Below are 72,089 nucleotides of genomic sequence, written 5' to 3' on the forward strand. Positions count from 1 at the left end.
AACTTTGCATAATTTCCTGCAATTACGGGGAAAAAGCGTAACAAATCCAGATATACACGCGCATCGAAAGCGAAAGACATTTTAGATCATCTCTCCACCTTCCTTGCTACTCCAACTAAGGCATGATATTGTTCCTTTCTCCGAGTTCCTGCAAAGTGGGTATATAAACAGTAGGTCAGAGGCTTGTCTCTGGGTCCATACTGAACTTGTTTCCCAGCATGGTGCTATAAAGGGTGATCTGCTGGTGAACGTGTGCTATTAGCTGCACAAGATAATATTAGTTTGTATATCTATAGCATCTGAAGAGTTCAAAGTACTTTACAAACATGAATGAATTAAACTTCACATGAGTTAGTTAAGAATTTGTAGCCACATTTTAAAAATAGAAAAAAGCTACAGAGGAGTAAAGTGACTTGCTCAAGGTCACTCTGGAAGACTGTTGTAGGAGTAGAATGGAGAATAGATCTCCTGACTCCAAGTTCTATACCTTAAGGATAAGATCCCATAAAAAAAGAGTAGAGATGTTAATGCCAGTGTTCCAATATATTCCAGTTTGGACAATTACATCCTGCCTGTCTACATTCACCTGCTGTTTAGCTGGCTATGGTATTCTTCTTAACTTCCTTCGCTATGCTGCCGTGTGGTGCTCCCTCGTTCCATCCTAGTGGTGAGACAAAATGATCCTTCTCTATCCCTTTCTTCCCTCACAAGTATCTTGTGAGCCTTACTTCATTATGGTTGGTAAAGCAGTTTAATTTCCTGGGTGAAAGCTGCTGAAGTAGTGCAAATAATTTGTATTAGTAAAATATATTTAGCTCAGAAACCTCTAAGCTTGTGTGACATAACTGTGAGGTATGAAAGAGAAAAAAAAAGCATTTAAATACTATCACTAGAGTAGTCTGAAGAAAATTTTAGATTTTATCTTAATTAGTGATTGATGTATCTTAAAGACTTCACTGGTCTGAGTCCGTGGGAATAAGCATCAAACTCCGGATGCTTAACTGAATTTATCCACACATTTTGAGGATACTAGTTATGATACTTTCTGAGACAATACAATTACACGTTCACTCTCTTAGTAAGGCTCCCTCCTGCTCCAGGTTGAAGCACACTGGTGGGACATTTTGAGAAGCACACAATACTTACACAGGCACTCTAATGCAGTGCTTGATTTCTGGAAATTGGTGCTGCATTGCTTCCACTGATCTTGCTGGACTAGTCTTATGGATAAACAGAGCACTCCATTCCCCAAGGATGTTAACTTGACCTCTTACACATCCACTAATATTTCCTTTAAAAAGTTTTAAATTGTTATGAAAAGGCTCAGGCCAATTATTTTATCTACACTTTGTATCAACAGAAGCTGAAGACAAGATACAGGTCTGTAAAGCAAATTAGTTACAGTATTTACATTTAAGCTAATTATGCTATTTTGTCAAGTGGATCTCATCTAGTCTCAACCAAGGGATGTTGCCCCACATCCTTCTGATCCATGCCAGCTTGATATCCAACTTTGTATAGCATAACAAGGTAACATTTTTATGAACAAGCCTAGTGTCTGTGATCTGCCTTCGTATGAAATTAGTTTCTTCCCAAATGCCTGTTATTCCAGTTGTTAAATTACTTTAAGTCATGCTCCAAGGCATATATAGTATACTACAATCAAATGTGAACAACACTTTGCATATCATTAAATGCCAAATTCTCTCTGACACTGTAGAAGCAGAGCTGCAGCCAGAAATGTGTGTTTTTTGTGCTTGCTGTTCTGATTTCCAAGTGAATACAGGCAGGGGGAGGCAATGCTGCCAAGTGTCAGGGCTGCATTAATATTGTTATTATTCTCTTGGAGTGAAGGGTACAATGCTATTTTCTCCAAACATATTATTGATACTGAGGATTAGCTATAAAATTTGTATAATTATTGCAGTACCCATGCCAACATATATCATACAACACAGGATGCTTCAAGACAAGGGATTTTACACATCTTTCTGCACTTTTTGCAGAGCAAAGGAAAGGTTATATGGAATCGATGAAATCAGTTGGTTAAAACAAAGGAAAACAAAAATTATATCACTCTGCTGAGAGATGTTTTGTCAATGTCCTCTAAAAATCTCTTCAAACTCTTCTTCTCTTTGTCTACCAATAGCCCTTCTGCCTCTTCTTTCAAATCTTCTTAAAATTCCCTTCTTTCAAGAATCCTTCCAATATTGTGTTTCTAATCAATGAAATCTCTAGCACCCTCTTTTATGTTAGCTGTTATCCAGTATTTCTTGGCTGTCTCTGCCTTAGGGCCTTCTCCTACAAATACTTGATGTTTATTGCTGAGAGTAATAGTGTTTATTGCTGTGAGTAATCTCACTGATACTACCTGAGAGGATAATAATAGAACTCAATCTCCTAGTGTGGCCTATGAAAATACCACTTATTTTTTGAGATATCCATTGACTTGGGATAATTTATTCACCAATTAACAGAATGGCATTTTACAAACATACAAACATATGTTCAAACCCTACAAAATTTGAATTACATGGCAAAACTCCCACTGATTTCAATGGAAGCTAGATCCAGCCTTGAGATGCAAGATTAATATATTTTATCTGGGCAAATGAGACAAATTCTTTCAAGGTATGAAAGAGGGAACAGAAATAAGATAAAGGAAGAAGTCCAATTCCCCCACCAATCCCCCAACTTTTTCTCAGTAGTAGTCTCATGATCATCCACAGGGCTACTTAGGAGCTAGACAAAGTCCCCACACACTACTCACATGAGTAACTGCTTACCAGTGTGACTAAGGGACTCACAATCTGGCCTTAGGTGACAGAGGGTTGGAGGATCAATTCCTAACTCAGCAACAAATTCAAATGCACATAAGAAAAGACTCATACTATATATTTAATATTCACATTTTAGTAGGTTTGATTTATTTTTCATTTTTCCCCTTATTTTTGTTAATTTAGAAGAAAGTTAATTGTAGAGAACCTTCGCTGAAGAGATCAGATTTCAAATCACAATATGTTTACTAGTTCTTATTGGTTGTCAAATGGCTACAATATGAACAAATCTTGGTTAATTAACTAAATTATCAATTTAAACTGCCTTGACATCTAAAGACATTTAACAAAATACACTAAATTACACTGTATTCATCTAATGATAATGTATTTGTAATGCAGTCTTTTCAGTTCATTTCAATTCTTGGATTGTAAGAAAAAGAATATGTTTCCTCAGAGCAGCCGGCTTACAACTATTTAATAAATATTTTTTCTGTATGCATAATTATTGCTGATATTGGTAGTTAATAGTGAATTATCATAAAGCTGCTCTTGAGCAGTGAAGAACATGTGTTACAAACCTTTATACTGTTAAAAGGGGGGTTTGCATAGCTGCACTGCTCTAAGAGCAGATCACTGAATGAACTGAGACTCAGAATCAGTATTTTTCGCCTGCTCCCACTTACTACCTCTCACTCCCAGGGGAATAGTAATTTACTTCACTTCTTACCATGGAGCAGCTCCCCTACACATACACATGCTCCTGGCCATCTAGCCTGATCAGCAAATGGTGAAAGTGCAGTCAGGACTCCTCCTAATTCCTGCCCTTCTCTGTCTTCCTCTCTGCCTCCTTACTTGGAGTGGGGAGTAGTGGACGAGTAGCTCCTGCTCTTCTTCCCATGGCTGGAGTCACAAGCTCAGCAAAAAGAATAATGGAGGTTGTGACATGAGTCTGAAGTAGCCCCTATCAAAGTGAAAAAAGGACTCCTCGGATGAATAAAAGTTTGGAGCCTCCAGGTTTTTATAGACCTGTGTGAGAAATAATTACAAAAATCAAAACTTTCCCTCCGAAGATCAACACAACTGTCCCCACTGTGCGTACAAATATATGGAATGCAGGATATTTTCATGGGGTTTTAGAAGCACTCATTTGGGATCCCGCATTACTCATGAGTGGCCAGCCTACAAGGGAGTGGTGCAGGTTATCCCAAATGTGTGTTGAGACCTCATCCTTATGGATTCTAAATATGTCAGATATATTACAGGAAAAACCAGATTAGGAATTTTTTATCAAGTTTTTTACTAAATTGACTGGGATATTTTTTTGTATTCTTCAACCTGTAAAGCCAGGAGATATAATTGTCCAAATGTACATGGAACAACCGGAGCCAAAAAATCCCCACAAAATTTACCTTAAATAGTTTTTCCTTACATACCAATGTCACGATATTAAAAGTTTGTTGTTCTATCCCACTCCATGGCTAAAATCAAGTGTTTCCCAGTGATGGCAGAATAATTTTGGGGAAAAGGATAATTGGGTAAAGGACATATGAGTTATTCAGAGGTGAAGGGAACATTTTATTCATCATGAAATGTAGCAATTTAACAAGTGGACTTTGTCTCCACATATGTAATCCATCCGTATGGAAAGCTGCAGCAATAATCCAGTGTCTAAAGAGTCAGTTAACATTCTTGAACAACATAAACCAAAAACCAGCCAAACAAAAACAAAAACAAAATGAGAGTCTGATGTGGTAAAATTACTCATTGGCTTGAATAGATGACCCTGGAAAGGTTAAGTCTATGACCTAATCTGTAGTGGTTCACTGGAGACATGAACTAATTAAAAGCAAACATCAGCAAGACAGCCTGAAATTACATGCTATTTTAATATCAACATTTTACCAAAAATAATATAATTGTAGATGGGGCTGATTGTGCCTCCTATAGATCAGATTTCCCAGCATTTCCCTTTATAGCATCATGTTTCCAATTGCTAGTCACTTTGCCAGACTAACTATCTGGGATAAAATTTGGTATGCTGGAGGTCTGTCTCAGGCTACAGTTCAAGTTAAAGTTTCACCAAAAATGGTGCAGCTGTTTCTGAGAACGAGAATGAGGGAACATGTGTTTTGACCACATTAAAAAAATGCATAGAGACAGTTCATGGAGACACTAGAGTTGCTCAATGCTTTGGAGGAGGAACTTGAAATCTGGCAGGAAAGGAAAAGGAGTCACCTTGGTGTCAGGGATGAGCCAAATTTGGCCAAGTTATAAGCATCAAAAATTGCAGTTTTCACATGCTCAGTATAGATGTAGCATTTGGCAGCTAAGTTCTCTGAAGGGTCTATATGCACTGAGCATGCTCCAGCCCCTCACAGCTCCTCTGTGCTGTCCAGAGTACGCATGCACAGACTCACTCAGCATGCTCCATCCTAGGGTTTCAGGAGATGAGCAGGACTTTTCCTGAAGTTGCTTTTCATGGTGGCTGTGGACTTCTGTTGCGCCATGCACCATAACTGAGAGCTAGGGAGACTGTCTCTCCTGTGTTCTTAGTACTCCCCAGCAGCATGAAGGAGAACACCTCCTGAAAAATGTAAAAGAGACAAAATCTGGACTTGGGTTGAGGGATGTAGGAGAAGAAGTTTGGGACAAGTAGTCTGGCGGGGACAGACTAATATTGGGAGCTCCTGGGAGAATAAGACTCAGATTGGACAAGGAGCCAGTAAGCAGGGAGGGAGAGTGAAGAGGGAGATAGATCAGATAAGAAACTGTGTGGAGGAGGATGGAACTGAGCATAGTGGGAGGGGATTCTGAGATCAGATGAGGAACCTGAGGGTGGAAGACAGACTGGCTGGGCAAGAAAGGTGGAGACTCAGATAGGACTGAGATGAGAATCTAGGATGGGGGACCGGAGACAAGACTAGAACAGATGGGAGGGGATAGGACAGAAGGGATCAGGTTTGGGGGGGACAGAGCCATCCCTAGGGGATGGCGAATTGGGATGACTGCTCCATGTCCAGCACTTTGGGGGGCCCTGTGGACTGGTGCAATTGGCCGGCAACACATGAGAGGTGGGGGAACCGCTGGCTGGGGGAGACTACCCCCAGGCCTGCCCCTTCCACCCAAGGGAGAGCGTGCCAGGAGGGTGGCACGTGGGGGTGCCGTTGCAGCCTTCCCAGTCATGGAGTGCTGGAAGGGAGAGCGTGTGGCGCTGCCATGGCTTCCCCAGCCCTGGGAAGGTGGGTAATGTGGACCCAGCCCCCTGGATCCCAATGTCACCACCGAAGAGGGGTTCTGGGGGGCTGAGTGTTGGCAGGGCCACGCTTGGATGTTTGGGGAGGCACTGCCTCCTCCAGCCTCCCTTACCTGCCCTAGGCAAGGTCGGTCCCAGAAATGACAGCGCTTCCACCCCAGACCCCACACCCTCCTAGTGACGGCCTTGTGTGGGGGAACAGAGGCTGAACGGTCTTTGGCCTCTAATGCACAATCCTCTCCAGAATCTGTTCAGGATCTTACAATTCTTGAGTCTCAGCATTCCTCCACTGTCCTCAAATTTCTGTGAAACATACATCAGCAAAAAGTGTGTGTTGCATCCCCCTCTAATGCTGGTCCACATAGATGGTATAACTGGTATAAGTTACTTCATTGGGTCAAGTAGCAGAGGTTTATGCTCTGGGCCTACAAGTTCCAGTTCTGCTGATGAACCACATGGGTACCAATATGATTCCATATGCCAGAATTTTTATTGTTGTTTTAAAGTTTGCTTTGAAAATCTAAACCTGCATTAAAAAGTCCAACATTAAAAGTCCTATAGAAAAAAATAATATATGACCATGTAATTAAAGACTGTAGCTGGATTTTTAAAGGTGTTTCAGTACCTAATATGCAGATAAATTTCTAGGGGAATTTCCAAAAGCACTTCAAAACTCATTGGGCCAAAGAGAGAAAATGAGAATGATTCTATAGACCCAGAGTTATGGCACTTACATGAGAGACCTGAGTTCATGCTGCTGCTCCACATCAGAATGACGGGGAAATTGAACTCAGTTTTCCCATGTGAGCATCCGAGTTAGAGGTTGGGCAGCATCACCTCCCTCTCTGGCCATTTTGTGAATCTAGCCCTTAATTTTCTTTGCTTTTATGTTAAAAATCACCTGGAAAATAAAGGACTTTTTGGTCAGTTTTTCGATTTACCAGAAATTTTTCTGAATTTTTGGGTTTGGTTCCAATAAAACAATTGAGTTTATTATGTTTCAGAACTGTCAGTGAATTGAAACATCAGTTATTCACCCAGCTGTAGCCCAGAGCCCCTTAGTGCCTATAGAAGTAATTTTATTATCCATCACAGTATGTCCTAAGGACCAGAAAGTATCATCCTACTCAGAAACAAGAGTTCTGGAAATGATATTTCAGCAGTGGAAATGCCAGTTTACTGCCCCCACGGAAAATGTCCTTTGAGGAAATGGGCTCAAATTACAAGCTCAATCTGTCAGGTAGGGTGCATATGCAAAACAAATCTGAACGTTAAGGTCCATCTTTAATCATTTGCAAAAGTAACTGCTCTCAGTGGGAGCACATTTGGAAATTGGAGTTCAGAACTTCAACTAGTATAAATTGGCATAGCTCCATGGAAAGTCAACACAGTACATTGTCAGGGTACAGGGGGATAACCTGTCTCAGAAGACCTTGCCCACAGTGATTTCATTACCTGCTAATCTCTATAAACATCTGAGCTATTACCCAGAAATGTCTCAAAAATACCCTCAAAATAAAGTACCTGAATAAAAGCTGTTAGTGGTAAGGATAGGATTACTAGTATCTGTCATGCTGGCTCACAACTGTGAATGCCTACCTCAGGGCAGACTTCCAGGAAACAGCGCAAACACCCCCAAACTAGTGGTGTATTCTGTAATTAGATTTCACCAAACCAGCAACAAATGTGAGCTACTAAATCACTATACCAGTCTTACCATGAAATCACAGACAGTCACTGTAGACTCTTCAGTCTATCTTGCCAAGATAAACTGGACTTTGTGATAAAATGGTTACTTACACCAAAAATCACATCACATTTAGGTTGCTTCCAGTCCCCAGAGACCAGTCATTTACTTCATATCATTTGGTACTCTAGTGCAGGGGTCAGCAACCTTTGGCCCACGGCCTGCCAGGGTAAGCCCCCTGGTGGGCTGAGCCGGGTCTGGCCAAGCCAGTTTGTTTACCTGCTAAGTCCACAGGTTCAGCTGATTGCGGCTTCCACTGGCCATGGTTCACTGCTCAAGGCCAATGGGGGCTGTGGGAAGCGGTGGCCAGCACATCCCTTGGCCCACGCCACTTCCCACAGCCCCCATTGGCCTGGAGCGGCGAACCGTGGCCAGTGGAAGCCGCAATCAGCTGAACCTGTGAACGCAGCAGGTAAAAAAACTGGCCCGGCCTGGCCCACCCAGGGGCTTACCCTGGTGGGCCACATGCCAAAGGTTGCTGAGCCCTGCTCTGGAGCTTACAGTAAAGACAATGCTGGCACCCAAATCTATAGTAAACTAAATAAAGTTTTATTAGCTAATAAAAGGAAATGACAGTTATTGAGAGGTTAAAGCAGATAAAATATATGCATAGGGGAGCCACAGTTTGTAATTCCAATTGGTGGCAATGATATAGTAAACTGCCAGTGTCCCAAAAGTCCTTTCAGAATACCTTCCTATAAATATCTGAACTATTACTCAGAAATGTCTCAAAAATGCCCTCAAAATAAGTTACTGGTACCTTAATAAAAACTGCTAGTAGTAAGAATAGGACAACTAGTACCTAAGCTGGGTCTTCTTTTGTCATCTTGTCTTAACCAACACAGTATCACAGTAATTGTAAATGACTTGACTACTATTAACATTAATAAACTTTATTGAGAGCAGCTTGCAAGGGCGTTAAAATAAAATAAACTTTGCAAAATTAAAAGACTGAAAAACTCATCTTTGAAGCATTGTGCTACTAATTAACGAAAATTGCTTTCTGGTTGAGGAAGTCTCTTGGCTGTAAATCAGGGAAGATGCTACAGGTTGAGCGACAGCAGGCAAATCATCAACCAGCTTTGGCTTGAAGAAGAAATCAAAGGATGGTAAACAGCGCAATTCAAGCAAAAGAAGATAATGAAGAGTAGACATTTTTCTTATTCAGCAGACAGTATTGAGATTAAGTATTCAGATACTATGTAGAAGCAGTTAAGGAAGGAAACTGTATGCTTCCCAGTCATCACTACCAGCTATAATTTCTAATTTCCCTTTGTGCCTTTCCCCACTGAACAGGATGATTGGCTTTTACATGGCACGTTGTTTCTGATGTCAAGTTGTTTATCCTTTCCATGAACTATCATGATTGTGCACGGAATGAATGCTCTTAGTTGGATACCCGTCATTACTCACAGAGTGCAAGGGTTGGGAGTAATTCTACATTGCAAATTTGCCATCTTACAATGACTAGCCCTAGTTCAGATTTGCTCCTCAGTGCAGAAAAGTCACTAGTGGTGACTTCTATAGTTGCCTTTTATAGAGGAATAACTGGCCCACTATTTTAGGGGAAGATTCCTTTTCCTGAGGTCCCCCCCCCTTTTTTTTTTATTACAGGCAAATATTTCATCCTTCTTGAGTACACCCAAATTCCTTAATGCCACAAGAATGTAGAAAATCCAAATGACCTCTTGGATTATCCCCTGTAATTTCTCCTGTCTAATATGAATAACAGCTCCACAAAGATACTAGAGCTATATAAGGTTGTTATTGACACACATGGAAATATGCTGCATGAACTATCAGAACTGTCAATACCCTCATAAGTAGACAGAATGAACAGCAGGAAGTATCACAGCCTAGCTACAATGCCTCGCAGGAAGTATGTGCCTTTAAATCTGTTTAAATTAATCAAAGAAATGGGACTACTCAAAGCAGGGTACTATTCAACATGAGTAAAGGCTTTAGGATAGGGATAAATATTAGCTGAGTTATTCACAGTATGACAAATTTTAACCTTCATATACAAAATTGGGAATTAGGAAAAGTAATGGGGTTATTATATTCACTATTTCATTGCATTTTTGTTTAATATCTCAATCTATATTGGGGTGTGTGTGTGTGTGTAATTCTTAGACTACATGCAAAGCACAAATACTTTACACTACACAATCATTACAAAATATCAAATTACATTAAATTCTACTAATCCACCATGACCTTAACAGCTTTTATTACTCGGGTGTATGGATAAAATGCAAATATTAATAGAAGAACTGCAGAAACACTTCACAATAAATATTAGTAGCATGTAGCTGTTTTTATATCCTCCAAATGAGAGGTAAACAAGGCTTAAACAAACCTCCCTTGCATTAAAGATGAGTAAAACTAAGTACAGGAAAACATGATTACTAACATGGTGCACTGGCACACTGCGTGGCGTGTGTGTGTGTGTGTGTGTGTGTGTGTGTGTGTGTGTGTGTGTGTGTGTGTGTGTGTGTGTGTGTGTGTAATCTTACTACCTACAGTATGTGAAAACAGCAGTAAGTGCTACCAACTTTATATTAGAAAAGTGTTGGATAGAAATGTTTGACTGGCTGGTGCTGTCATACCATATGGGGCTAGGTTGGTCACCTTTCCTCATTAGAGGCAGTATCTTATCTCCTCCAGAAACCTACTCATTTCAATGGGACTCAGACATATATTAAAGCATAGGTGCTATAGGTTTCTGCTTAAAACTCCAGCTCCTTGGACTCACATGATTAGACCACAATCTCATCCTCTGTTCAAAAAGAAAAAAAAAAGTTTCTTCTCCTTGTGGTGTCAAAGAAAAGCTTGAAAAAAAATGACCTGAGTGTTACTGATGTCTGCCGGAGTATGCAGACAGACTAAACCTATAACTCCAAGAGGTGGGAAATGTCCTGTTAATCTTGACTCTGGGGGATGGGGGCCTCACCAACACCATCCCAGCAAAAGACTCTGGGGGACCCTCACTGCTGCAATCCCATCACAGTTCTGATGGAGTATTATTGGAAGGGGCCCACCCTCAACATTACTATTGGAGGTGTGGATTGAGTCTTCCAGGCACATCTTAGGTTGCCTTAAGACAGAAAGCAGTAGTCAATGAAGTTGGGAGGAGAGGAAGAGATAGCCTACCCAAACAGAGCATATGGCAGATCCCCTAGGAGCCTAACAGAAAGTTTTTGTGAGAGTGGCCCCTGGTGCTGCCACACCAAGGGGGTCAGTGAGAGTGTGAAACACAGGTAGGCAGGGCCGGTGCAAGGATATTTTGCACCCTAGGCAAAATTTCCATCTTGCGCTCCCCCTCCCCCCAAAAATCACATACATTATACACAATACACAGTCACAGAGTAACATGTTATAATTTAGAATTTATGTTTCCGCGCTTTAAGTTTAACAAATTTAGAAACAAGTTCCTCCAAGTCAATGCTGTGAGCAATGTCATGTTCTATTGACAAGGTAGATAGCCCAACAAGTCTTTGTTGCAACATTGATGTTCGCATATATGTTTTTATCAACTTGAGCTTCAAGAAGCTTCGCTCACCACTGGCCACAGAAACTGGGAGAGTCAAGAGGATGCGAAGAGCAATAACTGTGTTAGGGACACTATCTGTCAGCTTATTTTCCCATATGAAGTTCAATACATCTTGCGGTGATGAACTCCTTTGGACTCGTCTTGCAATAGCTTGCAATTCACTGCACAAGTCAAAGGCATCAATATCTTTGGATTGACCATGTTGCAAAGCTTTCTCCAGATTCAAGCAATGTTCCATAATTTGCTTTGGTGTTTTATTTTGCAAACTGTAAACATCATATATGAAGCCAAATACTGAACTAATTTGCTGCATCTATGTGAATCTTTCTTCAACCGAATGTATTGCTGTGTCAATGACTGCAAAGTAAAAGTTCACTTTGAATTTTTCTTTCGGATCATAAATAGGTTCGTCATCTGCTTCATATGTGAACTGCTTCCTCTTCTTTCTAATACGGATTGGATCTGGTTCAAAAAGTGCCAGTACATCCAACTCCTCCGCAAGTTCACCTGCATCTACCAATGTTTTCTCAAAGGCTGCGTCACTTATGCGGCCCACAAGAAACTTCTTGGTTTCTCCAAGTTGATTAATGGCATCACATATATCAAATTCTTTTGCCTGAAGTTGTTTGCTAGTTATGTTGATCTCAAACAATATGTCATACCACAAAACAAGAGAAACGAGAAACTTGAAACTAGAAATGGCTTTTGTAAGAGCCTTTGCATCAACTCGTGATGTATTGCCAGATGATCCTGTCAGAGTATTGTCTTCATAGATGTCTACCAGAGCATCACAGATGTCACCAATGAAAGCAGGATGGAAAAGCTCCCCCCCAAGAAGACCTAAGACATGATGGCTGGATACATAAACAGACACCTGTCCCTCACAGGCACTACCTCATAACATGCCAATTTTGCTCAGGACAGAACATCATAGAGGAATACTATGCATTCAGTGGTCTCTACACTGGCCAAGCAACAGCATGACAACTAACCTAACCAGCCCATCCAACTTTTTTGACTGCTTCTTGGGCACTGGTGAGGGGTAGCGGTGCCAGACTGAGCCCGGTGATGGGTGCACTACAAATCTACAAACTGAGGCAAGGTGCTGGGCCTAGAGTCCTGCTGAGACTGCTGTCCTGCACCAAGTGGAGCACAGCCTCCATGAGGAGAGAACTCAAACAAATATCATGCTCCTTCTGCATGATTCCCCCAAGCATTTCTTCAGGCAGCTGCTATGGGGGTCACTCACAGCCTTAGGCCTGCCTGTTGCAGGCAAAACACAGCAGCGGGGTTTAAAACTCAGACAGGGCCGCCCAGAGGATTCAGGGGGCCTTGGGCAAAGCAAAATCGGGGGCCTCTTCCATAAAACATTTGCAATACTATAGTAACATGTATTTGGAAATGTAAAAAATAACTAGTGAAATACATTCAAAAATTAATTTGTAATAATTTGAAAATAAACTAAATACATTATTTAAAAACATTAAAAGCTGTAATGGTATGTATACATTTGCAATTACATAATGGGCAGTTGTTGGGTGATTGTGATAGTTGGTACCAATGGGCTGTCGTTGCCTGGGGGTGGTGCTGTTGTTGCCCACGGCTGGGTGGGGAGCTGGGCTCTGGGTTCAGGGGTGCCCAGCTCACAGGGGCTGGGCTCAGGGATGTGGGGAGATAGGGTCAGGAGGGTGTCCAGTTCAGAGGGGCTGGGCTCAGAGCTGGGGGTCAGGGCTGTTGGGGGGATGGGGTCATTGGGTTTCCAGCTCAGAGGGACTGGGCTCGGAGCTGGGGGTCAGGGCTGTGGGGGGGATGGGGTCGGGGGGTGCCTGGGGGCACTAGGGCAGCTCAGTTCTGCAGGCTGCTGTTCTCTCCAGCCGTCCAGGCACAAAGGGAGCAGGAGCAGGAGCAGGGACCAGCCAAGGACCAAGGGGGCAGGAGCTCAGGCACCTGAGGCCGACCTGCGGGGAGGCACTTGCTTACCTTGCCCAATGCATGAGCGTTGGGGTCCTCTTCCTTCCTCCGCTCCACCAGACCACTGCTGAGGCCCTTTTCTTCTCCGTGCCTCTCGCTGGGGCTGACGTGGAGGCTGAGCCAGGGGGCAGCCGCCGCTTTCCTCCAGAAGCGAAGCCCTGGTGTTGCGCCGCTGTCACAGGGCCCCTGCCACGTGCCCTAAGCAGAGCTGCGCAGCTCTGCCCAGCCGCCGGCGCCCCCGCCAGCAATGAGAAAAATTGCAGAGGCTGGAGCCCCTGCTCTGGGAGGGAGAGGGATTCTGAGCCTCTGTCTGCAGCTCAGGGATTCCCCTGGGTCAGCGCAGCCGCCGTTAGCCCGAACCTCTGGGCTGCCGCGGCGGCGCCCTGACCCCAGGGGCACCCTGGGCTGCCGGGCTGCCGTGACGGCTCCCTGACCCAGGGGCGCCCCGGGCTGCTGCAGCAGCGCGCTGAGCCCGGGGGCGCCCTGGGCTGCCGGGCTGCAGCAGCGGCTCCCTGACCCCGGGGGCGCGCCGGGCTGTCGCGGCTGCGCGCTGACCCCGGGGGCGCCCTGGGCTGCCGGGCTGCAGCAGATGCGCGCTGAGCCCGGGGGCGCCCTGGGCTGCCGGGCTGCCGCACCGGCACCCTGACCCCGGGGGCACGCCGGGCTGCCGCGGCTGCGTGCTTACCCCGGGGGCGCCCTGGGCTGCTGGGCTGCCGTGGCAGCGTGCTGACCCCGGGGGCGCCCTGGGCTGCTGGGCTGCAGGCAGCTGCTGCCGCGGGCAGCTCAGATTACCTCTCCAGCAGCAGCGGCTGCAACCATTTAAAAATTTGGGGGGGGGCCGCTTTTTGGCGCCCTCAAATATTGGCGCCCTAGGCAACCTCCTAGTTCGCCTAAATGGTTGCACCGGCCCTGCAGGTAGGCCACATACTGAATGGTCCTGTCTTACCTTAATGGGACTGAGTGGTAAGCTGCTATTCAATGTGAATAAGGGTGGCATAATCTAGCCCGTAATAGGAGTTTTGAATAAGTAAATTGAATAAGATTTGCTCCACAACTTGCACCTGCTCCTTAATAGATTGTAGGTCCACATCCAGCATGCTTTGCTGATTAAAGCCTATGTGTTTGCTGCTTCACCTTGAAAGTGCACCCCTTGTTTCCCAGGAAAACCCTATGAAACTGAAGCCCAGCTTTCATGGCCTGCCCAGCGCTGCTAAACTATGTGCTACTTTCCACACCCCATCACATGGGTTTGAGATAACTAGACATACTTATTCTATCTTGTTTGTAGACAATAAGCTGGGGGGGCAGGGGTTGCAAACACTTTAGAGGATAGGATTAAAATTCAAAATGATCTGGACAAACTAGAGAAAGGATCTGAAGTAAATAGTATGAAATTCAATAAGAACAAATGCAGGGTACTTGACTTAGGAGGGAACAATCAGTTACACACACAGAAAATGGGAAATGCCTGACTAGGAAGGAGTACTGCAGACAGTGATCTGGTGGTCACAAACTAATTATCAGTCATCAGCATAACACTGTTTCAAAAAAAAGCAAACATCATTCTATGATATTTTAGCAGGAATGTTGTAAGCAAGACAAAAGTAGTAATCCTTCTTCTCTACTCCGCACTGATTAGATCTCAACTGGAGTATTGTGTCCACTTCTGGGCACCACAATTCAGGAAAGAAGTGGACAAATTGGAGAAAGTCCAGAGAAGAGCAACAGAAATGATTAAAGGTCTAGAAAACATGGCCTATGAGGGAACATTGGAAAAATTGGAGAAGAGAAGAATCAAAGGGGGGATGGACATGATAATAGTTTTCAAGTACATTAAAGCTTGTTACAAGTTGGAGGGACAAAAACATTGTTCTCTTTAACCTCTGAGGATAGGACAAGAATAAAAGGGTGTAAATTGCAGCATGGGCGTGTTAGATTAGATATTAGGAAAAATTTTCTGTCAGGGTGGTTAGGCACTAGAATAAATTGCTTAGGGAGGTTGTGGAATCTCTGGGTTTTTTGAAGATTTTTAAGAGCAGAGTAGACAAACACCAGTGAGGCATATTACTGTGAGGGATATTACTTAGTCCTGCAATGAAGGAAAGGGGAATGGACTTAAAGACCTCTTGAGGTCCCTTCCAGTCCTACGATTCTGTTAAATGGATAGACAGCTTGAGAGATTTTGGGTCAGCCCCCAATGATAAGGGAACATAACATATCACCACTGAATGTTGTTAAGAAGAATTATGCAAAATGAAGATGCTAAACTTTGAAAATAAAATCCTGTCTTAGCAAACTATTAGACTAATTGTGTGAAAATGTTTACTTGCTATGGAGTCACAGTTATTAAACAAATTGCTCCATGCTTTTGTACTATTATATCCTCCCACTATGATGCAATTTTTCTCAAAGGTTTTGTTGAGAAAGATGCACTCAGTTAATGAAGTTAATGAGCTTTAATGCTTCCTTGATGTACAGGTTTTCAGCACAAAATTGCTTCATTATCACAGCTTTGTAAGCCATGTAATGCATAATGGTCACCGTTCCTATTGAGAACACAGTGAAACATAGCAAAAGTTTAATTGTACATGCACCTACTCTTTAAAGCAAACAGGCAGTCTCCAGGGCTATTAATGTAGCAGATGCTCTCTATAATTGGAGGGTTATTGCCCAAAAATTAGCTGACAATCATTTTAATTAAAGTTAGTAAATGACTGTTGAAGTCATCATAATATAGAAATATGATTAACATCAGATGCTTATTTTTCACGTGTCGACAACAGTAAGTTGTCCCCAACATTACTATTTTTTAAAATTCTTCCACAAATAAAAGTCTATTATGTGTTTATCATAATAAAGGGCTAGATCATGCAGTTCTTACTTGAACAAATAGTCCCCATTTACTTCACATGCATAAAAGCTGAAGGAATGGGGCCCAGATACATGTGGAACATTGCGATACAAATTACACAGTATTTTTCTGGTTTTGTAGCACAAACAATGCCTTTTTTTAAAAACTTCAGCCCAATTTAATCTTTGAATTTTGTTAGTAGAGAAAGTAATTTTGTTTCAATTTATAAAGTCAATTGTAGAATAATGAACAGTCATTATTTCGCAGCCAAAATCAGTATTCCATATCCCCTTCCATTCGGAACAGACTTTGGGCTAGTTTCTTCGCTCTTAGTAGACTATAATAAACACTTGGCACAAAACAATGACCAAAACTGGATTTCCAGAACCTCCCAATGACATTAGGTTGAACATTTGTTACAGCTCTTAAACCTCATTTAACATATTTAAAAACCACAGTAGAGTGAAATAAACCTTTGTAAGTTTCAGAAAATTTCAAGAAAGCTTAGAAGTGCTAGGACCATTGACATGAAACGCTGTTTGGTTTAAAAAAAAAATCAATTTGCCACAATATCTCTGAGAACACAGAATTGTCTGGCTGACAGAAACAGTGTGGGCCAATCTGAACCCTTAAACAATCGTTCCAAGATAAAGGGTAAGTAGAGTCACATTATCCCAACAGAAGAAGTAGATTTGTAAGGTTTTCAAAGCTCAGTGTCTTCCAGAGCTCTCGGAGTGTTCAAATGTTGTGCTACATTTTAGGAATATTCAGAACAAGGACTGGTTGCAGTCCAATCTTAACTATCCCATAGAAATTTTTAGGCTTCAGTTTCATATTCCCAGATATTGTTTTCTATACTTTCCTTTAGTTTTGAAAACTGTAAGGGTATAAAGTAAAACACAAGCTAAATCAAGGACAAGCCTGATTCAAAACTGAATTGGAACCTCATCAGAATTGTTTGAAATGGCATTTTTCCCTGTAATGTAATATAACTCACAGAAATGAACCATCACAATCTTTGGGAGATTAAGAGGGATGTGTCTACGTGGAAACTACTGTGTTCTTTGACTCTAGAAACAGTATCTATTAATATGGTGGATTATTACAAATAGTGTATTTATATTAATAATTAGGACTTCCCCACTGCTTTTCATTCAGAGATATAACAGAATTTTTAAAACATTAATAAACTTTAGACCACCTCTGAAATACTGTGGGGACTATTTCAGAGACAAGTAAACAGCCACTGAGACCTTTGCTGAGTCACACAATGTGTTGACAGCAGAGATGGAAATTGATATTAGCAGTCCTATTTATGAAAGAGAAGGTATTGTGGTAAGTAATGAAATCCAATCCCTAAACCTAGGCCTGGGAGCCTTACTCATAGGTAACCTAACCTTGGGATGGGGAGCCCTACCATAGGAACCCTACCCTAGCTCCAAGTGCCCTATCCATAGGAACCCTACCACTGGGGTGGGTTGCTCTCTGCATAGGAACATTTACACTGGCTACTAGTCCCCTCCTCATATAAACCCTAGCCCTAGACCCAAGACACCTCCCGCAGAGGAACCCTAACTGTAGGGCAGGTCGCCCTTCCCACAGGAATACTAACCCTAGACCAAAGTCCCCTCCCCAAAGGAACACCAACTATAGTCTCAAGTCCTGTCCCTATAGGAACCTTAACCCCAAGTCCACTCGGCATTGGAATGGTATACCTAGAGCGGGGCACCCTCTGATAGGAACCTTAACCCTAATTAGATTCTCCGCCCCTAGCCCTAAGTCCACTACCCATAGAAACTCTAATCCTAGCGCCAAATCCCATCCCTACAGGAACCCTAACCCTAGACCCAAGTCCCATCATCATAGGAACCCTAACTCTAGACCAAGTCACATCCCCATACAAACCCGAACCCCAAGACCACTCCCATAGGAACACTCACTTTAGGGTGGGGCATCCTTCCCATGGGAACCCTAACCCTAGCCCCAAGTAACCACCACATATGAACTCTAGCCCTAGACCCAAGATCTCTCCCCAGAGGAACCCTAACCCTAGCCCCAAATCCCCTACCCATAGGTACCCTAACCTGCACCCCAATTCCCTTCCTCATGGGAATCCTAATCCTAGGCTGAAGTCCCCTCCCCAAAGGAACCCTAAATCTAGCTCTAAGTCCCGTCCCCATAGGTACCCTAACCCTATCCCCAAGTCCTGTCAGCATATGAACCCAAATCCTAGCCCCAAGTCCCCTCCCCATAAGAACCCTAATGCTAGCCCATACTCCCCTCCTCATAGGAGCCCTAATGCTAGCCCCAAGTCTCCTCTGCACAGGAATCCTAACCCTAGCCCCAAGTCCCCTCCCCACAGGAACCCTAAATCTGGCCCCAAGTCCCTTCACCCTATCCCCAAATAACGTCCCCATAAGAACCCAAACCATAGCCCAAGTCTCTTACCAATAAGAACCCAAAACCTAGCATGGGGGACCCTTTCCATAGGAACTCTAACACTAGCCCCAAATCCCCTATCAATAGGTACCCTAATGCTATCGCCAAGTCCCCTACACATAGGAACCCTAACCTGAGCCCCAAGTAACCTCCCCATATGAACCCTAGCCCTAGCCCCAAGTAACCTACCCATACGAACCCTAGCCCTAGACCTAAGACTCATCCCCCATTGGAATCCTAACCCTAGGGCATGGCACTCTTCCCAGAGGAACCCTACCCCTAGCCCCAAATCCCTACACATAGGTAACCTGACCCACGCCCAAAATCTCCTCCTCATGGGAACCCTTATCCTAGCTTGAAGTCCCCTCCCCATAGGAACCCTAACCTGAGCCCCAAATCCCCTCTGCATAGGAACCCTAATGCTAGCGCCAAGACCCCTCTCCCATAGGAACCCAAACCCTAGACCAAAGTTCCCTCTCCACAGGAACCCTAACCCTAGGGCTGGGCACACTTCCCATAGGAACCCTAACCGCAGCTCCAAGTTCCCTATGCATGGGAAAGGCTATGTTTTAGTCATGGACGTTTTTAATAAAAGTTATGAACAGATCACAGGCCGTAGACAAAAATTCACGGCCTATGACTTTTATTAAAAATACCATTGACTAAAACTTGGGTGGCTGCCCGGTGACCCTGTGGGTACTGGGAGAGGGCGGCGTGGGGGCTGAGGGGGAGGGACCCCCACTGGTGCTGGGGAAGGCGGGGCTGGCAGCACAACCCCCACTTCTGCGGGCGTGGGGGCAAGGGTGGCTGGCAGAGGCGTCAGGCTCACTATCTGGCTCCACACTCCTGCCCCCCACCCCAGAAGCAGAGTTTGGGTGTCAGACAGGACAGGGGACTGGGGCATGGGACAGGGTGAGGCGGGCTCTGAGTGGTGCTTACCTAGGGGGTTCCCCAGAAGCAGTGACATCTCCCTCACTCAGCTTCTAGGCGGAGGCATAGGCAGGCAGCTCTGCTGCCTGCCTCTGCCAATGGGAGCTGCGGGGGCAGTGACCTGGGCAGAGGCAGGAAACCTACCCCTTTCCATGTTTTCCATATATTTAACTGAATGACGCTCTTCATTTCATCTACCTTGCTACATGTAAGTTACTCCAGTGTAATACTTGATTTCTCTCTCTCACACATACACTGATGTATGTCTTATTCTTGCTAACCTGTCTGTTATCCTCCTCCTCGTAGTCTCTGTGTGAGACCTGAGGGATACGAATAGACAAAAAACAGTGAGAGAGAAAGTTTAAGAAAACAGCTGCATGGATATAGCTTTTAAAAGCACCAGAGGTAAAAGCCCTGAATGATCAATGACCATTTAAAAACTCATTGTTCACTAGAAGCCTAAAATTAGATAAGTAGGTGGTCCCTCCTTAGGAGGTAGTAAATGTCCATGTTTCTGTGCTATTAGTCTGGATAAGTGACAAGAGAGAAAGGGCTTAGGAAAGTAATAATGTGCTTGCCCAGTTATTGTATAGCAAGTCAGAAACCTAATGTTCAGGAGGATTATTGTCTCTGCTTGTTAGATAGGACCCCCAGGGAAAGACAGTAAATTTTCTTTAAATAGGCGGGAGCAAAGACACTAAAACAGATTGGAATCACAGGGAGGACACCTCGTGCCAATGTTAAGTTACAGGGGGAAATAAGCTAGCTGAGGTGCAATTGGAAAAAGGAAATATATTCCTTATATTGCTATGGTTGAAGAAAATGAACTACTAAACGGGGAAATACTGTGCTGACTTTGTAAATCAAGACCAATTGTACTTAAGTAAATAGAGAAAGGAAAAGATGAAGAACAAAAGGAACCTGAGCTTTATCGAAAGCATTTTTCTGTGTAGAAAACAATGAGAAAGCACTGAGTCTCCTGGGAATATCAGACACAAAGAAGCAGAGCCAGCAAGCAATTGCTGACGGTGATGAGGCAGTACGGCTTACTGGTCAGTCCTCGTCACCTGGCGTGGCGCTTTTAAACATTTTGGGTGGTCTGATACACAAGATCTGAGAAGATACAGGGAGAGAGGAAAGGGGTCCCAGCAAGAAGCAGCATTCTGAAAGCCAGAAGTACCTTTTATTTATTTGGGACTTTTTTGTTGTGTCCCCTTTTGTAGGAGATTTTGTACTAAACAAGTCCTAATAAGGGTATGAGCAAATCAAATGTCAGGAGTGCTTGAAACTGAATTACTGAGAAAAGGAAACTGAGGCAGGGACTACATGCAGCTCCATATGAACTCAGTAGAGGGTACTACAGGACAAGCATGCCCCACAACACTAGCTGTATTTTGGGTTAGGTAGACTCACACCTATAGCGAATAAAGAATGGAGAAGTTCAAGTCTGGAATGTAGCCACAAAGTCCAGCAAACTCTGAATCTGATATGCTGACAGTGGTATAAATATCACACGAGCTGAGAAAAGACTCCTGCTTAACATGCAAGTGACAGGCAAGGAGGCAACTCATCCTCTGGTTATCTGTGCACTCCAGAAAGACTTGGCAAGCTGTGGGGCTCATATTGGCCTACCAGTTCCCAATACCACCAGCACTGACAAAAATCTTGCGTCTGTGTTTTTGCTATGAGGATGACCTGCATTTCTGGTTACCTTGAGTCCAATTATGCAGGATTCAAAGGATGAGAATAGTTATGAGGACTATATTTTAAATACTTCTCAAACGGACCTAAATTAATTTTCTATACAAAAAAATGGCATCTTTTCAAGTCTGGTAGTTTAAAAATTTTCAAAGCTGGAAGCAAATTCTGTGTTTGCCATTGGAAAGCTCAATCTCGCCTTTCCAATACAATGACATCTACAGACCCCAACTGAGGTCTCAATCTCATTGAGCTAGGTTCTGTCCACACACATAGCAAGACAATCTCCACCCTGAAGAGCTTACAGAGCTGACAAGACAAACAAAATGTAGAAGGGAAAACGGAAGCACTAACAGGTGAAGTGATTTATCATAGGTCACATGGACAAATCAGTGGCTGAACCAGGAATAAAACTCATATCTGTAGAATCCTAGCTTAAGGTCCCCATCAACTAGAGATACCACAAAGGAAAACTCTCCTGTGTCTAGATTGAAAAGATTTGCATATCAGACCTTAAATATTCCACTAGGGCAGGACTGAATGCTTTCACTCTTTCACTGTGTTAGAGGATCGGCAGGGATCGTGGCGGAAACAAGTAGGAAGAAATATATTTGTGGCAGGTTGACATGTGGTGGCTGTTTGAAGCTACATTACGACTAAAATTTTACAATAAGTCCCAGGGAGATGCATTGACAGCCTAAACTTCACTCTGCCTGCTAAAGTTGGATGATGTATGCAATTTATCTCATGGCTCTGAAATTTATTGCATGAATATCATCAGAGCTTTGGAGCTGTGATCCGGCTCCGCTCCAGCTCCAGGCAAAAACCTGCAGCTCCATTGTTCCGGAGCTGCTCTGTGCTCCAGCTCCACTCCAAAGCCCAGAATACCATCTCTGCATGCAAACTGTATGAACGCTATGGCATGGATCTCTCACACTGCATCATGATGAAGGCTGAGCTATACCAGGGAGAAATGCACACATCTAAATGCAGGGTCTGACTGAAGCATTACTGTTTTTTAGAGCTAGTCAGAAGCTTTCCCCACAAAATGAAGATTTTACTGACTTTGGGACTAGTTGCCTCAATTTTATTCCTACAGGGAGCTGCATTCCAGAGTGAAGTTTTGTGGGAGAGAGGAAGGATGAGAATTCATTTGAAAACAGCATGAATGAAAAACACATGATCATAAGAAAAAAGAGCATGGCATGGAGCATGCTGAAATTGTGTACTTTCCAGCATCTGTCTGCTCTTGACCTCTGTTGTGTGTTCAGCAACCCTGAAATACTAGTATTGCCTCAGATCCAACCAGCTCAGCAGTACATAAATGTCAAAAGTGTTTCTCCCCTCCTCCCCTCACCGTTATTTGACTTGCCTGAAACCAATGCCAACAAGATTTTATAGTTTCTTGTTACCCGTTGACTTTTTCCCCTACCTTTGTCATACCATTCTCAGCTGAGACCAGGAATATATGAATTGCCTTTCAGCTTGAACTCTTTCCCTCATGAGAGTGGTAGATTCATTGCCTTTCCAATAGTTAAATGATAATTAATATTTATAATTTAGTATTTAATATATTCTATTAAAGTGAAATGAGTTCAAAACTTTATTAATTTTTGCATGAAAATATGATACTATGGCTTCAAACACGGAATATATATTTTTGATATTCCTATGGTATTGGTTTGCTTATGATTCTACTATCTTTTCCTCATACTGTGATAATGAGTCTACTAAATTGCTATCTGCAATAAATTTCTTGTGAAATTGTTCAGTTCTCTCGCTCTCTTTTTTATTATTATTTTCTACTCTGAATGGAGGACCCTATAGAGAGATTCAGATTGCAAGGTGTGGGGAGGGAGAGAGCAATCCAGAGAACACAAATCTCTCCGGTGCTTGGAAGAGGACAAAATTGGCAGGTTCAAGGATTATAAATGTACCTGTTGGCCATCTCAGCTGTATGCACACCAACTCTCATTCAGAAATAAATATGGGAACTTTGTCAATAACATCATTAGCTGTAGCAGAATTGTTTTGCTACTTTCATGGCTTGAATCAAGCTGCTGTGTCCTACAGGCACTTTTTGTCTGCAGAGCACGCCACCCATTCCAGATACACGATCCTAGCCTAGCTCTTTGGCTCCTGGCTTCTTTGCTTATTCCCAAGCCCCTCCCCTCTTTCCCACTGCAGCACCTGTCTGGGAGCTTCCCCTCTCTTCAGGGATGGCAGAGTCATTCTGTTCAGGGGTGAAAGTAACTGAGGACACTTACCGCGGAAGGGGTGGGGCCTCGGGCAGAAGGGGCGGGACTAGGGGTCAGCATGCCCCCAGCCAGCCCTTCCAGGCCACCTGGCACATGCCACCAGGGGCTCCCGCTGCTGCCGTAGTGGCATCCAGAGCCCCAGGCCCTTTTAAATCGCTGGCCCCAGGGAGCTGCTCCCTTTGCCCCCCTCCCCACATGTCAGTGGCCAGGAGGGGTGGGGGGCAAAAGCGGCAGGAACGTTAAAGCGCTGCAGAGTCTTTTGCTGTGGCAGCGCTTTAACAGTTGCTGCATCCTCCCCTGTCGGCGGCCCTGCCGGTAGACCCTACCAGCAGGGCCGCCGACAGGGGGAAGGGGCAGCGACGTTAAAGCGCAGTTGCAGCAAAGGAGCGTCTTTTAAAGTGCTGCCGAAGCAGCGCTTTACCGTTCCTGACCCTTTCTCCCCCTCCCGCCGTCGCAGCCCTGCCTGTACAGATCCTATCAGCAGGGCCACCGGCAGGAGAGGCAAAAGGGGTAGGGACATTAAAGCGCTGGGCTGGGTATGAGTCAGTGCAGGTTTTTACCGGTACATAGCACTGGCCTTTACCGGAAGTTACCTCCTTCTGTAACCCTTCTACCAAATGGGCAACAGGGCTATCTTTAACATCACAAAACAAAACGGGCTTGAACCCCACCTTTATAATCTGGGGAAACTAACCATCAACCCTAGGCTCCTCTAAGAAGTAATACTTCCCCACTTGCAAGCACTGAATCTGGTATCACAAAAGAGAATTTTTAATACAAGGGAAATGGAGCTCAGCATTAATGTGGGAAAACACAACAATGATTATTAAAAGCATGGAAACCATAAGTGAATACCTACCCCACAGTCTCTTGGACAGTGCCTTTTACCTCAGTTTCCCAGCTTCTGATGTGAAAATCCAACTGATTAACATCTCTATGTGTCACTCCCCTTTTCCCTCCACTGCACCCATGGTTTGTTGTCTCAGATCAGCAACGTCCCAGAGTGCATTCACCTTCTGCCCTGATGGGAAGCTTTTACCTTTGCTCACTGCTGCTGTCATTTGTCAGTGTCTCTGCAACTGCTGCCTCTAGCTGTGATGCTATATTCTGTTATTCCACACTTAGTAATTTCAGCTCCTTGGTGATTTCACTGGGTAGTGGGAAAAGTCTTCTGCTGATGCTTTGCCATCACAGTATTGTCTCCATGCAAGGTCTAAGGTTCAGTCCCCTTAGATCAGCTTATCTGTGATTTCAGCTTTATTAATCACTGTGCAGAAACAAAAACCTCTACACTGAGTCTGATCAGTGCCATTTTTAAAAACACTAGAGGGGGAGGGCTCAAATGGTTACTAAGATTCTTTAAATAGAGTCCACAGCCAAGTAGAAACATCTGTTCCCAACCCCCCTGAGCTTTACTTGGATTTGGCATTACTACCCCCTGCTTGGAGGCTGAGGTTACAGTTAGGGTGACTCCTTAAGTTAGGGCATGCTAAGTACAGTTCTGCTGCTTCCTTCTTAGCAAAGGGACAACACGCCTCAAGTGGCATGAGACCAAGATTCATCATCAAATTTGGTATCCCAGTAGGATCATTAACTTCTCTAGTTTGGGCTGCGTACTGACGGGGAGTGCATGGGACCACTGATCCATACCCCCCTCCACTGCCTTTTACTCATGCAATAAGACCAACATTCCATTAATCCTACATTAAACAGTAAAGTTAAAGTTTGGCTCATTTGGGTTAAAATTATCCTTTTTATAAGACAGGGCTGTCTGCTAGTCATACAGGCAGAGTAGGTGTTTCTATGCATATACAGTTTGCTCTGAAGTCTTTCCCCTCACAGCTCATCACTAGATGTCAAAAGAGAGACCCTAGTTACACTTATTTCAATATCCTACAACCAGCACAACAAGGCAATGGGGGGGGGGATGCACTATATTCTGGCAAGTCCCATCCTCTCTTGCTGTAATGGGAGTCATTTAAAGGGATAGAAGGCAGCACTAGGGGCCAGCTCTGCTATAGAGAAGGGAGAGGAAGCTGAAAAATTGGAGAGGAGAGCCTTCCAAACTTGCTCAAGCCTCTCTCATAACTAGGTGGGGACAGGGTTAAGGAATGGAGGTTTGATGGGAAGGAAGGAAACGGGATGATACCTGAGGTGGCAGAGACAAGGGCTAGGCCTTAAAGCATATTTACAGTTGATGTGGAAATGAAAATGTTAAGAGTGTGAAAAAGTTATAATAAACAGTGGGGGAAAGAGATGGAGAGAAAATCCAGAAGGAAAAAAAAAAGGAAGAAATAATATGAAGTTTTAGAACATCATTAAAAATGTTGTGAATTACAATTTAAAGTGCTTAGCTTTGATTTTAGTAAAATGTAGTGTGTTTGAAAGGAAGGCTGAAAAAAATAGTTTTCTACTCTTGGGTAATAACCTTGCTTTTCGAGGCTGGTAGGGGCAGACTAGCAGTGTGCTGGGATACAGCCCAGTCTCACTTACTCCAGTGCACATCGAATCATGTCCATAGTTACAATTACATGCATGTTTCCTCCACTGCAGGCCCCTGGCTCCAGACACTAACTCTCCTTCCCCACGCCCTCCCAGTGCAGGCAAACATCTGCCCATCCTTTCCCATTCCTCTCCCTCCACCTGGGAGCATAGAGAGACATTCACCCACACGTATTCGTCACCTTTAGTCTGACAGTCTGCTTCTGAAATGCTGGGTTCCCTGGCAGAAATGCAATCAGAGACTCATTAGCTGCACAGTTATCTCTCCATTCTCCCACCATATCCAGCGTTCCCATAACTACATTAATTGTAGGATCTGGAATGTCAAAGAGCAGAATCAGAAGGCACCATTCAGGGTGGGTTATGTACTGCCTTTGCCACAAGTTTGATTAATGAGAAGGTGATGGCACAGGTTCTGTAGTAGCACAGCCCAGAGTCATCCCAAGGTAGATGGCATAGGTGATTGGCACAGGCCTGAGGGTATAGGAAGCACTTGCTCTGAGGACAAATTCAATCCTTTTGATGTTTTTTTGTATCAAGAGAAACGGTTTCCTGCAAAGGAAGATATCCTGTAATTATTTGTGCCAATAAGCTAATGGCACAAAGTGATGTTCATGAGTGCCAGGCTTAAAAATAATAGACAAGCACTTAAGCACTGTGCACCAGCTTGTTAGCTGTTGTAAACTGGCATGTCACCACTGACTTTTGGAGCTATGCTGATTTACACCAGCTGAGAAGAGAGTGATCCTGTTAGTCTTAGGGTGAGTTTTTTGTTGTGCAGAGTACCTTGGAATGTTTTCATTCAGACTGCTGTATACATACAGGAGGCTGATGAACACAACAACATAGATCAAACTGGCTGTAATTAAATTTTAGCTTAATCCTCCTAGACTGATCTGGTTCAAGACAACCTGTTTTTCCTTTTCTGATCTAGCTTTTCCCTCAGCCCTCACCTGTAGTGGCTGAGGGCCTACATGTTATGGTACAATGAAGTTAATAGTTGCATATGTATAAATAGTCTAAAGAAATGAGAAATCAGACTCAAGATCTGGTGAATTTCTTTAGTATTGTGAGTCACTTTGTGTAGGAGGCTGTAAATTCAGGAAAAAATAGCATTTATTCAATGTTTACCAGCAACTCATTTTGTTGCACACATCTTTAATATTAAAGGAAAAATTTGAATAAGTCATTTGGCCCTTACACCTGAGACAATTATAAGACTAGTCATAAATCTTCCAGCAAGTATCTGTAATAGAGTATGCTGAAGGTTTATCCTTGCTCATTAATAATCAGCGTCTAAAGCTAACAAGTCACCAATTTATGTTGGTGTCCTTTAAAATGCACAGCTTTCTGCTGAATGCATAATGAAACCACTCAGGAAATAGACTACCCACTTCCGTTTCTGTCCTTTTCTAATCCAAAATGTGTTTCTAAAACTGGCTTTGAAAAGTATGTCACATTTTATTGTATTTTCCCGCCAAACAATATTGTCCAAACACAATCCCACAATGTCAAACATGTATTAAAGATGACATAAGAAAAAAGATTCACTTGATCAGAGCAGGATACTGAACCAGTCTAGCTGCTTATAAATTCAAGTGTTACTATTCCCAAGGGAGTTCAGATGAAAGTTCTTAAACTGTTGTTCACACAGTCTGATAGATTCCTGGGTATATAACGACTTGCAACTCTAAGTGTAAATGATTGGTCCTTAATTTTCTTTTCCCTCTCCTCTTATTGTAGTTTTAAAGATAATTACCCATATAAATTTGTTTGGTGATGTTCATTTTAGTGATGTAGCTCATCTCCCAAACACTGCTAATGTTCCTGAACAGATGTTTTATTTTTCACCTTTGAGTAAACTTTTCAAATGATGTTTTCTACAACTCTGCCACTAACAGGTAAATGTACAAAACATGCTGGAATACCCTCATTTCAGTAGAGATTATTTTGCCAGTAGCACCTTTGATACATGAGATCATCTGTCAGTTCAGTTAAAGAAAAAAATCATCTTTTCAATTTTAACCCCTTTTAAAAAACAGAGAATAAGTTATTGATACAGATAGAAGCTTCTCTGTTGGGTGTGGAAATATGGATGTATGTCCAAAAGAGGCAATTCCAGGCCTCTGGAAATGATGAGAGTTGAATTGATTTTTCTGAACAATTTATTTTCCCATATCTCCAAGTCCCACTTTTTGAGCACTAATGCCAGAAATGGCATTGCATTTTTCAGAAACCTTCAGTGACCAATGGCAACATGCAAAGTACTCTAAATGTCACCATTTAAAGGTAATGTTTAAGAGAGTTTTAAAGAAAAGTAGTACAGGTGATTTATTGCATACATCTTCCATTATTGATTGATTGATTGAATATATTTATTGCATTAAAATTGATGGAAGATGTGTGGCTAAACATCCTGCATAACTCTGAAGATCTTAGTAAATATCCAGGAAAGGAGGTCGTTTTTATTAATATCACAATAACACCTAAACATTCCCATTGTTCTAGACATCATAGTATGAGCACAGAGTGGGAGTCAGTCTCTCCTCCAAAGAGTTTACATTTTAGTAACTCTACTTATAAACTAAGCCTTATTGAAGATCAGTGTTTGAAACAACCTTATTTATTAATATAATAATAAAGGGTAGTAATGGAAACAAACGTGGAACTGCCCTAGGTCACACACAGTGGGTTAGTGAAAGAGCAGGGGACAGACCCACGTTCCTGAGATGCAGTCTAGCGGTTTATCCATCAAGCCACAGACATTGTGAGGTATTTTGGATGAAACCCCATATATTCAGTTATTTATGTAAAACTGATCTCAAACATCTAGATTTCAAGTCTGCAACAAACATCAGGATTTCATTTTGTGTTAACTTCTACAAGATAGATCTTTTGGGAAAGTGGGCAATGGTCTTCTCATTGGGTAACTGATGACACAAACTTCCTGAAACTAAATAGCATTAAAATATGTCAATGCATTTATTACACTAGGGCTTAGGCTTTAAATATAGTCTAATGTAAAAGTTGCCCCAGTTGCAGAAATCTTAATGGGCATCATTTTCCACTACTTGACCTTTTATAGTCATTCATATCTGTATGAAGTTAAGTGCTAAGTGGGTAGATTAGGGTGAGCAGATGTTCTGTTTTTAAAGGGACAGTCCCATTTTTGGGGACCTTTTCTTATACAGGCACTTATTTCCCCCCACCCCACATCCCATTTTTTCCCACAGTTGTGATCTGGTCACTCTATGTAGAATGCTACTAAATCAGATAACTCCAGTCACTGACAGTAGTTAATATTCATGTTGTCAATGTATAAATACCTACAGGTGTTTAAGGCAATGGAAAATCAGGTCCAATGGCTTTTGGCCACTTCAGTAAACCAGATCATTGTCAGATATTACTTCAGTTTCTCTACTAAGCTCTAAATGCATAAATAACTTGAGAATTGACAACTTTTAAACTCATAGATGCACCCCATCTTGGCTCAGATAGCTCTGATGTTGCAATGGAGCTGAGAGTTACCAGTGTGAGGGAACAACAATAAAGTGTCTCTGAATCAAAGGGGCAGTAGAATATTTTCAGCATAGAAATCTTCAGGATCTTCCTCGTCCCTTCCCCATCTTGCCTACAGAGAAGATAGAAGGTTGTTAAGGGGAGATCCTTCTGAGAACACTTGAATAGTCATATCTAAGGATGGCTCTTAATAATTCACTGTCATAGTTATTTCTGCTCTTTACTTGTGGCAAGCACCCATTCATAAAGTTGTGCACTCTTAAATTATTACATTAATAAATAAGGTTGTTTCAAACACTGATCTTCAACAAGGCTTCGTAGATAAGTAGAGTGACTAGGATGAATGATTTCAGCTTAACTCCTTAAAGATAAGAAGGATCCACATTTGATTGCATTGCCAAAGCAGGGTGATTTTCTCCCGCGAGAAAATGAAAAGGATTAAACAAGTATGAAATCTCTTTGTATCAAAGACTATGTACATTCCAGGTCAACACTGTAGATCACTAAGAGCACTCAACAGATCAAAGTGTCTTTCTTAATCCATATTCCTTTTTGCTTATTTGATTTAAGAAGTTTCACTTTCAACTTACTATATTTTCAAGGTTCATCATCATTTGGCCCCTCCTCCTGTTTTTTTTTTTGCTTTTGTTTCTTTGCTGAGCTAAGGGATCAGCATCAATATAGACTGATTTTTAATTAACAAGATGATGCTATGTATACCTCTTTAAGGTGTAGTCATGCATGATGGCCTACTCTAAAGCTCACTGAAGTGAAAGGAAAGAATCCCATTGATCTTGTGGGTTAAATCATCACAGCTCTTACTCAGACAAACAGGGGAATAAGAGGGATTACTCTTTACTCTCCTTCTTGAGCCTGTCATATTGACTCTGATTGCAGTGGGGAGAGAGAAATTGCTGGGGACGCAGATGCCCCAACTCATTCAATGAGCACTTCAGAAAATGTATCCATCCAAGGCCCTGGACAGTGTAATTGAGTGGTTGAAGACAAATCATTTTATAGTTGATTGTTTTGGGGATTGTTTTTAAAGCAGCTGTTTGAAGATGGTCAAAAATCTGTAACTTTAGAATTATTCCCATCAGAGATGGATCAGTGTGCAGGGGAAGCAGTCAAGAGACCTCGATAAATGTAATTACAGCTATAAGAGACTTAATCAAGAATGTTCTATAAGTTTATATCATTTTTTTAAATTTCCTTTTGTGTGATGAACATCACATTACATAATATAATGGGTTCTCAATATAGGCTGTGGCCAGATGAAGCTCTGAACATGTGTGTACTTAAGGACACACCTGAAAGTCAATACTTAAAATAAATAACCCTTTGCAACAAATCCTACTTTGAAGACTGATGTTACTTGACAATGCTAATGCAACGACACCAAGGCTTCTCACTGAATGCACTGCAGAAGTAAGTTATACACTAAACACTTATTCATCCACAGCATTTCAACAGATGGATCTTTAAATAAATATTTGGATTATCCTTCTGGAAAAGACCTGTGGAATGTAATACTAAAAAATATGAACAAATTACTTGACATACCTATTGTGACTATTTGGGAAATGTGTCAATTCCTTTAGGTTTTGTGAAATATCATATATGACTAACAATCAGTATAGATTAGAATATCCACCTGTAGCAAGAACAGACTATTCTGGAAAGCTGAAACAGGACCAGGGGGACTTTGTCTTCCCCCCAAGGATACCAACCAAAGCCAAGAACTCTCAGGAGCGGAGAGGACTCAGAGGAGAGATTGAGGCAGGTAATGATTGTTTTCTATAGACCTGTAACTCTCCTGTGCTGTCTACAAGTAAAGTGTGTGCATTTAAGAAGCTCCTTAGCAACATCTGGGTTCCTAACTTTACCTGTCCTGTGTCCCCAGAGAGTTAAATTATAAGTCAGAGCACCTACACTGAAGAATTCTAGAGGAGCGTGCATAAGCACTTGTGGAGGCTCAGGACGTCTCAGCATTGGTTTGGGGGCTTAGAGCATTTGGATTGTGGAGTTCCATGTCTCAAGGAACAATTTCAAACAGGAGAGTCTGCACCTGGGAACATACCCTAGATGGCAAGAGCTAATGAGTGTCTGAACTCTAACCGGGCCCAACAGGGTTGGACGCACATAGGATCTAAAGGTTGGTCCAATTAGTAGTGACTGTCCATTACAGTGATGCAGCCAGACCTGTGATACCTATAGAATTGAATAACGAATGATATTCTTTCTATAGGTTTTTTTTCTTAAAATATCCTAGAGAATTCTATAGCAGGTATACAATTTTATGTTAAAATTACATACAACGGTCCCTAAAGAAAAGTAATTTTTTATTCAATTCTGCAGGAATTTTCCATAATTAGGAGTCTTATTAACTGAAGATATAATATGTCCCCAAACCCAACTCTTTTCTTTTCAAGTGATATAATTTATACATGAAGCAAGTTAGATCAAGTTCTTTTGAATGTAATTTTAGTCAGCTTTTAAGTATATTACTAAAATAAAAAACCATCAGAAGAAAGATTAGAAATTTAACATAGATTCACTCTGTGTTCAAAGAAACATTCTGCATATAAGAAACATAGCACAGGCAGGTAGCATAGTACCTTAGGTAAGCACTCTCAACCTTTTTCTTTCTGAGCCCCTGCACAACATGCTATAAAAGCTCTATGGCCCACCTGTGCTGCAAAAACTAGTTTTCTGCATATAAAACCCAGGGCTGGCATTAGGAGGTAGCAAACAGGGCAATTGCCCAGGGCCCCACACCACAGGGGCCACCTTGAAGTTAAGTTGCTCAGGCTTTGGCTTCAGCCCCTAGTGGCAGGGCTCAGAGACACGGGCTTCAGCTCATGTGGTGGGGCTTCGGCTTTCTGCCCTGTCTAATGCTGGTTCTGCTTGGTGGCCCTCTTGAAACTTGCTCGATGCCCGCTAGGGGGCCCCGGACCCCTGGTTGAGAACCAGTGCCTTAGACCAGTATATAAATTTCAAGTTTTTGGATGGGAGTAATGCATGTAGAAAATTACATGTAGAAATTATGTTTAATTTACAGTTTTGTAAAGAAATAAAATGTAAATACCAGGAAATAAACATAGTAGCTCCTTCAGAAATATTCAGTGAACATCTAGAAAATTTTCCCAAGTGACTGCCAGGAAAACCAATTTCTCTCAGAGAAATCACATTCAAAAGGTCCCAAACACAACTGAGTCAGGAAAAAAAGACTATGTATATTTGCATCAGTAGATAGTTTGAAAAGCATTGCACATTAAGTAATGTGTTTAAGCATATTGGACCAAATTCTGCTGTCTTGTGCCAGAATTATACCAATGTAATTCTGCAGTATTTTTAGACTAACTCCACAGTAGCCACTAGAAATAGTCCAGAATTAAAGTGGTATAATTCTAAAGAGCAGGAGTAGGATCTTGACTTTTAAACTTTTAATCTGCAGCAACATTCAGAGAGGGATAGGGCAAATATATGGTTCATATACTTACACTGCTATTTTCAAATTTAATGCTAAAAAACTCCTACATGTTACTATGCCTGATCCTGTATGTGCGCAATTAGCAGGAAGGGTGTCAAGACCCTTTCTAGCCTATGTAAAGGTCATACATAATTCCCATTCCAGTGTTCCCGTGCGAACTGAGAATACTGCCCACCACATACACAACACCTCAAAGGGGCGGGGACAAGGCAGGGTCCTGGCACTGTCCTAAGTTTGCACTGGTTAGCAGAGTATGATACTCTGTATGAGACATAATAGCAGATATGCATCTACTGTACAACTTGGAACACCAAGAATCATTCTACTTCCCGAAGGCACAATACTGGTCCATAAAAACCCTCATTCTGAGCAGATTCTAAATGTACAATCTAGCTTTGAGTTACTTAGCACCTGAATCTACACTCATTAAAACTCATTGGCAAAGCTCACATTGACAGAAATGATGAAGGATCAGGACCTTAATGAGATGCAAAAATAGTTCAGATAAAAAAAAAAGTTGGGGATTTTCCTAAGTTAGATAACATTTTCAGGTTCAGTTGTATGTGGACTTTCTATGATTGCTGTTATGTTTTTATAGTGGATTTGGAAATGTATAGTAGGAATGTATTTTCAAAGGTAGTTCTGGGAGATATAACCATATGACCATGCAAAGGCAAACAGGTCCAGATATGAAAAGCACATCTCCCAGATACACAGCCAAAGCCTTCATCTACTTTTATGTCCAAACTGAACTTTTATAAGGTCAAAAAAGTTCAGATTAAATTTCTTTTTTCACTAAGGGTTTTCAGTAGGGACCAGACCAGAAATGCTGAAATATTGCAAGAAAGGCTGTTCTTATGAGATTTCTGCCCTGATTTTGTAGAGGTCCAGATAGTTGTAGTGAGTTCTCAGCAAAGCATCTGAACTTCTGGATGCTAATCCAAGCCAAACCCAAACTCCAGATCTTTTGAGGTTTGTTAATATCAGAGATATATTTTACTCCTAACCAGTCTAGGAAATGTTCTCTATGCTTTCAGTGGGCTGAACAGAACACTCAGCTGTAAATGTGGAGTAGTCAAGAGCTGAAGCCAATTTCTGCATCTTGAGAGCCTCTGTAATACTTGAGTCTGTTATAATCCTGTTCTTGTTGCTTAATGTGATTTGCTAGGGCGCCTTTTATTGCCTTTATCCTCAGGTCAGTTTACTCTCTTAAAATAGACATAACTCTTTATAAATAAGGCAATATAAAAAACAAAAACCAGTAGCTGTTTATCCTTTAACCACATTGGAACTTGAGTCTTCCTGATTTAAATAAATAACAAAATTCATAGCAGGATTAAAAAATGTAGAAGTTTACTAGTAATCTTGGCATATACTTTGCAAGTGGAAAAGATGTTGTATTATTGCCTTTTAAAATGTCTTTTGAAATGCTTGAGCTATCAGTCCTCACTGTGACTATCTGCCTTCAATTGCACCTCAGAAGGGAATACACTACGTGGATTAGTTTTGCACATACTAGACAAGAAGTGTGTAGGTTTCAGATACGTACATGCATTTTTATGTTGGCTAATTCAAAGTATCATCAGAGTGAATGAAGGGGAGAAAAAAAAAGGTAAATTAATTCCTTTCTTTCAGAAAGCCAACTTTTAGTTGGCTTTTCCCTGGGTGTTTGTATCTGCAAACCCGCTGAGGATTCCCACAGAAGAAAGTCTATTAATTTTCCATGTACTTGTTGATGAAAAAGCTATCAGGATTATGTGCTGAATATTTCTAGTGTAGGGAAAGTAAGGGATGCAATTAATCTCTGTGAACTAAAATATACCTCTTTTCATTAATCTTTTATTGTAAATGAGCAAAGTAATTGAACCAGTACCACACTGTCAGAATGAATGCAATGCCAGTGGGATATGCATGAGAGAGCACATACTGATTGGGTATTAAATATCTAACAGCAATAATTTATGGTTCATTACCTCTTTTTGGAGTTTCTCAGTTGCATAGTGCTTGAATTTTAAATAGTCCGACTTTCAGGAGAAATGGCTTTCAAATGCTGAAGACAGCAAATGCACGAAACCCTCAGACAATCTACTTAATTTGGATAGTTTCATACTTAGTTGAACCAGGCTCTTTCGTCTGTCAGAAACATGTTAGATATTTGCAACTTGAATTAATGCAATTAAAGATCTACTGATGAATATTTCAGGGATCATCATCAGCTCTAAGTTTCATTTCACCTTTGAACATAAAGATGTGTGTGAGCATGAACTGTGTGCAGAAGAGGGTCAACTGTCTGGGTTATTTATATGCTCAAAGGTCCAAATTTCAAAAATGGACACCTCAGTAAGATCTCCAGATCCTCTGTGTAGGTACTGATCTTGGCACTTAAATGCCTATTTCATTGCTTCCTTCATTCCAACATACAGTAGGACATTGTGTAGAATAATTTAGCTATGAAGTGGAAATAAAGGATAATTGTTCCCATTCTTCAGAAACTTTGTCAATGGGACTATTCACAAGCTTAAAGTGAATCACGTGCTTAAATACTTTGCTCGTGTGGGACCGATAGGTGACCTGACCTACACAGGGTGTGGTGCAATGCCCCCGACAGTAGGAAATCCAACCAGAATAGTGTTGCAATGGTGCAAGGCACTTAGAACTTTGCCTCCTTTAAGAGGCCTACAGCCAGCTACAGAAGCTCCAAAAGTAACAGTCACTGACTGGGGGGTGTTGTGAGGGGCAAGATGCCTATTCCTCTTGCTGAATCAGCACTTTCTCATCATATCCTCCATCAGTGGGTCACATTCCAGCTGTGCTTCTCTGGGGAAACCTCTGGGGAAGAGTGATCACAGAAACTGAGCAAATTCAAAGTTAGAGGAAAATGCCACCAGATGAGAGAGAATATTTTACACCTACTTTATACAAGTGTAAACAACTGCATATGGTGCAAGGCAGCAGACAATCAGTCCCAATAGTTCCAGTCTTGAATTGCCTCAAGTTTTACTGTTTGCTGTTTAGATAATTATCTGCATGGATTGTTCCTGTAACACCTACAAAGCTCTTTGGACCCTTGAACTCATCTTTCCCTTGTAAATTCGGCTCATCTATTAAAATTATTAAACTGTCCTCCTAATCAGACATTGCTCATTCGGCCAGAGACAACTCTGTGTTTACTATTTATTGATTTTTGTTAACTGGGCTCTGACTGTGGAGAAGAAACATTTCATTTTCAAAGTCGTCCCAGAAGACACTGGCAGATTACAATCATTTGTACTGTAAAATTACTCCATGTTAATTGATTCTATATTTACATATTATGAATGCATATTTTAATCTGTTTTACATGAATAAGCCTGCTACAATGAAGATTTCATTTCCTTTTTTAAAACATTATAAGTACCTTGCCTTATTTGAATAGGCAAATTTCTTTCAAATTGTTTTGACCTTTGCAGGGAAAAAAACACTTTTACCCAATATCCTTTTTTAAGCAGAAGTTTTTGTCTTCTCTGAACTTTAATTGCCTGCCATAGGTTGGCTGGTCCTTTAAGGAAAAGCAGGCTCAACTTTATGACATCCCAGCAAGCCCCCATCTGATGGTGATATGACAATTTAATGATAACTAGGCACCCCAGCTTCAGGAAATGAGGAAGGACTCATTAAATAGAGCTGGCAATTCAGTCTAGAGGGAGAGACTGCAGACAAGACAGGACTCAGTTACAGGGAGCAGCATCCACAGGGTGAAGCATGGGGGTGGGGGAAGCTCTAAGCTAGGGCCAACAAGTTTCAGGAAGATCCCTAAGGGAAGCTGCCAGAGTCCCTAAGGAAGGGAGGCAATGAGGGGAAACCTGCAAAGACAAGAAGTAACAAAGGAAGAACTTTGCAGGAGAAGGTCAGGCTCCTGTGGAAGAGGTCCTGAGGTAAGGCCAGTAAAAACACGTCAGTGGAGCCGGAGAAGGATAGAAGAAATCTTAGTTCAGCAGAATAGGGAAAAGCCAGAGGCCTGAGAACCAAAGGGAGGCTGCGTTAAAATGCAAGGTATGAGGAAGCAGCATAGGGGGACTTAGAGGTAGGAAGTAGCCCAAGGAAACAGCAATATGTCTAAGAAGCAGACCTAGCTGCTTAATACAGGGTCCCTGGGCCAGGAAATCCAACCAAAGAGTGGGCTTTACCATGCCTCAGAAGAAGGGACATGTAAGCCCAATGCAAGAATTATTGAAACTGGGGTGAGGCTGAAGACTGACCCCAAAGGATGATAATAACCCAAGATAGGAACGAAAGGCTCTTATTATTTGGATGTTTCTACTGAATTTTCAATTGATCTTCTTGTTACCCCAGAAGGCAACTGAACTTTATGTGACTTGACCAGAGAGCTAAACCCCGGAAGACACAGTGAGAAGTACATGGCTAGCAGGAGATACTGGAGAGAAGGACCCCCTGCAGCATCACACCCTGACACAATGGAGCAATGACAATGGTGAATATGATACATTATAGAACCTCTTTTTTATACCAAGAGTTAGGGGATGAACCCACTCTCAAACTCAGACACTTTTACCGCATTCTTATTATACTGCTAAGTGACCCTATGGAAAAGTTCTGTGAATCATACCTTTCATCTTTGGCATTCAAAGCACTTTAATGCAGTGGTTGTGAAACTTGTGTAGGGAAAGCCCCTGGCGGGCCGGGCCGGTTTGTTTACCTGCCACATCTGCAGGTTTGGCCGATCATGGCTCCTAGTGGCTGTGGTTCGCTGCTCCAGGCCAATGGAAGCTGCTGGAAGTGGCAGCCAGTATGTCCCTCGGCCCACACTGCTTCCAGCAGCTCCCATGGGCCTGGAGCAGTGAACCGCGGCCACTAGGAGCCACTATCGGCCAAACCTGCGGAAGTGGCAGGTAAAAAACCGGCCCGGCCCACCAGGGGCTTTCCCTGCACAAGCGGCAGAACAAGTTTCTCAACCACTGCTTTAATGAAATGGTTGCACACTCATCCATATTTTACAGATGGGAAAACTGAACCGGTTAAGTTTCTTATCCAGAGTCCAACTAATCTAACAAGTCTATTTGACTATTCTTACAAGTATCTGAATGTTACGGTGCTTATCCAATCAGTATTCTGTATCCTTACAGCATCTTTGTATCAATGTGCTTTGAATTCTATCCTGCAGAAATCTCTTCCTGCTACTATCAGACCAATTCATTTTCTAATTATAAATCTATATTAATGTCTTTTCTATAGTACATTAAAGATGTGAGCACTTCCATTTTGTACTGAAAAGCATATTGAGGCCTGTATTTATGGAGTGAACTGCATATGCATTAAAGTTAATAGCAGGTTTTATTCCAATGAACAACTATTTTATATACATATGGTCAATACATTTTAAGAAAATAAAATGTTACGCACATTAATATCTATATTTAACACTTTATTATAGACAGAAAATCATAGTCTCAAATAAAACACAATGAAATAGCTTTAAAACAATAGCTGTAGTTTATATTTTGCCCCTAAAAGTCTGTCTTGCAATAGAGTATCTTCAGAAAGAGATATGGTAGCAGACTATAATTCTGAATGATATTGAAAGGTCAGTGCTGAAATGTGCAGCTCATATTTTTGTGAAGATAACATGTGTGAACGAGTTATTTCCTCCTTTTAACATATAATGACCTTGCCCATTGATTTAATGAAGAAATTATACATGCTGTACTCAAATTTAACAAACTCCTCAGAATTAAAGATATACCAAAGGAGTGGAGCGGGGGAGACAGACACAGATCTCACACTAGCAGCCTAACCATCTGGCAAAGGAAAGCCCAGAGGTATCAACACAAGGACCTGTGGAGCCACACTTGAAGCATATGCAGGAGCACCACCAGCTTTTTTGCTGCCCTAGGCGGCAGAAGGTCCCGCCCCGAAATACCGATGATGACTGGGACAGCCGAAGATCCGGCCGCCTCGGTCAACACCCCCCAAATGTTAGCGCCCTAGGTGACCACCTAGGTTACCTAACGGGTTGCACCAGCCCTGGGCATGTGCTATAGAGGGTTGGGGGAGCGGAATCTGAGAGATGGCTAATCCTACCTCAGGTGTGCTGACCTTATTAATGTTATCTATGGTGAACACTAAACACTAAGAATATCAAACAATCCATGCACTCTTTTTGTTAGTAGCAAAATATTAACAATATGTTGTCATAATACACAGAAAAATAATTAAAGCAGGAAAAGACTGCTGTTTTCTTAATTACAGTCAGACTTGCTTAATTTGTGCTTGGTGTAGCTATATGGCTGCATATTCAAAAAGTGTCATTAGTCTTAGAGACACTTCAATTTCTGCAGAATTTGCAACCCTATTCAAATTAACCCTTCTGAGTGTAAATGTCGATATTACAAATGGATATTGAGAGAAGGGATTGTTCAGTAGTTTTATTCAGTGCTAAATTAATAGCAGGGAAGTGGGTGTTAGGGCTAATAGGTTCTCTTAAGGCGTGATCTTAACACAGGTTAGCTAACTTGCATTAAAATAGCAGTGAAGACACTGTTTCAGAGTGGTAGTTGTGTTAGTCTGTATCACTAAAAACAACAAGGAGTCCCTGTGGCACCTTAGAGACTTAGGGCTGATCTACACTGGGGGGGGGGGGGGGGAGGATCTATCTAAGAAACACAACTTCAGCTATGTGAATAATGTAGCTGAAGTCAAAGTATCTTAGATCGAGTTACCTACCGTCCTCATGGCGTGGGATCGATGTCCACGACTCTCCCTGTCGACTCCACTACCGCCGTTCACGTTGGTGGAGTTCCGGAGTCAACAGGAGCGTGTTCGGGGATCGATATATCACGTCTAGATGAGACGCGATATATCCATCCCCGAGAAATCTATTGCTACCCGCCGATACAGCTGGTAGTGAAGACGTACCCTAACAAATTTATTTGGGCATAAACTTTCGTGGGCTAGAACCCACTTTTAACTTGGGTAGCATTCGAGTGAAATCGCATAGGGGAACTTTGGGTTGAACTCAAGTAGATAGTCCAGTTAAAAAACTGTCCTCACTGCTATTATAACCTGGATTAGCTAACCCAAGTTAAAACTGCTCCCCCTCTCACCCCCAAAGCCTAGCCTAAGTGACCTTAACCAAGTTACTTTATCCTTTTTGCTTCTTTATCTGTGTACAAAGTGAAACATAATAACATACCGATTTAACACAAAAAGAGGAAGTAGTCCAAATGCTTTTCAATGGGTCTATACCAGACTGGGCATAGCTGGCATTTCTCAGGTAACTCTCAACAAAGTAGTGCATCACACAGCTCCAGTAGGTTGTTTAGTGGTACTGAGCACTTGTGTAGAGAAGTCTGTGGGCTATGGAGCTTCTTATTTATTTATTTAATTATTCTAGTAATTGGAAAACTAACAGGGTCTTATCTGAAAGTGCAAAGTAGCCATAACAAAGAGCAATGACCTGCACTGACTTCCAAGTTCAGATTAGGGAGTTGGTTTTAAGATACATATAAACCTAAGGGTATATCTACACTGCAACTGGAAGCAAGCTTCCCAGCCTAGGTAAACACTCATGCCAGCAAGGCTCAAGCCAGCATGCTAAAAATAGCAGTGTGGATGTTGCTGCACTGGTAGAGGCTCAGACTAGCTGCTCAAGTAGGTCTCAGGGGATCAGGCTGTTCTGAGCTAGAGTGTTTAGCCTGAGCCTCCACCAGCTCTGCAATTTCCACACTATTTTTGTTGTGCTAACTTGAGCCCTGACAGTGTGAATCTGGCTCCCTCCCAGATGCAGTGGAGACATACCCTCAATGGCTTGAGTTCTAGTTGCCTAGTCCCTCTCCCCATTCCCCCTCCCAACCTAACCTCTGGGGCTACAACATGGCAGTTAAGATAAGTGGACGTGCTCAAGAAAACAGCCCCCACATGTATTAAAGGGAGAACTGAAGAACATGCTTTGGAATTCCCTTTCTTGCTGGGATTGTTTTTGACTAAAGCCTGTTGGTGGAGACTATTTTAAAAAGTTTGTTTGGTGGTGTCATAAACAGATAAGTAAGAGTTAATAGAACAGAAGTACTTCATATCTCTTTTGCTGGTAAAGGGTTAACAAGATCAGTGAGCCTGGCTGTTACCTGACCAGAGGACCAATCAGGGGACAGGATACTTCCAAATCTTGAGGGAGGGAAGTTTTTGTGTGTGCTGTTAGTTTTTGGTTGTTGTTCTCTCTGGGTTCTGAGAGGGACCAGATGTGCAACCAGGTTTCTCTCCAATCTCTCCGATACAGGCTCTTATGAGTTTCAGAATAGTGAGTACTAGGTAGATAAGGCGAGTTAGGCTTATGGTTGTTTTCTTTATTTGCAAATGTGTATTTGGCTTTTAATTTGTACTTAGGCTGGGAGGGTATTCCCAGTGTCTATAGCTGAAAGACCCTATACCTATTCCATTTTAAATTTACAAAGATAATTTTTACTGTTTTTTTCTTTCTTTAATTAAAAGCTTTTCTTGTTAAGAACCTGATTGGTTTTTTATTCTGGTGTGAGACCCCAGGGGACGAGGTCTGGATTCACCAGGGAATTGGTGGGGAGAAAGGAGGGAAGGGGGAGAGAGAGGCTAATTTCTCTGTGTTAGGATTACTTTCTCTCTCAGGGAGAGTCGGGAGGGGGAGAGAGAAGGAGGGGGGAAGGTGGATTTTCCTCTCTGTTTTAAGATTCAAGGAGTTTGAATCAAAGTAATCTTCCAGGGTAATCCAGGGAGGGGAAGCCTGGGAGACGCAACGGTGAGGGAAAGGGTTTACTTCCCTTGTGTTAAGATCCAGAGGGACTGGGTCTTGGGGGTCCCCGACAAGGTTTTGGGGGGACCAGAGTGTACCAGGCACTGGAATTCCTGGTTGGTGGCAGTGCTACAAGTACTAAGCTGGTAATTGAGCTTAGAGGAATTCATGCTGGTACCCCATCTTTTGGACGCTAAGGTTCAGAGTGGGGATTTATACCATGATAGGTGGTTTGCTCTTAAGGTGTGTACATTTTGCAAACACTCAGGGAAGGGATTAGCAGAAGTTGGGGGAGTGGTTATTGGGGAGGAGTTTGTTTTTAGAGCTTCAGAGGTTCCTCAATGGAAATCCATTATAGGGCTTTCAGGTTTGTTATTTTTTAAAATATGGGACTAGGGAACTGGCTAACAGACATTGTTATTAGTCTAAATAAATGTAGTCTGAACCCTCAGTAAAATAATAAAGGGTTTGATGATGCTTTCTAGTTTTGAAGAATTTTGAGAATTAGGATGAAAGCAAAATGAATGAATTTGTATAGTCATCCTAGTGATCCTTCCCCCTGTTGAATTCAGAAGGAGAAACTGCTCATTATTAAGAGCTTAAAACCACTGAGTGATGGAGCCAATAAAGGGGATAATGCATTGGAAGGAGGAGCAAAAAATCTATAGGAGTATCAGCAGACTATCAGCCTCAAGCAAACCTTTCCCACTACAGTATAAAATGCAAGTGGCTCCGTTTATTCTACTCAATGGTTTTAATACTTAGGTGAGTTAACAGCTTGTGTTATATCTTCTAAAGTACCACAGTGTGGCAGTGTTTTAGAGCATAACTTAGGACTGCACTGCTAACTTACATTTCCTTACTTGATACTCCCTTTAGCTTTATGGATGAAGAAAACCAGTGATGGTCTGTATTTTTCTTCTTCCTTTAAAGGATTCATAGTGTAACTAAAAAATTCCTTCCTTTGGTAACTGCCACTTACGAATCATTCACTTCAGTCATCATAAACACCCGCACAAAAATAAGAGACTTGGGCATCATTGCACCAAACTTCCTTTCCTGAACCACAGCCTAAGCATTTTTATGATCATTCTGCTTCATCTCTATTGATATTAACTTGGCAGACGTTTGCTTTCAAAATATTGAGGACACATGCAAGAAAGCCTTTTTCCTTACTGCTTAACACTAGAAGGCTACAAAATATCCCCTGGGCTGAACACTGCAGAAACATATTGCACAATTAGACAGTCAGTGTGGATTCAGCACAGATTGCCTACCTCACTGTAGTGTGTTGTTTCAACTCTCTTGCAACCGACTCCTTACCTCATTACACAACAGCCTTGAGAATCTTACCTGCTTTATGCAGCTGACCTGGTGTCAGTCCATGTCTGTGATTATGATTACAACTGCATTCGTCTAACCAAAGCATTTTACACACTATGGCTTCAATCATGATTAAAATAAAACTCCAGCTGACATCAAGAAATGAAACACAGCAGCTGTGTAAAACTACACAATAATTCAGGTTAGAAGTAGTATACCATAGCCAGTAAAAACTGCAGGGCACTTGAGCTATGCACAATGTAATTACTCAGATTAGGAATTGGCCAGGATACCAAGTCTAGCCCTCCAATCCATTGTAAAAGTATTATGGGATCTTGAAAGGCCACCAAGGTTCAGGACCTCAGTTTTACATCTCATTCAAAAGACAGCTTAATATCCATTAACACTATCCTGGGGCACTGGTACAGTGCCATCTGCTGTGTCACCAACACCACTTCCTGCTGCTTTTGTGGTTTTCAAACCAAGGACTGACCAAGCCTGCCCCTACTTATCTTATAAAATCTGATATGACGACAGCTCAAGGCAGTATGGCATAACATTTAAGCATAGGTTTCATTTGTCCTTCATTAATAAGCAACCTTACAGTCAAACATCCATGAACATACTGTATAATAAAAAGCTAACAACAATTTCAAATGAATTCCCATATGAGCAACACATTTCAAATGCTTAAATATTTCACAATCCACTTAGATACTGTCTCAGCAGCATGCTTACTTTCTGAAATCCTAACAACACTTTCAATCTTTTCAAATGAAATATTTTCTTTCAAATTTCTTTATTAAGTTATGTCAGTTCCAGGCCAATTCCCTTTCTGGACTATATCCATTCTCTGGTGCATCTTTTGCCCTTTTAGCAAACAAAATCCTTGCTCTGGCTCTCTATGTATTTTACCCTCTGCAAAAAGTCTTTGTTTTAAACTAAATTAATAGAATCTTTCCTTGGCTGCATAAACTTTTTCTTAAATGCATACTAAGTAATTCAGAGCAACAATTACATATCTGCTTTTAAACCATTCTTTAACTCTAATATTTATACAGGCTTTGTTATCTCTAGTTTGATTTGGGAACTGTCTCTCTCTTTAGTTATCACTAGTTGTGTGTATGGCAGTATTATGAAAATAATCCCCATACAATCTTTAATGTAATTTCCTTTTCTATTTTACTGTTCTGTTCTTTAAGCTTAGCAATACTTAGCCTGCTATGTGCAAGTAAATTGGTTTTGTGGCCCATTTCAGAGACATGATATTATCTCCAAAGAATAAACTTTCAAACAATCATCATCATCATGAGCCAAGACAATTTTACCTATAATCATTTAACCTATTTTAAGACTTCAAGTTTGATTAATCTTATTTGATTTCAACAATGTGGTTTCCTCTGTTCCACAGAAGAGACATTTTATTGCAATAAGGTGTGTTTTTTACACTGAGGTAGCTAAGTTGATGTAAAATCATACTAGATTCAAGGCTCTGTAGTTTTTAACTCAGTGTAGATAGGTGAGGTCAACCGCGATGGGGAAGGGGGTGTGTGTAAAAAGTTGACCTTAACTAGTTACATCATTCTAAAAAGTATCTATGCCTCATCTTCATTAGGCTCTCACCCTTTTTGCAGTGAAGGCAACCTGAATCTAATCACACATCTGATATTCCTTAACTAGTCCATATGAAAGTTCGTGGTTCCAAACATTTATTTAGTACAATTAAATTGTAAGCTTTCTGGGTCAGAGATCCTGTGTTCATTTCATTCTTATCTGTAAAATGCCTAGCACACTATTGGTGAGATAATTGTAATTAATCAAAAGCAAGTGGTTGCTGTTACCCAGGGTTCTTTCAACCCAAAGCTCTTGGTAACTTTTACTCTGTGCGAGGTGGTGTCAGGAAATAAATCAGGGGAGATACGGCCATTTGATCGATAGATGGCTGGCACAAACAGGACAACACAAGAGCGCTTTCACTTTGAGCTAAACTTTAGTCTCAAGCACTTACACACATCTGCAACAAGTTAGTAAAACACCCCCAACCCTTGGATAATTACCAAAGCTGAGTGTGGCTCTCAAGTGACACAGCGGCAGGCTTCCAGTGGCCAAATCTTCCGTTTGCCGGTGGGGACCGCAAGATGTATCCAGAGGGAGAGTTCAAAAAGAGTCCCAAATGAGTCAAACTATCTCAAACTTTCCCCCCTTATTTATACATTATTAATAGAATGACATGTCCCTTAAAGAAAACTTGTTAAGTAAGCAGTTTCAATAGTCAAGCAAGAGGTTCCTTCTGATTATTGATTAACCAGCTATGGGTTTTTCCAGAGTTTGCAGCCTTGAGACCCCAATATACATTCCTGGGGCACATCCTGCTCTTTTAAAATGCATGTATCAGCAACTTCAACACAAGCCTTATCAGGAAGGACGTGGGATCATGCTGCCCTTTTATGGCACCACAAGCCCCCTCCCCTCCTGCCTTGGTCAAGCTGAGACTGCTGACTAGGCCACTTTAACAATAAGCCATAGTGATTTCAGGCATTTTACTGGTTTGCCAAAATCTCCCCGTACAGTTGCCAGCAATAGGCAAGTTGGGGTGGGGACATACTTTGAGTCAGATTTGTTGCAGTTTTTTAGCTAGTGAAACTAATTGAGTTCAGTGGAGTTACACTGCTGTACAACTAGAGTAATGAAGCATCCCTACCTTTTGTTCTTACTTTTTGTTCTTGATTTATGCATGAGGAATCCTGCTAAAAAATGGCAAAATCCTTGTTGTAGGGAATATACTTGTAACTGCTCTGCTAATTCTCCCTGCATTTGCTACCTCTACCAAGGGTATGGATTAACTGTAAACGTGTATTATAAAGTGTTCTCCAATGCTTGTATATTCCCAACATTCAAATGCACAAATATGTTAACTGGAAAACCAATTTTTTTTTAATATACACACACTATTATATATATTAGAATATAATGTGTATTTGTGTAGATATATAAAAAAATAGTTTTCCAGTTAACATACTTTTGCCTTTGAATGTTGGAAATTATATATAAAGTACTTTATCTCTAAATATTACAGTAAGTGTACCGGTTCCACACATCCACTCACCAGCGTGCATGGGGGATAAAAAGGTATTTGATGGTCAGTACTTATTACACCAGAATAATTATAGATCTACTTTGATTACGTGCAAAGGCACAAAAAAATCACTGTAGAAATCCATTTTGAATAGATGACTTTCGAGCTGCCTATTTCATAAACAGCTGCAGCAAAATAAAGATGAAGTCACTGTGATATTTTGTGTGGGTAAGCATGTTGAACAAAAATTCGGTAGTGGTGCTTTTATCCTGCACAAATATATGTATTCCTGAAGTATATAAACATACTAGTTTGCTGCTGTTACTAGATCGGTTTCCTTTGAGCACTACTACCTTAAAACACCTTCTGGAGAACACCATTGTTGATCATCAAATAGAGCAGCACATTCCAACATCAACAGTGTAGGAGGAAAGATTAATCCTCTGAGAATATTGTATTCAAGAGGAGTGATAAAAATCATCACAAAGTAGGCAAGTTGCATTTAAAATGAAATAACATAACACACCATAGAGACTTCACCTACTAATGCCTATATTCTAATCTCAAAATTTGTCTCTTCCTGTATCATAGTATAGTGTGTCATTAGCATAACCCTTTTGGTACGCAGTCAGACAGCAGCCAGAAAGGCTCACTTGACAGGAGAACTGGTGGTGTTCCACTGTATAAGGGAAGGACAGGATTCCAGGCAGCCACTCAGAAGATAAGCAAACCCTGCACAGAGTGCATAGATACTGGCAATCCGGGGAGAGGTAGGGAATCCATAGTCTTGTCACTGTGTGCGCATGCACACAGTAGCTGCATAGGGGTTATAGAGCCTATAACTCCAGCACCTGGAACGAAGTAAATCCAGGAATGATTCCATAGCTACTCTGTTGCCTGGAGAGGGGAGGAAAAAGACCAACCGCTCCTTTGACACTCACTGCACATCTGCACAATGACCACCCAACCAACTTTATCTTATGTCAGGTTATATACAGGTTTCTCATAAATATCTGTATATCTAAACAGCAGGTTATTAGCTCTTCCACAGTGAGTCAGGTGTGCACTTTGCTACACCACTTTTATAGATGGCAATATTCTATGAGCCAGGTAACTTTCAGTGCCTCACTTCTACTGTGAGGCTCTCAAGAAGTCTGCTAGGACTCCCTGATTTCCTGCCCCTGCCTCCACCCAAGCACAAATTAAGTGAACTTAGGGTCTGCTCTAACTTGGACCATCTGTCTTTGGCCCCTAAGGGATCATAGGTCAGCTGGAGATAGCATTCTAGCTACTCCTTTCCCTACAGGAGAAAAGTTCCTTTCTGCTGTTGATATACTTTCTGAGCTAGGGCTGATGAAGGGAGAGATGGAGGAACTGGCTGTGATAAGTGAGTTATGGGTGTATAACTTCTGAATTCTGATTGATATTGTGTAATTGTATTATGATAAACTATTTTATAATGAGTGCCTATATGTATTTAGATACAACAGTGAGGATAGGGCCTGTAGCATGTACACCCCACACAGATAAAAGGGGAAATATGTAAAGTTAATTATGGTGCTTAAACCTCACAAATGTTATGAAAAAAACCAACTGCAACTTTAGAAAAAAGAAGCAGTTCAGCTGATTTCTCTGAAGGAAAAGCAATAGAGTTAACAGGAGGAGAGTACAAAGGTACCCAGGTGACCAGCAGGAGTTTAAACAAGGTAACCCACAGGAACAGAACCAGACAGGAAGCAAAAGCATGAACAAGGTCACAGAAGCCGGGTTAGGTTCATCCAGCAAGTAGAATTCTTATGGTGCAAGGGGACCCTGCCTACTTCCTTGAACCCAGATGTCCCCAAGAACACTGGACGACCCATGGGATGTGGACCCTAGCCCAAACATCCCTTCTGGCCTTGGAATCTAGGAAATGAATGCTCTGGAGTTGTGAGCACACTGAGGCGAGGACCCGTGCTTAGTTTTTGTTGTTTTGTCTGTACTCCCCTGTGTTTTGCATGATTAAATACAAAAGTGTTAGTCTGTGCAAAGTGTCCATGTGTTGACCACTTCACAGCTGCTGCTTACCCGAGAGGGTTACTCTGAAATCAACAGCATTATACTTCTGGGTTGGAGTTCTGGGAGAGGGGGTTTATTTAAGTAATGGTATCTCTCAGGTCAGCATTGTTCTTAGGGCCTAGGACAGGTGGACTGAGGAGCCCCATTTGGAAGAAGGGGAAACAGAGTCAGTGCCCAAGAAATGTGCCAGAGAGACCAAGGGAGTAGGGTTGCCAACCATCCAGAATTGTTCTCGAGTCTCCAGGAATTAAAAATTCATCTTTGATGAAAGATTATATCATGTGATAAAACCCCCAGGAATACATCCAACCAAAACTGGCAAACCTACGAGGAAGGAACCAGTGCTGCAGCCTGCTGAGACTCTAGAAGCTTAGTATACCCCAGGAGACCCAGAGCAGTGCATCCCTCGGCCCGTGCCACTTCCTGCAGCCCCCATTGGCCTGGAGCAGCAAACCACAGTCACTGGGAGCAGTGATCGGTTGGACCTGCAGACGTGGCAGGTAAACAAACTTGCCTGGCCCGGCGGGGCTTTCCCTACACAAGCAGTGCCCCAAGTTTGGTAAACACTGGCCTAGAGTGATGGGACATAATGTATATAGTACATATTTTTTAAATTCCTTAATAAAGAGATTGTTATAGCTACTACCTTCTGGAGCATGTTTTAAGATAAAAATTAATCAGTGATAAACACCAAACTGCTAACGTTTTAAAGTATAGGAAAGCTAACTTTGGAATGATGTTCTACAAAAAACCCACATAAGCATTTTTTCATACTAGTTGTTGATGCTATAAAACTTATAATTTCCCAAATGCACCTAAAAAAAAAAGAAAGAAAGAAAGAAAGAAAAAAGGCTAACGATGAAGTTTTTTACAGAAGATATGGCACTGTGATATAGTGAATTCAGGGAATCATTATTCATCATCCATAAATTTACTTGCAATGAGAAAAAACATAAGAACTACTCCATGTTTTTCCATAAACCGTTTAGTCCCAGGGAAAGGACACTAAACACTGCAGTGAAGCATTTATCTTTCTGGAAGTAAACATTGGAAGAGTGAAAAAACCAGACATTAACCCAATACCTGTCCATGATGCCTATCTTTTTTGCTTCATTTAGTTTGGCCTTGCTTATGATATAACACTGACATTAAATAATTCCTTTGCATACCTTAATCTGTCACATATTAAGACCAGTATATGTATTTTCTTTAAAAAGAGGGTAGGGGATACAACAGCTTCTAAGTACATTTTGATAGTTGGTATTTTGTTTGAAAGCGGGAGGGGAATATACACAAGCACCAGAGGGACAACGAGGGACAGAGGAAAAAAATATATTTCACCATATCAAGGTAGTAAGGCAAAAGTCAGTATATCAAATGGGCATTGCCATTTCAAGACATTCACAAGGGAAATTCTTCTTAGTCCCATATCCAGAGCTGCAGAAAGGTATTCAAGAGATTCCAAACCCTTCTGAACCAGGCCCCTTAGACGGGTTTGGAAAAGCATGTAAACTCCCAACCGTTTCCTGAATGGGCAACCCACAAGAAATATAGAAGCTGCCAATATTTACTAAGAGTGAAGAGAGAAAATAGCACTTCTATGAGGGTATTTCCCCTTCAAACTCAATGGGAAAAGTTCCATTGAAGTCAATGGGAATGGGATTGTATTGCATGGAGATTTCTCCATAAACTTTTCTTCTTCCTAGCATCACCAGATCAGAAACTTAAACAAACAAACAAGGCTGGCGTACTTGACAGTTTCTCACTTTTTCCTTTATGTTTTTGTTATCTCCCTGGATTGCCTTCATTTTATGATCAAATTTGTTTTGGCAGGTGGATCCATTTGCAACTCTTGCAAATTGACTAGCTTGTATTGCACTGTTCTCTTTTTCCAGGTATGAAATGAAAGGTTTGTCTATTTTTAAACGGCCCATTTATGACTGCTTAAAATGGTGATTGTGTTCTAACATTCAAAAGGGATGAAAGATTAAGAACACAGATCATCTTTCAACTGTAAAGCAGCATAAAAAGAACCCGAACAACATATCTCAAATCAGGAGAAATCTAGGCTCTTGTCAGTTTCTCTTCACATCCATTTGTTCTTTGTTTTCCATCTGTTTTTGTTGAGAAATGCAAAAATATGAGAGTAATTCAAAGACTCTGCTCAATATATGTCCCATGCTATTGGCAAAACCACAAAATGGTCTTATGGTCCACCTACTTTGATTGTCAACCATGTTATTTTTGTGTGCCCAAGAGCTAAGGACTTGTCTACAAGACAAGTTAGTGTGCAGTAAGTCAGGGTGCGAATCTAGATCACATTAGATTGCCATGTAGACAAGTCCTGTGAGTAATGAATGAATATTTAATTAATATTAATGCATTTTCAAACACTAGAGAGCGTCCACTGGAGATAATAAAGCCTATATGAAGGGTGGGAGATGTTTTAGCTGTATTTAAAATGTTTACTTCCTTCCTTTAAGGAATCAGGGAAGACAGTGAATTGCTGTGAACAATATTTTTCTGGTTTGGTATGTACTGTAGGACTCCAGAGTACACGACAAACCTATAGTCTTGCAGTAGCATCCTGTGTCAAAGCCATGTAGGTCTCCAAATAGACTTCTAAAACCCACATAGTTCAAGGAAGGCATCATGGTTTGGCAGAAGGTTGGGGTGCAAGGATTTTGGCTGCTGTAGAGGGTGTCAGGGCACTTCTTAGGAAGTAAAAAGTCTGGTCAGAAGTGAAATATTCAAAAGGCACAAGAGCTCAACACAAAGGAAAACTACTTCCAAAACCAATGCTGTCTCAAACAGCAGACTTGCCCAGTACTGGAAAAGGAATCTCAAAGATAAGCTCAGCAAAATCTGTTATATTAGGGTACGAAGGTGAGTATTTCATAACTCCATCCTAATATAGCAAAATATTCTAGGCAATGCAGATTGTCCTCCAAACTTGTAGCCATTCTTTCCAGCTATGCTGGTATCATTAGGAAATGATGCCAATTTACCAGTACCCACCACACACATGATGAAAGATGCTCAGTACATTTTTCAAAAGCACCTAAATCCCCTTTTCAACAGTGATTTATGCATTTAAATGATTTAGTTGGGAATTGGCCCTGCTTTGAGCAGGGGGTTGGACTAGAGGACCTCCTGAGGTCCCTTCCAATCCTGATATTCTATGATTCTATGAAAACTAAAAATCAATGGGACTTAGATTCCTAAGTTTTGAAAAAGGGATTTAGGCCCAGATCCTCAATGGGAGTTATGCATCTTTGAGAATCTGAGCCTTAGACACCTGTGCAAATTATACTACATGCCTGTAGTTATTTGTGAGGGTGCCTATGGGCATCATTACTATGACTCTAGTAATGAGAAATTGGGATATCTGCCATCCTCTCAAGAAAACACACTTTTTGGTGTTTGTGTGATAATTTAGTTGCAAAATATGACATAATGGATTGTGAATTAGGGTAGTTGTTAATGACTGATCTTCGCTAGAGTATATCTTTGGGTAACGTTCATAAAACAACTCACAGCCATAGAGCTATGCTTAGCATTGTTCTGCAGTTTCTAGAAAATGCAGCAACAGTACAGATTTATGACAGTGTTATTTGAGGCATATTACATGTATGTTTATTTCAGATGAAGGATAAAGTATATCTGTAATTTTAAATCAATAGTGTTTTTCTCTTTAAAATATGAAATGTGCTGTTCCCTTGACTACAGAACTGCAGCATATGACAAGAGAAAAATATTCCATTTTAATAATTTGTTCAGCACAAAGAAATCCCTACTGAACAATTTATACTGTAGTTCTCCTGTATATTTAGTATACCTATAGATCATTTGGAAGGTCTGAATAGCTAAGTGATTTTAACTATTAGTATTGGAAAAGAGTCAGTGGGGGGAACATACTTTGATTTTTCTGGCCAATTTATTGAAAGAACAGTGGCACTTTATAATGTAATACTGTTTTATTAGTCTTTATTGGAAGTCAAAAGGAAAGATCTTAATCTCCATTTTCCTAGCCCATTGCTTTGATCATATCATCCCTCTCTTTGAAACCCTCCACTGGTTCCCCCACTTTCTACTGCATCAAACACAAGTAGCTAGGTTTCATTTTCAAGGCCCTTCGTGGCCTAACACCACCCTACCTATCAACTCTCACTCATTACCAGAATTACTTCTGCCTTCCATCAGCTCATAATGCCAGCCTCCAGTACCTACTTCTTAAATTTTCAAAGAAGCACTTTCATGCTTTCTCCCATGTGGCTCCTCCCACTTGGGAGGAGCACCCTTTTATCCTCCTTCAAACTCTCCTCTGCTTACAAAAACTTGACCGTGGTTAGGCTGCTGGTATTCTGAGACCACAGCCTGTCATGCTGACTAGTATTGTCTTATAGTTTCCTTGTATTCCCCCTTCATGCTTCTCTCTCTCTCGTTTCATATTTAGATTGTAAGATCTTTGGGACACTGACTTCTTTATTTTCAGCACCTAGCACAATGGGGTCCTGGTTCTTGATAGCAGCGCCTAGGCACTATGGCACTATGGTAATACTGCTAATAAATAATTCTACTAAACCTTTATGCACATATTGTATTGACATTAGCTGTCTGGTTTTAGTAATATAACGAATTCACTGTGATACTAAGAAAAAAGATTTTAGCTTTCAGAGCAGATGGAATTACTAAAATAAACTTAATACTTTTAAATGCAAAATTGTTAGCTTTAGCCTGTCAAAATCTAATTTATTTTTATCTTAAATATACCTCTCTGCCACACATGTAGCATTCTAGAAGCCCCTTAAATTGCAATTGTGATGCTGGCAGACTAGGTGCCAGCTCATGCCAAGGCACCTAGGCCTCACTGAACACTGACAAATGCAGAGCTGGAAACCAATCTGGCTCATCCGTGAGTTAGTGTTGTTAAAATAGAGATTAGAGTTAGAGAAATGTGTTTAGTGTTTGGAGTTTATGAAATGCTTTTGGGTTGCTGCATGCATTAATCTCACTTATAATATCTGTATCTCATGTTATAAGCTAATGTTTAAGTGTTTTCTTTGTAACTATAAAAATATTTGCTATGAAACTAGAAATCTCCCCCAATCAGAAGAGATGCTTTACCAAGTGTGAAATACTAATTTACCACAAGAAGTGTCATCTCCTGCACAAAAATAGAAGGGCATCAGACAATTGTGGAATGTCAGTGCACCAAAGACTTTTTTGGTTGCTTCCCCAACATCCTTGAAGAAGGGATGTACACAAACACTCACAGTATGAACACTGAGGGAAGGTAATAAAAATCCCAGACCAGAAGGATCCATATTACTATGCTGCTTGGAATTTGGAGAGGGCAACAATACAAGCATAAGCAAGGGATCCACAAGCTGCACTGCAGATCTTGAATTATCCATAAACAAGGTTAAGATTTTATCACAGTTATTTTTAGTAAGAGTCATGTGAGTTATGACTTGAGACTTTTACTATTAAAAAACAGGGGTGAGGGACAGAAAGGGAAAGGAATAACAGCTGGATCCCCATTGGAGGTACTGACAGCCCCAGCCTCTCCACTGGAGGGGTACACGGCTCTGGCTCCAGACCCTGCCGCAGCCATGGGAGGAGAGCAGGAAACAGACAGCCCCAGCTCAAGCCATGGGGTAGGAGCACAGAGCAGTGACTTCAACTTAGCCCTGGCCCAGGCCATGCCCACAAAGAGCAGGAGGGGCTCCGTCCCCAATCTCGGATCGGGGCCACCTGACCCCAGCCGTGAGGGAAGGAGGGAGGAGTGGGGTACCATTTGCAGAATGGGGTACTATTCAAAGGGAGAATCTGGTCCTTGACTAAAATTATAGAATAGTGGACAACGTAAGCAGGTGCAAAAGTTGGCTGTGCTCCTTTGCATGTAGCATAATACAGCCTTTAATCCACATACTATTACTAAGCTTGTTTATATAGGTCTAAGTAAAAGCTGTCTCAGCATGGGTACATAAGAGAAGCAAGGAGGAAAGATTCACAGAAATGTTATGGAGAAGGGAGCCGCTAACTACATATTGTAGCCCTTATGTGGTTCCTTGTGTTCCCTAAGCATGGGGGGAGGGGAAGGAGACAGCAAATTAGCTACAGAAGGGCTCACACAGTCATAATGCCTCATTCTACCACCACTCTACTATTATTGGTCACCATTCTTTCCCTATTTTAGTTTCCCCTGAACCCCTCCTATACCCACTATGATCCTCTGGCTTTGACACATCATCTGGTCTCTGTCACTCTGCAGTACTTGAATCTTGTCACGAGGTACCAGTAACATTTTTACTTAATTGTTTAATTTCTTTACTGCCAGATTTTATTGCCAGATTTTCTTTCCTAGACTGGACAAAACAGTAGAAAATGCAATAGGGAGCTACACTGGATGATGAAATTTGCCTCTTCTATCTCAAGCTTCTGTGATATTCAAATATCCACTTCCGCTATTTAACTGTGGATGCATCCAAAGTACCCTACTTATATGCATGTTATATTAGGGATTCATGGAAACAGCATCTTCTAGAAGTAAAATAGGAATCCAAATCCCAATATACTGATCCATAGCTACCTGTTTCTTCCTAGAAGTATCACCATCTCTTTTTATTCCTTTTCTCGGTAATTAGGCTCAAACTCACTCAAGCAGGGTTGTAAACAATATATTTCCAGAAACATTGTCATTGCCATTGTCTTGTAGGATGTTTTCTCATTTGACTTTTATAAGAAGTGCAGATAGTTTATAATATCTTTGGATTATTAGTTGCCATGGGCTACCCTCAGAACATTTGGAAGTTTAGTTTTGGTACTTCAAGTTCCAGTCTCTCCTGAAATACAGACCTGTGCAATAACGAACCTAGGAAAACAAACTCTCTGCACTTTTTCAAAGCTTGAAAAAAGTTCTGTTTGGGCTGAAGTTTTTGGCAGCCAATGTTTTAGTCTAACCTGTTTATCCATGCCTATTTATAATACAATTACCATCCAAGTTGGAAGTAAATCTTCTATTAATTAAAGAAGGCTTGGCTAGTCTCTTCTACAAGTACTTTGTCCTCTTGTCCACTGAGTCCTCCCTCCAATTACCCTCAGTTTTATGTTTTCCACAGATCCAGAACAAGCTCAGGAAACTCAAAGACTTTTTTTTAATCCTTATTTCAAACTCCCAATAGTTCAAGGACGTTAAGAGCCATACTTTTTGTTCAGAGCTCTACCTGATTAACTACTGCTTGTATGTCTCTTCAATAGCTTTTTGTTCTTAGCCACTGCACCCACATAGAAGCAATTTCTTCCCTCATTTTTTCTCCATTTCAGAAACTGACCATCTGTAAGATGGACTAGTGTGTCTTTGATCTGATGATTTTTGAACTTATGTTGCTGATAAAGTCTCAAAGTTGAAAAAATGACATAGCTAGTGCTGCAGACATAATGTCAGTGTATAATAGCACTAATCTTTGTGACCATTCATGTGCAATTTGCACTGCTATAGCACGAACAGTTGAAACAATTGTCAAATATTTTTCAAACTACTATTTCATTTTTGCCAGGTGCATTTGATTACCCTGTTTCATTCACTTCCATTTTTTAAAAAGAGGAAGGAGAGGGCAGAGGCTATGATACTAAGTTGGGACTTGGGAAATCAGGATTTATTTCCCTGCTTTACCACACTTCCTGTGTGACCTTGGCAGGTCCCTTAACCTCTCTGTGCCTAAGTTCCCATCTGTAAAATGGGGATAATAGCACTGCCCAACTTCATAGGAGTATTGAGAGACTAAGAGCTAGTCTTCTTGAAGGTCTTTGGACAAAGCAGATACAAGGCCAACCTCTGAGCTACTAAACTCAGTCCAATAAAGTTTGAAATAGGTCATCATTAACAAGCATCATCTTGGAAAAGCCCCACTTAAGTCAGCAATATATATATATACATATTTTGCATAGCACAGACAGCTGTTCTGGGATCCCCAAAAAGTTTCAAAAATCTAGATACAAGGCCACTTTTGAGGAAGCTGCATGGTATTTACTGGACCAAACATCTTTAAAAGACGTTACCAGTTTATGGAAATTTTTATGTGAAATCCATACAAAATAGAAAAACTCTGAGTACCTCAAAGCCAGTCAAACACTCATCCATCAGCAAAATAAAAATGAATTCTGACTTATGATAAAAGTAATCACCACAACTTTCACCTCTGACATTTTGGAAAAAAAGACACTGTATCCTTTTTGCAAACAAAGCAATTACAATAAACTACCTAGTTTGGAACTGGGCTATCAAACAGCTTTTCTTCTGAAATCTATATCTTAACAGAGAAAAGTTACTTAAGGGATCAGCTTACAATATACAGATTTATAAGGTCCACTTGCCCATACAAGCTATTCTCATTGCATCACCAGGTATTGTTTGAATCCCCCAAAGAACTATCTATGTTACCATATCAAGTTCAAGTTGCTTATTATCATCTCAAAGGCCCTTTACAGCTCTGCACCCTCCACCACTTGCTTACTCCAATCTCCCATTTTATCACGTTCTGCCATGGTCAGCTTCTCATACCAGCAGCTCTGTGTCTTCTACCATGCTGTCCCTACTGCATAGAACACCTTTCTGAACTCATCTATGAGACCCAGCTCTACCAACATGCCTACAAAGTCAGTCATCGTCAATTGACTTGAGGGACCAATGAGTTTACTTGGCACTTCATCTAGTAGTAGTTCTTTAAAAAGTGTCATTTTTCATGTAGATAAATATTTGATTTTATCCTGCTCTTCAAGATACAGATTGTTTTCAAATGTTTGTACAATACCTGGCAAAATGGGGCCCCACTCCTAATTGTAACCTACAAGTGCTACTGCAATCTAAGTGTAACAGAAGGCAGGATTGAATCTGGGACCTCTGAATCTAAATGCATGAGCCTCTGCTGTATGAGCTAAAAGACTCATGGTGCTTAGCTAAGGCTGTAGCAGACTCAGACTCAATCTCTAAGTGGTCTTGATGCCACTAAAGGGGGACAGAGCACCTCACCCAGGAGGTGTGTGGGTTAAATAAGCACATACATTATAATTAGTAGGGGAGTCTATTAATAAATAATAATAGAGTATCAGCCACGCTCTTTGCTGTTGTCCTTAGTAACAGTGATAGGAATAATTGTAAAGGTTTTGAATTTGGATTGAGTTCAGATAAGCAGTGTGAAGTTTGGATGCTTAACCAATGCATATCAGAATTTCCCAAATCTGCAAACAGGCATTTCTGAGTTCTGACACATCCTAGACAAAGGAGAAATACCATAATAGACTCTCTCATGGCAGGATGACCCTTCTTGGTTACAGGGGTTTTCGCCTTCCTCTGCAGCATGGGGCACGGGTCACTGCTGGAGAATTCTCTGTACCTTGAAGTCTTTAAACCACAATTTGAGGACTTCAATAGCTCAGACGTATGTTAGGGGGTTGATACAGGAGTGGGTGGGTGAGATTCTGTGGCCTGCATCGTGCAGGAGGTCAGACTAGATGATCATAATGGTCCCTTCTGATCTTAAAGTCTATGAGTTCCAATTAAAAACAGTGGAAACATTGGACCATTTCAGGAACTTGAGCTTAATTTTTGAATTGCACTCTTGGGGATGCGGGGAGGGGAGAGGGAGTAAGGTTTTTGTTTTGTTTTGAAAAAGATGATCAATTCTTTTTAAGAAGTACAGTTGGAGGAATAGTTCTTCCTCAACAATAATTTGAAAAAAGGCCCTGATTCTGCACTCAGTTACACTGATATTAATAATAATTCCATTGAAGTCAATGAAATTATACTGGTAGAAAAATATTGCATGCAAGTTCAGAATTTTGCCCAATGGAGCTAACCGCTGGGAAGCAGGGAGCACTAGTATTACAATTCTCCTCTTATTCTTTCTTTTTAGAAATCTTCCAACTTCTTTTCTAGATTGACATCAGTTATTAAAATATTAAGTGTCAGAGCTCCTAGGACCATAACACAAGACCAATTCAACTTTTATGACGATTTTCAGAATGTACAGTGCATTTAGAAAAACCGGCAATTCCTCCCTGAACAGGAATTGGGCCCTCAAGTCCATATATGTGCTCCTCAATGAAGTGTATACATCACGCCCGCAGGCTTAAAAGGAGTTAAGCTCAAACCTCCGCAGGCTTTCTGAATCCCAGATATGTTTTAGAGACAGTTATATGGAAAGAAAAATTGCTTTCATGAACTCTGTCCTCTTTGGTCAACTTTGTTAATAGATATCGGCAATGAATTATGAATTTGACGAAATTCTAATGAAGATGAATCTTCCTCTTCTCTTAAAGAGGCTTTTTCGATGCAAAACTGGTTGCCAAGATTGTGTCACAAATTAGACATCTGAGAAGCAGGCAGCAAGTTTGTTAATTATTGGGATTAATTTAATGAACTTATTCTCATTAGGCTTTATGAGCCATGCTGCATACAGGAAAGTGTGAAAGTCTACAACAGCAAGAACTAGTGATGTCATTAGGCAATTAAGGACACTGATGAGAAACGTTGCAGGGTGCGGGGGCAGGGGGAAGAAGCCAGGCAAATGTTTTATGTAGAACAGCATTATTAGACAGAATTAAGGGGAGCTAATTAAACATTCAAATGGAGATCATTTTAGTCTCAACAAATTACTAGGAAAGTCAGTTTGGTTCTAAACACAAACACTAAGTGGAAACATAAATTATAACGTTCTCTGGCAGGCTCTACCATTCTGGGTGATAAGCTAATAGAATTTTTACCAAAACTTGAGCTATTTGTTTCTGAAATTTTGCTTACAGTTTCCTTTGGGCATCTAAACAAATATATTTTTTCATTACAAATATAAAGAAAAAATAGCAAGAGGAGGAGATCACTTATAGCTCAATGACTAAACAGTTATCTTTAGCATTCCATTTTTTTTCCTACAGAAAGAAAATTGGGAACTTATAAAAATCATTTACTGCCATTTATAACACAGATCCCATTCACAGTTTACTGCATCTGTGTCAGTATGTACCATACTAGAAAATTAATGAATGGCATTGATACAAATTAATTAGGGATTATCTGCATTTTTCCAACATGACTGGCCCCCAACTTCAAAAATTCACCCCCATCACCACATATCTAGATTTCCCACTAGAATATTAACAATAAAGGACTGCCAGCTTTCCCCTCACTGAAGAAGCTGTTGCTTCTGTATATAATGACATTCTACTGCTATCTCTAAAATATCCTTCCAGTAGTATTACTTTCAGCAGAGGACTTAAAAATACTCACTGTCAGCACAGTGACACTCACAGTTTGGAAGATGCTTGAATTAGAGAAATACCCAGTGTGACTGTAGGTTCCTCCAGTACCAGTTTGGGCTCCCACAAAGCAACTAAACCCCAGTTGGTGCAAATTGGCAAAGCTTTACTAATTACATGGAGCTCTAGTAGCTGACACCAGCTGAGAACCTGGCCTTAAATTAGCTTCTAAGGTAACAGATTAATTCAAACATAGATTATGTGTTATTGTTTGTGGGGCAATATTTTCTTACACACAGGTTATGCAATTGCATATGCAAGAGGTATGGATTTTACATATATAACTTGCATATGCACTTACCATAACATGTTAATACCAAGTAACTGCATGCATAAAAGTAGTTAACATCTGCATGTGAAACAGTGATCTAAAGTAGAAATTAAGCACAAATGCAAGTGATTTTGCATCTAAACTGTCTGAAAATCCCTTTATAGAACTACAACTGTTTGGGGTGCCTAGTGTCCTTCCAACCTGGAGAAAAAAAAAAAGTCAGATCTGACACTCACATAGGAGATAACGTATTATATAACTTCTGCTGCTTCTTTAGAGAGCTTGTGGTTTGAGTTCCATTGCTGCTAATTATGTTGAACATAGCAATGATAGTAACCAGCAGTGTTCTACTTGCTGTGAACGAAATAAGAAAAATGAGTTGTTGTTGGCAGATAAATCTTCAGAATGGATATTCTTTGGGAAAGGAATTGAAGAATCTTTCACAAGCTGTACAGCATATGTTATAAAGGGAATTCATGCAATTTCACTATCTCTGGTTTTTGATTGGTACACAAATACTAAGCTGCTAAATACTGAGAAGAAAAAAAAAGTACATGACATGCTGACCTATATGCTATTTAAATACACAATTTCATAAAGTGAAACAAATTCAAATGGAAAGTTTTCTATTCTTTATACTTACCTATAAAATTAATAATTAGCTTTTCAAATATACTTTGAAGCATGATTTTTACTCAATACACCACTAAAATGCATCTTCATTTGAATTAGAACCTTACTGAAATAATTCACAGTAACAATACACGATTGATTTTTTATTTGTAGTATTATTTTAAATGTAACATATCCAACTGAAAGTGCAGGTGGAATTTAGGCAGACAGATGCAAAACAAGAGTTAATACCTGATATTTTGTGTTACCAGATATCAATAACAACCTCTCTTACACTGGAGTCAAATAAACTGCAGCAATATTTAGCACCCATTTGTTGGGTTGCAATACTGAAATCAATGTTTAAAGGCTAAACATACCATCTGGATACATTCTCTGGTAAAAACATAGAGCAGAACTGGGAGAACTGCTTATGGTTAACAGTCAGAAACTATTTCAAATTTAAAACCTCTGTCCTGTCCCTCTATCCATGCCCAGGTTGGCTTGAAAAGCATGGATGGACTATCAAAGGCATTCTGCATATTGCTTCCAGAGCATTTCTGAAAACTGTGACTAGTTTTCACAGCTCTCTTTTTATACACTTGAACAGCACCTCTGACTTTCCTTGCGTTATGAGAGGAGTTAGCACTTTGTGGTAACTCACCTCCTACTCCAGAATGTGTTACATTATTGTTTAATGAAGCAAAAAGCATGAAACAAGCAAGTGAAATTAATCAACACCAGCTTAGCACATTTACATTTCTGTGGTGAAATCGTAGCCTCATTGAACTGAAGGATAGTTTTGCCATTGACTTCACTGGGGCCAGGCTATCAGCCCTGGGTCTCCAGCCCAGGTGATTCTCTGGCTGCCCATGTGTAGATATGCATAGAGAAGATCACACTGGCAGCCCTTTCTCCTCTTCTATTATGCACCTGAGCAGGCATTCCTAGTACTCAACACTAATTGAGAGCAAGATGCAAGGAGTAATAAAACTGGTAGCAGCACTGGCCACTCCAAACAGAGCATGACAATGAATCCATGGATAGGTGCCTATTACCCCCCCTCCACCATCTTACTTCTGGAATCTGCACTGGTCTGAGGTCTGGAGCCAATGCTAGAGGAAACAGATGCCATACACTGAAAGGCTGTAGCAGTTTCTGCTCCTGCTTAGAATCCCATTTGAGAATCTAGGAGGCATTATGGCTACCTTTGTCATCTGCAGGTAGAATGCCTTCAGCCATTATTGCTGATATGGTGCCCTTCTGCAGAATAAAACAATGACTGGTAAAGCCACAATACAGTTTCAGTGTCTACGGTAACATTTTAAAAAACAGATTAACAAAATGCCGCTTGACATAGAATATTTACAACCATAATGTAACTATGAGGGGAGGGATAGCTCAGTGGTTTGCGCATTGGCTTGCTAAACCCAGGGTTAGGAGCTCAATCCTTGAGGGGGCCATTTAGGGAACCAGGATAAAAATCTGCTGGGGGATTGGTCCTGCTTTGAGAAGGGGGTTGGACTAGATGATCTCCTGTTGTCCCTTCCAACTCTGATATTCTATGATAATAACAATTGCCAGATATTATAAACAATCCCCTGTTGGTTTAAAGATTTAACAAATAAGAACAAATTGCTTCAACAATATTATGTTGCTATATTCCACAGAGGCTACTTTCTCAAAGACACACAAATCTTTGAGTGGAAAATCAGGACCATTTCAACAAGGCACAAAACCAAATTGTCTCTCACAAGTTAATGGCTTACCTTGCCGAAAGACAGATAGCATTGGAATAACTCCTTATCTGGAAATTACAACAGAGAACAGACACACAAGGAAGAATCTTCTGTTACGCTTATCTACCACAGCAGTGGCCAAGGACCAGTCACAATTCAGAAAGCAGAGCTGATTGAATAATAAATAAATATAGAGATTTGTGAATACTTTCCCAAAAACAAAGGCCACCATGCAAAGATTTTCCTTAACTTCAGTGGGTTTTGGATTAGGGCCTTGGATTGCTATGATCTGTGGGTTTGTACTGCTGGCCAGTATGAATACCTGGACAATTCCTGGTTTATTACTGCAAATGCTCACAGTCTCCTGACTGAATAGTTATGTATGTGAAGTGCCTATATATTTTATGGCTATTATGTCCATAGGTTTGATTGTTACTATGTTTTATATATGATTACAAAGGGTTAATTCTAGCAGGAGCTATCATCATGGAAAATCAGGAAAGGGGAGAAAAGCTTCAAATGGTCCATTTACTGGTACTTAAAGAGACAATTTATGTTTATTTGCTGTGAAGTTTCATTTCAGTCTATGCTGAGTTCAACTAACTAGTTTAGGATACCAGATGGAGGTGGGGCTCTTGGCAGGATGCTGAAACAAAATCTTTTGGATTGGTAAAAAGGCAGCCCCTGCAGAACAGGTGAGAGAGACTCAGAGTTCTGAGAACTCTAGTTCCTGGAGGCAGGATATCTGGCTTAAGCTAGCCGACCTAAACTTTAGGTTAGATAGATATGAGTGTAGACCTCTGACTGCGGTAAAAACCATTCTTTCTGGTTATTCTTCGTTCCTATTGTTAGACAGAACAGTATTTTGTTTAGGAAAGTCTGTTTTGTAGTCTCTATTCACCACTGGTTACAGTTTCTAAAGGCAAGTCTTGCCAGTAGCCAACTCCATTGGGCCTAGTGAGTAATCAAGGTAAGCCATGGCGCTGTGGCTCACTCTAAAAAGTAGGAGGATAACTGTGGGAAAAAGGCCTAACACTTTAACAGGCACACTTGGAAAGATTGAGAGGGGTCGGAAGAGCAGCTAGCCCTGAACCATGACAGATTATTCATCCAAAATTTCTCACTGGATTAACTAGTTTTTGTTTCACACTTTTCATTCTTCCAGTGAGGGAACATAAATAAAAACATGTGATTTATACTAACATCCAATAATAATGAACAGGAATTAATCAAAAGGAAGAATTTGTGAACAACTCAGAAACTGATGAAATGTAATGTTCATAAATGCAAAGTAATGCACATTGGAAAGCATAATCCCAACTATACATATATAATGATGGTTGCTGTTACCACTCAAGAAAGAGATCTTGGAGTCATTGTGGATAGTTCTTTGAAAAAAATCCATTCAATGTACAGCAGCAGTCAAAAAAGCGAACAGAATGTTGGGTATAATTAAGAAAGAGATAGATAATAGGACAGGAAATATCATGTTGCCTCTATATAAAACAAGGGTACGCCCACATCTTGAATATTGTGTGCAGATGTAGTCATCCCATCTCAAAAAATAAATATTGGACTTGGAAAAGGTTCAGAAAAGGGCAACAAAAAGGATTAGGGGTATGGAATGGCTTCCATATAAGGAGAGATTAATAAGACTGGGACTTTTCAGCTTGGAAAAGAGAAGGGGAGATATGACTGAGGTCTATAAAATCATGACTTGTGTAGAGAAAGTAGATAAAGAAATGTTGTTTATTACTTCTCATAACACAAAAACTAGGGGTCACCATACTAAATTAATAGGCATCAGGTTTAAAACAAACAAAAGGAAGAATTTCTTCATACAACACACAGTCAACCTGTGGAACTCCTTGTCAGAGGATTTTGTGAAGGCCAAGACCATAACAGGCTTCAAAAAAGAACTAGATACATTCATGGATGATTGGTCCATCAATGGCTGTTAGCCAGGATGGCCTGGAATGGTGTTCTTAGAGTCTGTTTGCCAGAAGAAAAGGAAGTATTTCTTCATACAACGCACTGTTGGGAGTAATTCCATTGGGCTGCTGTAAATGTACGCACTCATGCTCCACACTTTTCACTTCCTCACCCTTGTATACTGCCCCAACACCAAGTGGCAGGACCTCTTACCAGCTGCCAAGGGTAAGGAACTCCAGTGGGCCATGCTGTATTCCACCTTGGTCCCACAACCAACCAGGGACATTAGTTGGCAGCTCCTTCAGGGAGCTGTGAGCATGGGCATGTGCCTGGAATGATTCACTCCCATCCCTTACACTTGCCCCTTCTGCAGAGAGAGGGATATCCTGGGACACATTAACATCAAGTGCGTCAGCTGACAGCCCTTTTTCCAGCTCCTCCAGAACCTTCTCCTTAGGTTATGGCCACACTTGTCCCCACACCTTGTGATATATGTGTTAGACCCCCAAGTTGGGGCCCCAGGGCCAGACAACGGGTGCTCCGGCCTCCACCCCCCAACGGATTTTTCCCCCAGCCCCCAGAACTGCCACTGGTCACGTAGCTGCTCAGAAAGCAGAACTTGTAACAGGAAAGAGCGATCTTGTGGTCGGCCGGCCTGGAGGGACGAAGTTCCCCAACGACGGTTGCTTCCTGGGTAAGGATACTGGGGCCCAATTGCCTTGTATGGGCATGAGCCACTCGCGACCCCGCAATTGGCTTATTGGCTTATCCTAAATTATGACGAAAAATTCGCTATATATTGCCGGCCCCCTCCGGGGGACGGGCGGAGAGAACTCGAATTCCCGTCGAACCGTACCCAGGCCTGATCAACCTGAAGATCTCTCTCGGCTCACGCGTTTCCTGAAGCCTAACCGCTTGCCGGCCGTAATGAAACTTTTGTGGTTTGTATGTGTAAGTAGAATTAGCTGTTAAGTATAACTGTGCTAATAGATAAGAGGCAAAGACTGATTCCAGCCGCCCCAAGGCTCCTGCTAGGGGAAACCCGTTGACCAGGAAACCTTGAAAGCAAGGGGGACCAGTTGAGCCTCACAATTTGTGTTTAGTGAGACTAGTTGCTGCATTTATGGTTACTAATAGCACCAATATCACTTTTACTAACCCCTGGAACAACCTGCATAATTACTGGGACCTAGAAAAGTACCAGGGCCAGCTTCTATTAGTAATTGTAGTATTTGTATTATTTGTTCTGGTATTATATTGTAAGCCCAAGTTGTAACTAATTGTGTTGCCCCTTATCCTTATCTGTGACTCATTAATAAACCCTCAAGTTTTAACACTACGACTGATTGCTTGCGTTATCCCCGTCGCTACCCTCGGGCACTTGTCACCCCCCCCCCCAAGGGCATCCAGTGATCGAACCTCCGCCCTACCCCAACGCTCATTACCCGGTAGATAACGGGCACCTGGTGGCCATATCGGTGGAGCGAGGGGCGAGAGCAATCCGTAGTCAACAATATGAACATCCTATCCATGGTCCCATGAAGTCCCAAGACCTCCTCATCAACCTCCTTCAGGCGCTGGCCAAGGTGGCCATCCACTGTACCAGGAGGAGGATGTGGGCCCTATTCCTCAGATCACTTATCTGGGCAGAGTTCCTCTGGTCCATGTCCGCTGGATCCCTAAACACCTTTGAGGAGCAGTGGCTGCAGGTTCTCTGCTCAGTGTCCCTCTCTGGCTCCCTGTTTATGACCCTGTGATTCTCATGCCCATTCCTGTTTTATCATTAGTTGTCCCCTGGAATTACTTGGAAAATGGGTCTGGTAGATCCTTCCTTTAGGCAGGGGGGAGGAGCCTTTAGCTGTAGGCGGGCTTGTGCCCACCCGTCCCCGGATTCCCAAAAGGTGCTAGCTTCCAGCACTCAGTCACACTTTCCTTTAATCAAGACAACAGTGAGTCACTTGTCATTTAACTTACTAGAGAAAGATATCTAGCATCTATCCCAGTAATATGCTTCTGGGCATTGGGTCTTTTGGTTTAGCTCTTAATGTATAGTCATTGCCTAGCACTTTGGGCACAAAACATCCGTGGGGAGGGAATTTTACAAACCATGCAAATTACTCTATGTGGGCACATCTCTATGCCCCCTGGAGTCCCATTATCTTCAACAGGGCTCTACACAGGCATAGGGATCCACACAGGCATAGGGATCCATTAACATGGAGTAACTGGCATGTGTTTTCCCCCTCCATAACAGCTGTCAGCTGCAGAAAGCTGTCAGTGTCTGCTTTGGGAAGAAATAAGGAAAAATACCATTAAGATTTTTAATGCTTCACCTTCTCTAGCAGAGTAAAAGAGTAGGAAACCAGCAGGATACCCAACTGTGCAGCCTCAAGTGCATATACACTGCTCTCCACTGAAATTAAAAGTTTTATATAGCACTAATTACCATATGTACCAGCATTTCTGTGTTGCTCATAGATACAGTAGAGTTCCTCATGCTTCATATCAGCATCTGCAATATGTTATTTATCTTTTTCATGAAAATCCCCTCCATCTAATAAAAAATAATGATATGTATGTATTTAATGAGACATGCCAATCCCGTTAATCATCTCAGTAAAAGGTTATATTGGTGATTTATTTCTATCAGTCAGTTTTTATGGCAGCCCTGAAACATAGATGTGTTGCAAATGTTTGACTACAGCAATTCATTTAAAAAACAGAAACCGTCGGTTTTTTTACAGATGTTGTGAGAAGTAATAGCAAAGGACTTTGTTTCTGAAGGGCTACCTTACACCTGTATGTTGCATATCCCATCTAGGGTGACCAGATGTCCTGATTTTAGAGGGACAGTCCTGATATTTGGGGCTTTTTCTTATATAAGTGCCTATTACCCTCCACCCCGTCCCAATTTTTCACCCTTGCTTTCTGGTCACCCTAATCCCATCATATTTGCAGGTGTCATGCTTCTTCTTATGACTTTCCATATTATGTCTAACAATATAATTTTACTTGGGGAGGGAAACTCCTGTTTGTGTTGCACCAAAAACATTCCAAATATAAAATGAAGAGATATAAGACACTGTGAGCTTCTTTACTTATTATATTACAGCAGTTCTTCTCATCTCCCACAAAAAAACAGAATTATGCTTTAAAATCCAATATACAAGTGTCTAATAGAAGCAAAACCTACTTTGAATACTGTATAATAAGCATCTAGGTGTTTCCAAGTAAGCCCTGCATCTATGGACATAAATCTTTTTCAAAAGTGGAAAATTTATGATCTCTAAGAATGGTACAAGCAACCTTAGAGACCTTGGTCTTAGTATTTGAGGATTTCAAGGCCTGATCCTGTGAAGTACTAGGAATGCTCAGTTCTACGTGGGAGATACTCAGCATTTTTCAGGATATCTCTATGGAAGATGGAAAAAATGATAGCTGTGAAATGAAAATGTAAGTAGGACATAGGCAGTGCCATATGAGTTATTCCAATAAAATCACTAGGAAGAAAGCTGGCAACATTTTAAAACAAGATACTTTTGACGGGAAAGCAGATCTTACCTGACTCTTCTGCCTAATTTACTCAATACCTGAGTTCAGGATTGTTTATTCTTTCTGTTTGAGTTTTTGGTACCACTAAGACCTAAAGCAGTGATGGGAGTCTGGTATGCAGCTCCCTACTCTGCTTAAATGTTAGCTATGCGTCAGCTATTACAGGCAGAGGAAAAAACATAGGACCCCAAGCACAGCTCTAATGGAGTAGAACACTTCTGTATTCACCTTGATGTGAGTTTTTTCTTTTCTGAAAATGTATTTTTTTGTCCAGGACTATGTAATGGTATTGGCAATGGTACCATTAAGCCTGACGCACACCTCCTAAAATCTTCTGCTTTAGAAACCATTAATATAATAGCCAAGCAGACCAAAAAGAAAAATATTGCAACCTTTATCTATCTTGTTTTATTGTAGTTTGCACTGACATAAGCAGGGTATTTTTAAAGTGTTAGTAGAGTAAAACATGAGACTTGTTATCAAGATATCCACAGAAAATGAATATCATGATGTGTACAAAGCACTTAATTTAAAACGATGCCAGGGTGTCTTGCACAAATTGTAAGTGACAAGGAAAAGGATCTGCATGGTGGTCAGATTTGAATTAGACCCAACAGATTAAGAACAAAACATCCACTATCCTTCTTCCGGTGAAGTTAATGGGAACATTTCCATTATGTTCAGTGAGAGCAGGAGAAACTGAAGGAATCTGCTCATGAGAAGCTCAGAGATATTTTCATATCCATACTGATGCCTAATCATCATAAACATAGTCATAAATTAACTTATGATTCCTATGAGTGCAATCTCTGAAAGATAGTACTGCAGTGGAAAGGCTGAACAGTTGGTGCTACACTGTTGTTCCTGGAGACACAGGACAACATTATCATTAATGAAGTTAGTGACTTGTTTTTGTGTCCCTAAGGATGTGTTGGTATATTATAGGAATAGCATCTTCCAACAGTATGCAAGAGAGGTGGATTTTATCAGAAAGTAGGTTACACTAATAAGAGCCAGAGACTAGAAATCTGTTGTTACAAATGGGACAAAAACAATAACCAATCAGTAATCACTTTCTAAAGCATTTAAATTAGGAGTTACTAAAAAACGGACTTGAATACTTTTGTACAGGATTGACGATTAGTGAGAATTATAATCATGCTTGTGTGCTCTGAGGCACTGGGGAGAACATTTATCTGCAATGCTTGATGATGACATACAACTATGCAAATAATTAGAAGAAAGTTTTATAAAAGGAATAGGAGAAACATTTTATAAGGAAGAAAGAGTCAACAAAAACAAACCTTTAGCATTAAATCAATGAAATCTCCGAGTTGAATGCTGATCTTTATACCAACAAATGAATTTATTTACTATGCTATTTTGGAACAGAGCAGATCTGGAGTTTTCAGTTTCCTGCTTATACAATTTTCCTGTATCTTAGTTATAAATAGGAGGGTGAATTGAAACAAAAAACCTCTGATTGGTATTTTCCCCCTCAATAGCTTTCCCTCTCCCCGCACCCACACCCTTACTTTTATATTTCTCTTTATTTAGTTCCTACAATAACACTGTCAACTTGTTGATTTGTGTAACGTGGCATGATCCTACTCCTACTTATTTCAATGGGAGCAGAAGCAAGTCTATGGTACATAGGGATTGAAAGGCTTTTACTGTGAGGTTCTGAACACTTCACTGAGGCACTCACAGGATCCATCACAAATTCAGGCCCTAAGTATAGGAGGATTTGGCCTCTACATTTTAACAGTATTTTAATTTGGTTTCTTATTTGTGCCTTGGGAATAAATGAGCCACATTTCTTTGCTTGATAACATTAATTTAAATTAACATTTCTCAATTAACTCTAATTCTATAAGTCATATTATTTTTTTCCATATAACCATTAACAAACTAATTAGACACTGACAATAAGGTAAAAGTATACTGAGATCCCATTTTCCTTTCTGAAATTCTGTTTTGTTACTTATACTCCAATGTGAATAGCAAATGATTCATCATATATCTCTGTTAAATAGGCTTTGAAGTGTGGAGACTATAGCCAGAGGGTCATAGTTTATGAGTTGCACCTTTTCAAACCCTTCCTAGGGCTTGGCTACACTGGAGAGTTGCAGCGCTGGTGGTTGGTTTACAGTGCTGCAACTTAGTAACTGTCCACACCTACAGGGCACATCCAGCACTGCAACTCCCTGGCTGCAGCGCTGGCTGTACACCTGGTCTGCTTGGGGTTTAACGATTGCAGCGCTGGTGATGCAGCGCTGCTCATCAAGTGTGGCCACCAAAAGGGCTGTTATTGGCCTCCAGGGTAAAAGGAGGTATCCCAGAATGCCTGCTCACAACAAACCGGATGAATGGCTGAACTCCGAGCTCCCCTGAGCTGCTTATCTAAAAAACAAACACAGCTCCTGTTTGCTGGAGCGAGCGAGCGGAGGCAGACAGGGGAATTGCTTTGGAAGGTTCACAGCTGTTTGCTTGAAGAGAGAAGTCACACGGTAGAGGGGGAGGGGGAAGTCCATGTTGATCAGCTGCTTATGTGGTCTGAAGGCTATTTAGGAGTGCATAATTTGCATTTAGTGAATAAGAGAGGGGTGGGGGAAGGGCTCGAAACTTTTAAATTGATTGCAGGTTGGTGATGTGTATGTTCCAGTCCTTAGAACTTGCAAGGCAGGGAGCTGACAGATCCAAAAATCCACTCACTCTCTCTCCTCCATGTTCCCCCTCACCTCCCTCTTTTGAAAAGCACATTGCAGCCACCTGAATGCTGGGACACACTGCAGCGTTTTCCCTACACAGCTGTACGAAGACAGCTGTAACTCCCAGCGCAGTACAACTGTAAGTGTAGCCATACCCCTAGTCCTCAATCAACAGAATACTTAAAGAAGCAGCTCTTTTCTAGTTTATGTATCAGTGTAACTAGCTATCTTTGTGGCACATACAGCCTACCCTGGAACAAGAAGTGTAATAAATAAATGGAATCCTAGGAGAAAAATTGATACTTGTAAGATTTCTAGCCTAGTTTTGCAAAGCCAAGAATTTGGTTAAGGTTTGAACAATCATCTGAACTTTCAGGGGTGTATATGAACTGAACCTGCAAACCTTCTGCGGTTCATTCATGGCTAACTGATATACCTCTGACATGAGCTCATTTAGTTCCACTAGTTTGTTGTTATACAGCCCTTTGTAATGATCAACACTCCCCAACTTTATCTCCTCAGCACATTTCTTCCCCTTACTACATTTCTTTTTCCAAATTATTTATAAAGGCAATCAGCCAATAAATCTGAAAACAAGTCTGAAACCTGATCATTGCTGCACTCCAGCAATGCATATCTCCATCCTGAACTCTTGTCATTCATATTTGGCTTCTGTCATCGACTTCCAATCAAGTCCTACATCCATTTGAGTAGCTCATCTTTTGTGACACTTAGTGGTCTTGCTGATTAGTCTTTGTATGTTCAGATAGAGGTAGATTATATATAATATATACTCAGTGGAAGTTCACAAAAGACATATAGATAAAGATTTCTTAAATGTCCTGGTAAACTGCATCTTCAACTTTCCCAGTCAGCTCTTTCTGACAATTAATTAATTAAATAAAATCCAATGATGTAAATTTTGCTCTTTTGTAAATGTATCCTGACTATCCATAGTCAAATTATATGTTCCAAGGGTTTCCCTATCATAGCTTTGACAAATTTTTCCACTCTGACATATTGCTTTGTAAAATACAGATGTACATCTTTCCAACCCATTGGTATTTTCCTTGTTTTCTATGTGGCATCCGATAATTTGTTTTACTCTTTTGTGGCTTCCTAGAGACAGATAGATCCTATCTGATCTTGAAGTTTTGTCTATCCAAAGACAAGGACCTCAGTCTTGCACTGGGATCCTCTATCATGGATCCCTGTGGCTATACAGACTCCCATTGATTTCAGTGTGATCTGCACAAGCATAGGAGGTCCATGCTAGCAAATCCCTAATGACCTAGATTTTGCATCTGGATTTCTACTTCTATTCTGATATGATCTAAATCTTCAAGTGACAGCAACTTGTTTCTGAGATACTGCCTCAAGTGTCAACTACCCCAAAGGGTAAAATTGGAGGTTCTGGACTCTACTTGATGTTTCTGATAGCATCACTTGCCTAGTCTTTATGAAGGTGGCCTGGAAAGAAGGAATCCTACCAACCATTTCAGTCTCAGCAGTGTGCTGATCATTCAAATGCTCCTGGCTTTCTCTTTACTGCTTCATCTGTCACTCCCCAACATGTTTGTGAGGGGCTCATTTACAGAGGACTTCTGACAGCTGTATAAAGTGGCTTTTAAATGGCGCTCTTAACCAGCTCCCAGACTACTGCTGTCCTCAGAGGTAAAGACGAATCCTGCTGTGATGGGGGATAGATTATAGTGGATAATACTAGCAGCTCCTTTCCATTTCCAAC

General features: G+C 41.2%; 1 long non-coding RNA gene across 1 annotated transcript; it reads right to left on the reverse strand.

Annotated features, from left to right (window-relative positions):
- Window positions 1-2,524: 2,524 nt before the first annotated feature.
- LOC127034406 (uncharacterized) lies at window positions 2,525-45,192 on the reverse strand. Its single transcript, XR_007769382.1, has 3 exons — window positions 45,133-45,192; window positions 6,147-6,336; window positions 2,525-5,361 (listed from the first exon to the last, which is right to left on the reverse strand). It is a non-coding gene; the product is annotated as an uncharacterized LOC127034406 (long non-coding RNA).
- Window positions 45,193-72,089: the final 26,897 nt, after the last annotated feature.

The sequence above is a fragment of the Gopherus flavomarginatus genome, chromosome 14 (assembly GCF_025201925.1).
Source record: "Gopherus flavomarginatus isolate rGopFla2 chromosome 14, rGopFla2.mat.asm, whole genome shotgun sequence".
NCBI classification, from domain to species: domain Eukaryota; kingdom Metazoa; phylum Chordata; order Testudines; family Testudinidae; genus Gopherus; species Gopherus flavomarginatus.